At 48.9% G+C, this 69,446-nt stretch overlaps 2 protein-coding genes across 2 annotated transcripts in view; both read left to right on the plus strand.

Moving 5' to 3' along the window:
* Positions 1–20,160: 20,160 nt before the first annotated feature.
* MED26 (mediator complex subunit 26) lies at positions 20,161–58,130 on the plus strand (the record flags this gene model as incomplete). Its single annotated transcript, XM_079703937.1, has 3 exons — positions 20,161–20,232; positions 55,747–55,821; positions 56,478–58,130. The coding sequence occupies 3 exons, from the start codon at positions 20,161–20,163 to the stop codon at positions 58,128–58,130; spliced, it is 1,800 nt and encodes a 599-aa protein (XP_079560063.1).
* Positions 58,131–61,540: 3,410 nt separating this feature from the next.
* Positions 61,541–69,446, plus strand: part of SLC35E1 (solute carrier family 35 member E1) — a gene marked incomplete at both ends in the record, with an annotated part of 13,924 nt that continues 6,018 nt past the window's right edge. Inside the window, 4 exons of the mRNA XM_079702833.1 lie at positions 61,541–61,958; positions 62,361–62,431; positions 64,614–64,751; positions 65,799–65,924. Of these exons, the coding sequence (XP_079558959.1) occupies positions 61,541–61,958; positions 62,361–62,431; positions 64,614–64,751; positions 65,799–65,924 (753 nt within the window). The remainder of the gene's footprint in view (positions 61,959–62,360; positions 62,432–64,613; positions 64,752–65,798; positions 65,925–69,446) is intronic.

A 69,446-nucleotide genomic window follows, 5' to 3' on the forward strand; every position in this document is an offset into this window, starting at 1 on the left:
TTTGTCTCTCTAGATTCCCACCTATCCATTCATTCATTTATTTATTCAAAACTGTCTTTTGAGGGCTGTGCTCTGGGATTACAGTTGAGACCAAAACAGCCATAGTCCCTGCCTTCAGCGAATGCACAGAATAACAGGGATGTCAAATAAGCAAATAGGGGGAAAAATCAGTTGTGAGGTGGAGAATTGGAAGGGGGCTCCCAGTTTAGGAGGGTCAGGGAGAGGTTCTCTGAGAAGATGCCATTCAAATCAAGACCTACAGAACGAGAGGAAAGCCTGCCATTTGCAGAGCTGGAGAGAGGCACAGTAGCACCAGAAGCAGCATTGGCAGAGGTCCTGGGGCAGAGAAGAACTCGGTGTGTTTTCATCATTTTGTTCTTTTCTGTCCGTTGGCTTCATCGTCCTCTCTCACCTGACTAGCTACTTTTATTCCTCTACCTGCTGGCCTGTGACAAGGATGGTAGCCTCAGGCTTTGTGACCTCCCAGCTCAGCCCAAGGCTAGCTTAGCCAGTAGCCCAGTGTCCTGATTTTGATTTCTGGGAGTATCTAGGTGTCACCCAGATCTACTTGGATTGGGGGTTCCTGCTTCCAGCCACTTAGGTCAGGGGGTCAGCAAACCACAGCCCATGGGCCATATCTACCCTCTGCCTATTTTCATGAATGAAGTTTTCATGAATGGAGCCCATGTCTGTCACTGCTTTTGCACTACAATGGCAAGGTTGGACCATTTTGACAGGCTTACAAAGCCTGAACTACTTACTGTGTGGCTTTTTACAGCTCCCTGACCTAGGCCAGCTCTTTCAGCACATGCCATGAGTGAGGGAAGCTTTTCTCCAGAAAGGGCTCTGTCAGGGAGGCAGTGACTGACTTTTTCAGGATATCAAAAACTGGAAATCATCTAAGTCTCCAAGAACAGGAGCAGAGTCAGGTAACTCGAAGGACACCGATACGACCAACTGACACAACACCATCATTGATAATGTGCCTGAAGGTTCTGTCTACACAGGAGAATGGTTTGAAAGTAAAGAAGGTCAGGTGTCACCTGTATGCACACTCTGGTGTCAGTTGTGACTTGCACGCAGTAAACATTGAATAAATGCTGAGTGGGTGTGTGAGGGAAATAACTTCCAGTGAGAGGGTTGGAAGGATCTACTCCAGACTGTCCACGGAGGTGACCGTGCTGTGACTGCTGAGGAAGTTAGTAGGCTCAAGGGATAGTTTGCTATTCCCTGTACTAATTTCTGTATTGTTGGAGCTGAGCTCAATTGGAAATTTTAAAAAGTCATGAAAAACTTGAAATACAGGGAGAAAGGTGTCTGAACGTTTAGAGACCAAGGGCACTGATATCTGCGACTTTGAAACTTGAAAAATAAGGTAGATAGATCAATGGATAGATATACAGTAAAGCAAAGCATTAATTGCAGGTGTTGTGTATGTGGGTGTTTGCTGAACTGTTATAACTCTTCTGTATGTTGAAATCTTCATTAAAAAAGTATGGGCGGGGAGAAGATAGGGAGAAAATGAGAGTGTCAAACCATGGAAAAGGGTTTTAATAAGTAAAAAGTGGAAGTCAGTCTTCACAATTCAGTATTTTGTAGTATTTTCATATGGTTGTGCAACCATCACTACTCTCTAATTCTAGAATATTTTCATCCCCCTCAAAGGGAAACCCAGTACCCATTAAGCACTTCCTTCCCATTCCTCCCTCCCCCAGCCTTGGGCAACCATTGATCTCCTTTCTGTCTCTATGGATTTGCCTATTCTGGGTATTTCATGTTGATGGAATCATACAGTATATGGCTTTTTGTGTCTGGCCTCCTTCATTCAGCATAATGTCTTCTAGACTCTTCCATGTTGTAGTGTTTATCAGTATTTCATTCCTTTCTGTGGCTGAATAATAGTCCATTGTATGGATATGCCACAGTTTGTTTATCTGCTCATCGGTTGATGGATATTTGCAGTGTTTCCATTTTGAATAATGCTGATATAAACACCTGTGGACAAGTTTTTGTGCAGACTTAAGTTTTCAGTTCTCTGGTATATAACCAGGAGTGGAATTGCTGGGTCATATGGTAACTATATTTATCCTTTCGAGGAACTGCCAGACTATTTTCCAAAGTAGCTGCAGCAATTTTCATTCCCATCAGCAGGGTATGAGGGGTCCAGTTTCCCGACATCCTTGCCAATACTTGCTATTGTCAGTTTTTTTGATTATAGCCATCGTAGTGGATGTGAAGTTTGATTTGCATTTCCCCAATGGTTAATGACATTGAGCTTTCATGTGTTCATTGGCCATTTGTATATCTTCTTTGGTGAAATGTCTTCAGATCCTTTGCCCATTTTTTAGTTAGGTTATTACTGAATTGTAGTTCTTTTTATGTTCTGGATACCAGTCCCTTATCAGATATATGATTTGCAAGTATTTCCTCCTATTTGGTGGATTGTCTTTTCAGTTTTTTTTTTTTTGCGGTACGCGGGCCTCTCACCGCTGTGGCCTCTCCCGTCAGGGAGCATGGGCCCCGGACGCGCAGGCTCAGCGGCCATGGCTCACGGGCCCAGCCGCTCCGCGGCATGCGGGATCCTCCCGGACCGGGGCACGAACCCACGTCCCCTGCATCGGCAGGCGGACCCTCAACCACTGCGCCACCAGGGAAGCCCATCTTTTCAGTTTTTTGATGGTGTCATTTGAAGTGCAAAATTCTACAATTTTGATTAAGTCCGATGTATCTCTTTCTTTTGTTGCTTGTTCTTTTTGTTATAGCTAAGAAGTCATTGCCTAACCCAAGATTATAAGGATTTACACCTAAGTTTTCTTCTAAAAGTTTTATAGTTTTAATAGTAGGTCTGTGATCCACTTTGAGTTAATTTTCATATATGGTGTGAGGTAGGGATCCAACTTCATTCTTTTGCATGTGGTGACCCAGTTGTTCCTGCCCCATCTGTTATTTTTTCAAATAACCTTTTTATTTTGGAAAGAATTTAGGTGTATAGAAATGTTGCAAAGGTAACACAGAGAGTTCCCATATACAATTGAGCCTTGAACAACATGGGGGTTAGGGGTGCCGACCCACCTCACAGTCGAAAATCTGAGTATAACTTTACAGTTGGCCATCCGTATCTGCAGTCCTGCTTCCATAGATTCAACCAACCTTGGATCGTGTAGTACTGCAGTATTTACGATTGAAAAAAATCCACGTATAAGTGGGCTGGCGCTGTTCAAACCTGTGTTGTTCAAGAGCCAGCTGTGTATCTTTTTAACAATTCTGTGGTTTTCCCCTATAGGCCTGTATCATAACCTATTCCCAAACTTCATGAACATTTATACAGTTTCTAGGCCTTTTCTATTCCAGATTTTCTTCAGTTAACAGAGTTATCTCTAATAATCATTTGTTTACTCAAAGGTCTTTTTATTTATGAAAGTCACCATTGACTTGCAGTGATAGAGAATGGGCTAAAATAAAATGTTACAGATTCATACCAAGTAGATACTTTTTAAAAGAGTTACTTTTTTTTTAAGTGTACAGTTTGGCAGTGGTAAGTGTGTTCACATTGTTGTGTAACAGAGAGTTACTTACAAAATCAGAAAATGATGTAAAATAATCTTAGTGATAGTAACCAGAAAATATTTCCTGAAAGTGTTTTCAAGGCAACCACTTCCCATCCTCATGGATGTTTCTGCCCTCTGACTTTTCCAGGCTCTTTGGCTCCTGAGCTCCAGGTATAGAACCGGAAACACACCTTCTCAGAGTGTCTCTTGCTCCATTCCTGACGACATCAAGAATGTTTCTGACCAGAAAACCAGTGACCTTCCCAGAAAGTCCAAGCTTGTGGTGGGTGGAAAAAGTGTTCGCCAAGATGAACACAGTTTCCCAGCCACATCACTGTTTTCTTTTCAAAGATATTTTCACTTTGATCTCTGCCTTGAAATGCTGTCTACTTAAGAGTTTGAAGAGTGTTTATGTGAGGGGCCGTGGTATCTAGATTGTTTAATCAGGTCAGAATCCCTCTTCTACCAAACTTTCACTGGAAACCCATTTCTGGGTATTTCTTGGTTTATTGTTAATAACCATCCTGTTTTGGTTCAAATTATACAGATTTTAAAAAATCTTTTGTATCCAGGGATCTGAAGCAGAAAGGTTGGCTTTTAAGTTTGATGCAGCCTCTTATTGGACTGCATTTGTGAGGAGTGAACAAGTTCATTGTTGTTGGGTCTGTGTCCACATTCCTTCACCATCCCAATGGGCTCTGCTTGGCCACTGCATGCTGCTGAGGTTGTCCCCAGGACTTGAAGGGTGAAGTGTCATGGGTTCCTGTGGAAGAGAGGTGCAGAGCAGTTGGCAGGGTGGATGGGGGTTTTATGAGAAACTTTGCCTTGCCTTGAAGCCCTCTATTAAAGTAACTTTTGGAGCCATTAATTGTATAGTTTTTAGAATGAGAGTGATTTATGTGGTGATATTGGGACCCAGTTCTGAAAGCTTGGGTTTTGGGGTCTGTTTTTCAAGTGGATGATTTCAAGGTTGAAAAACAAGCCTCATTGGAGGAAATACAGCATTTTGCATAGAAGCTTCTTTGAAAGGGAGTCCTGGTTTAATCGCCAACATGACACTTGGGTGGTCAGTGCCTGGATCCTACAGGTGTTTGATTTGTTTGTTGTGGTTTTGAAATCCTAACTTGCAGGTAACCTGGTGGGTGGAAAAAATAAATATGCAGGCTCTTAGAACTAAAGAGCATTGAAAATAAAGCTCATTTCTAAAAAGGACCTTTTGTTTATACATTTTTTAACCAAGAAGTCCTTTGTAAATTTTTTTTATTTTTGATACTTTCATTGGGTTTTTTAAAAAATTATTGAATATAGTTGATTTAAAATGTTGTGTTAATTTCTACTGTAGAAGTTGACTTTCAATTTGAGTTGTTTCAAATTACACTGTGGGAAACACCTAGGATTCATTTATTGTGGAGGCTGTCAAAAAGTCAGAAAAGAGGCAACGTTAGATACTCCTTTTCAGTTTTTGTTCAATAAATGTTGGGCAGGAATTGGGCAAATACGATTTTGACGGGCTGCACCTGGAAGAATCAAATGAGTCAGTGATAATGGTGGGATTTTGCTAGGCCAGGGTCAAGTCCACTTGTCCTGCTGCTCATCTAATTCATTTTACTTCATAGCTTCTGTAATTTATTCCCTTGTCAAATCTGGGCCAAGTATCACCCTGTGGTTTGTACGTAGCAGGGAACAGGGCTGCTGAATCGAGCTTCGCGCAGGCTGGTGTTCTTGTCAGCAGGAACGGACGTGCCAAGATCTTGGCTGGTCAGTCCTCAAGCCATATGAATGATGTGAGGAAACCTCCCTGCCTTATTCAGACCGGTGCTGAGGTTTCAGTGAGGTGAGGCATTTGTGTCGTGGGGATGAATCGAGCTCGGAGAAGAGAATGCGGTCATTGAGATTTTGTTTCAATAGTTGTATTTTTCACCGGAGAACTATTTTCTCATTGTTCATTTCTTATAAGCAGTGGAGCTGTGGGGGATGCACATCAAAGGCTGTTGTACATTTTTAAAGTGGCAACTCATGGGTGTGTATCTTTAGGAGGCTTTTCAAGAACCCACGCTGGCACCAAAGGTTACCCAAGTTTGAATTTTGAGTGCAGAGGGTCCCACAGCTTGTAAGTGCTCATGTTCTGGGTCAGTTAGATGTGGGTTCAAATCCCATCTCTGCTTCTTGCTCATGGGGCCTTGGCTGGTTATTTCTCCTCTCTAAGCCTCAGTTTCCACATCTTTAAAATGGGCCTGAAAGTCAAACCTACTGGTGTTATTAAAAGGTTCAGTGAACTTGAAGGTGAGCCAGGTGCTTGACTGGTTGGCGCCCAGTAAGCACTCAGTACCTATGGGTGTCCTCACTGCCTGAATTTTCTCTCTTCTTGCCTACATTCATTCAGTCAGTCCACACACAGACCGTTAAAGGAGCAATCACATCATTTAAAAAAATTGGAAACAATTTCCACCATGGAAAACCTTTTCCTGTCTTCCCATTCCTTTTCTAGCATTTTTCTTATACATATTGGTATATTCGACATAGTTCCAACAGTGGTAAGGCACTTTGGGTTCTGCTGTTTTGTTTTGTTTTTTTTAAGTTAAAATATAGTTGATTTACAATGTTTCAGGTGTACAGCAAAGTGACTCTGTTATACATATATATATATATATATATATTCTTTTTCCTATTCTTTTCCATTATAGGTTATTACAAGGTGTTGAATGTAGTTCCCTGTGCTGTACAGTAGATCCTTGTTGTTTATCTGTTTTATGTATAGTAGTGTGTATCTGTTAATCCCAAACTCTTAATTTATTCTTTTCCCCTTTGGTAACCATAATTTTTTTTTCCATGTCTGTGAGTCTCTGCTGTTTTCATTTTGACATCATTTCCTTCATATTTTCTGGGCTGCCAGAGAGGCTTCATGGGTCTCATTTTTAACTATCGTGCAGCATCAATAAATCTCTTTTTAACCTTGGCCCTCTCATATGTACTTTGAACTTGTACTTTATCCACTGTTATAAATGCCACTGCGGTCACCATTGTTGTGACCTTTGCTGGCTTCCCTCACTGGTACTTCCCAGAGTACCCGGGAAGGCTACATCGTCATGTACTACCACTGAACTTTAGTGGCTTTTGTTTGTTTTATTTTGTTTTAAAGTTTCTTACTACCAATGCATGTTCATTGTAGAAAAATTATGAAGTCCAGCTTTGCTGTAAGGGAAAAAATCAGCTGTAATCACTTTTCCCCAGAGAGCATCACTCTGGGTACACATTCCTCTGGCTCTTTCTCTATGCATGTGCACTGGGTATGGTAGATACCTTTTCTCTATCCAGATGGTATCTTTGTTCTTCTGGCCTGCTTTTCTCACCTGATAATATGAGCACATTTCTGTATTTTTACCATTCTTAATAATTGCAAATAAGCCATTGTAAGGACATACCATAATTATTTTTTTTTTTTTTTTTTTTTTTGCGGTATGCGGGCCTCTCACTGTTGTGGCCTCTCCCGTTGCGGAGCGCAGGCTCAGCGGCCATGGCTCACGGGCCCAGCCGCTCCGCAGCATGTGGGATCTTCCCGGACCGGGGCACGAACCCGCGTCGCCTGCATCGGCAGGCGGACTCTCAACCACTGCGCCACCAGGGAAGCCCCATAATTATTTTAACTAGTCCCCAGCTGATGGAGACTTGAGTTGTCTCTAGTGTTTGTCTATTATAAATAACACAGCAGTGAACATCTCAGTGTATCATCCCTAATGGCTTTTTGGGGTCGCTTTAAAAAAGAGAGCCATACTCAATATCTTGTAATAACCTATAATGGAAAGGAATCTGAAAAATCTATATATAGTATGTATTTATGTATTACTGAATCACTTTGTGGTACACTTGAAACTAACACAACATTGTAAATTATATTTCAAAAAAACTGATATAAAAAAACAGTCCATCTTAAAAAAAAGGATGGTAAAATGACTAAACTTATTAAAGAAACTTGCATTTTTTAAAAAAAGAGAGAAATCCATGTTGACAGCTTTAGGCTAAGAACCCTCCGCCCTCAAAAACACATCTTTGACAACTTACTTCTTTGTCTTTATTTACTTAATGTTCATTCGTTCCTATATATGTATGTTTATGCATACATACATACATACGTACATACATCTCAAAGACCTTGGTTCTAAGTCCCTATCATCTCTGACTAGGAGCGATGTCCCAGCCACTTAAGCAGATTAATTTTGCTTAATCTGTAAGGATGAGGTTTTCAGCTCCACCCAGATAACTGTTTCTTTATGTAAGCAACAGCAGTTGACATCACACCAGCTGGCTTTCCACCTTGGCCTTGGTAGTTAAGTATCTTAACCACCATCTAAGTAATAAATGCCCACTATTGCTCATCCTGGAGAGTGTTACATAGAGTTGCTGCCAAGGTGAGAAGCCGCACGTGGAGAACAAAAAGAAGGTAGAAATTTGCAGCACAAGCCCTGGATGCAAACTTTGGGGTTCATATTGGATATATCCCCTTTTGCTTAGTCCACGCTTGCCATGTTGAGGAGTGAACCCCGTCTCCTTTCTCTAGGTTTCTCGTTGCACTTCAGTTCCAGATGCTCTAGAGCAGAACTCGGAAACTATGGCCTGCCAGCCAAGTCTGGCCCACTGCTTGTTTTATTGGTACCCAGCCACACCCCCTTGGGTATGTGCTCTGTACGGTTGCTTTGGCTGCTTTCCTGCTACCGTGGTAAGAGTCGCGACAGAGACCAGCCCACATAGCTGAAAGTACTGGCAGTCTGGCCCATTTACAGAACAAATTTGTCGACCCCTGAGCAAAGGGATGATGGAGAGTCTCAAGGTGCCCCTCCCTCCCGAAGCCACTCAGGTGAAATAGTCTGCATGCCTTGTGGTCTGTATTTTAATAAAGACATGTACAAACTTGCTGAAAATGGAGCTGGCCATTTTCAAGTGATGTGGTTAAGAGCAAACCCAATTTTACTTCTTTGGATAGTTAAGGGAGAAATCTCTCCAGGCTCCCTGGGATTCCTCTTAAGTAGCAGGGAGAGATGTGATAATGAGATTGGCTCTCCTCTGAAGTGGTTAGATCAGAAAAGTCAACGAGGCATTTCCTTTTCGTGTCAACCATTTTTATTATCTCCTTTTTAACCAAATTTGAGATTATGAAATACTTGACAAACCATCAGGAAAACCTGATGTTTTCCCGCATTGATAAAAGACGAGTGCTGTTTGTGTATAAAGCAAAAGGCATGCTATTGGGCTTCCCTGGTGGCGCAGTGGTTGAGAGCCCGCCTGCCGATGCAGGGGACGCAGGTTCGTGCCCCGGTCCGGGAGGATCCCACATGCCACGGAGCGGCTGGGCCCGTGAGCCGTGGCCGCTGAGCCTGCGCGTCCGGAGCCTGTGCTCAGCAACGGGAGAGGTCACAACAGTGAGAGGCCCGCGTACCGCAAAAAAAAAAAAAAAAAGGCATGCTATTAAAAAAAAAAAAGATGTAAATTCTACTTGGGGGTTTGTTTTCACCATTCCCTTGATTTTCATTATGCAGAGGAAGGCACTTTATCCCCTTCAAGGCCCTTTCTGTCACTTGAGAGTTCCTAGAAATGAGTTTGGTAATAACAGGTGTTCCTGGATAAGAAATTGGGCAAAGGGATCTGTAGCAAATTGGAAATTCAAAGTCCACATTTTTCAGTAAGAAAACGGCAAGGGCTCATCATCATCTGGCTCTGTGGCTTTCTTTTTGGCCAGTTGGGTGGTTTTGGATTAGACCAGGGGTTAGCAAGCTGCTGCCCACATCTGGCTCCCCGCCTGTCTTTTTACTGCCCACCACGTGTCTCTTCATGGCCCGGAAGGCAGAATGGTATGTTTTTAAATGGTAAAATGGAAGGAAATTCACGTTTCTTTGTCTATACAGTTTTATAGGAACTCTGTCACACCCATTTGTTTGTGTATCGTCAGTGGCTGCTTTCAAGCTGCAAGAACAGACTTGAGTCCTTGGGACAGAGACCATCTCACCCACAAAACTGTGAACGTATTGACTGGCTGACTTTTCATGGAAAGATTGCCAACCCCTGGACTAGACAATTTAAAAAAAAAAGACATCTTATGGGTGGATCATATTCATCTGTGTTTATTTTGCATTACTGTGGCTGTTAGTGGTAAATATGGGCCACAAGAATATATATATATATGTGTGTGTGTGTGTGTGTGTGTGTGTGTGTGTGTATGTATGTATATATATGTATGTATATGTATATATATATATACACACACATACATAGAGAGAGAGACTGCTTGGGGAGTTTGTAGAAGTTATTTTAGGGGGAGTAAAGCTTGGGTGCATCTAATTAGAGTTTATTATGTGAATCAGGGAAAAAAGTGGAAAAGAAGGTTGTGGCGGAAGGCAAGATGGAGGTCTGGCTCAGACCTGGGCTCTGTCACTTACAGTGTGACATGGGGCAGCATCTTGGCTTGTTTGTGCCTCCATATCCTTGTCTATGATACAGAGACAGCCTTGACATGTGTGTGTAACCTGCCTGATGTGGGGCAGGCACTCAAAAAGTGGTGGTCTTTTCATCAGGGTCAGTACATTTATTAAAAGACACTCTCAACAGGGTTTTGTGAGGCTTAAATTAGATGGTGTTTTAGTCTGCTCGGGCTGCCATAACAAAATGTCACAGACTGGGTGAAAACAAAAGACATTTCTTTTCTCATGGTTTCTGGAGGCTACAAGTCCAAAATCAGGGTGTCAGTAGGGTTGGTTCCTGGTGAGGCCTCTTTCCTCAGCTTGCAGATTACCACCTTCTTGCTGTGTCCTCACATGGCCTTTCCTCTGTGTGCATCCCTGGGATCGCTTTCCTTTTTTTTTTTTTTTTAAATTAAAAATTTTTTTATTTATTTATTTATTTTTGGCTACGTTGGGTCTTCGTTGCTGCGCACGGGCTTTTTCTAGTTGAGTCGAGTGACAGCTACTCTTCGTTGTGGTGCACAGGCTTGTCATTGTGGTGGCTTCTCTTGTTGTGGACCACAGGCTCTAGGCATGCGGGCTTCAGTAGTTGTGGCACGCGGGCTCAGTAGTTGTGGCTCGTGGGCTCTAGAGTGCAGGCTCAGTAGTTGTGGCACACAGGCTTAGTTGTTCCACGGCATGTGGGATCTTCCTGGACCAGGGATTGAACCCGTGTCCCCTGCATTGGCAGGCAGATTCTCAACCACTGTGCCACCAGGGAAGCCCAGGGGTCTCTCTTCTTATAAGGACACCAGCCATATTGGATCAGGAGCCCACCCTTATGACCTCATTTAACCTTAGTTACCTCTTTAAAGGTTCTGTTTCCACATACAGTTGAATTGGGAGTTGCAGCTTCAACATATGAATTTGGAGGAGGGCACAGTTCAGTCCATAATAGATGGTCAAGGGTCTGGGCTGTAGTAGATATTCAATAGCTGTTAGTTTATCTACTTGGCTAATAGTATGCTCTGAAGCATTAAAAATTAAAAAAACAAAAAACTCCATGTGGTCTAGGAAATCCGACCCTGAGAACTGCTAAGAATGGGCCTTGCCTCCTGTTGTTCCATGGTCAGTTATTTGCGTGGAAGTGAATGGTGGCTTTCACCACAGTGTCTCAGACTCTGATGTCCCCATGAATCCCCTGGGGCTCGTGGCAAAGTGTGGATTCAACTTAGCAGGCTGGGGGCTCAGGCTGTGATTCTGTGTTTCTAACCAGCTCCCAGGGGAAGCCTGTGTAGCTGGTCTCTGGACCACACTCTGAGTAGCAAGGGCCTCTGCTATCGGTTCAGTAGCCACTAGCCACCTGTGGCTATTTCAGTTTCCATCTCAATGAATTAAAATGAAAAACCCAGTCCCCCAGTCACAAGTAGCTACATTTCACATGTATTTCATGGCAGAAAGCTCTAGCTGGGCAGCTCTGCATCTGAAAGAGAGGGTGGTAAGCTTTTTTAGTCAGGGGCCTGTATGAGTTTCCCTGTGGCTGCTGTGACAAATGGCCTTAGACTTCATGGCTTAAAACAATACATTTATTATCTTACAGTTCTGAAGGTCAGAAGTCCAAAACGGGTCTCAATGGGCTGAAATCAAGGTGTTGGCAGAGCTGGTTCCTTCTAGAGGCTGTAGGGGAGAATCCATATCCCTGCCTTTTCCAGCTTTTAGAGGCTGCCCGCATCCTTGGTTTGTGGTCCCCCAGCTCCGTTGTCCAAGCCAGCAATGGCTGATCGACTCTCTCTCATGATGCAATCTCTCTGATTCTGACACTTCTCCTTCCCTCTTGCCCACTTAAGACCCCTGTGGTTACACTGGGCCCACCAGGATAATTCAGGAACATCTCTCCATCTTAAGGTCAGCAGAGTAGCAACCTTCCTTCCATCTGCAACCTTAATTCTCCCTTGCCATCTAACACAATTTATTTACAGTTTCTGAGGATTAGGACGGGGCTATCTTTGGGGGCTGGGGCAGGGGGTGTTATTCTGCCAGACAGTAAATATTTTTGGCTTTGCAGACAACACCATCTCCAAACTACATGACTCGCATTTGCCACACACAAAACCAAGCAAACACACAGGCCTGGCTGAGTGGTTTCTTTTCCTTTATTCGTCTTTAACCTTCTCATGGAAAATTTCACACACACACAAAAGTAGACCAGTGCAGGGCTTCCCTAGTGGCGCAGTGGTTGGGAGTCCGTCTGCCGTTGCAGAGGACACGGGTTCGTGCCCCGGTCCGGGAAGATCCCACATGCCGCGGAGCGGCTGGGCCCGTGAGCCATGGCCGCTGAGCCTGTGCGTCCGGAGCCTGTGCTCCGCAACGGGAGGCCACAACAGTGAGAGGCCCGCATACCAAAAAAAAAAAGTAGACCAGTGCAGAGATTTCCATCAGGGAGCGGTTTTTCAATCTTTTTTCATACTTTGCTCTACTTGACTAATTGTCTACACTTTGCAAATATCTACTACTCGTGTAATCAGGAAAGAAAAAAAACCACAAAGAAGTAAACATCGGAGTATCCAGGAAACCTGAGGGAAACCAACACTGCATTTTGAGGTTAAAAAGGAAAAAGATGCAAATAGAGCTTCTAGAACCTCTGCCCTTTTCTGCACCTCCCTGAGTCTGGGAGGTAGGCAGAGCTCAGGATGTTCTCAGGGTAAGTGGGCTCTCGAATCGGATAGGCTTGCATGGGTCAGACCCTTTGAATAGAATCTGCTTGCTCATGTCTCCTGACCTCTCCTCCTGAAACTGCACTAAGATAAGATAATCTTGTCCAAGCCATTTGATACAATAAACCAGTTCTGCTTTAAGACAAGTAAACTCTAGTTGCCTGGATGGGGGATGGGTGGTTCCCATGTCTGACCACTTTGCATCAAAATTGTACTCTCACTTGGGAGTCTGTGGGCCTCAGTGACCCTGGAGAGCACATGGAAGGTTCAGGAAAGGCCAGAAGGAATATTGATAAATGGCTTGATCTTGTGCATGTGTGTTTGTGTGTGTGTTTCTGAGAAGTCCATTGGCCTTCTTTGGGGTTTGGGGTCTTTCATCGTGGCTTCCGTCTGCTTCCATCTGCTCCACCCTCATCACAGTCTCCTCATTTGGTTTTCAACATCAACCCCTTGGCCTTCGTCTGCTCTTTAGGGAAATGGCTTTACCTGATTTGGTTCATGTGTTTCCCTGTGAGTCTGGGAACCCCAAGCTCTGGACCAGTCATCATCCTGCCCCCAATCCAGCCACATGACTTTGGCCAGGTCCTCTGAGGATCCAAGTCACCCAGTTGGAGAATTAGGTGACCAGTGTGACAGACAGAAGTGGAGAAAACCCACTTAGGGATGGTGAGAAATAAGGCTGAGCAGGAACATGGGCAACGCATGTGTATGGCGTGTATCAGTGTGTGACATGTGTGGTGTGTGACAAGAGGACCTTGAAAGGCCAAGGACTTAGGCAAGATGAACTAGGAGACTACTAACTTTTTAGAGCAGGGGACAAGAACATTCAAACCCTGTGTCAGAAAGAGCCACCTGGAGTAGAAAAGGCAAATCACGGATAAAAGCTATGATAAATTTATCGTTTATCCTGCAGTTCCTTCACTGAACTTCTTATTTTACTTCTGTAGACAAATAAAATAAAATAAAATAAAATAATTAACTAAAGAATTAGTAGAGTGACTGTTTCTTTGCTTCATGAGAGTAATTGAGAGAACATAAAACTGCAGTAAACAAAAGAATAGCTTCTGATCCAATCTAACAAATGATTAGATCATTCCAATCGTGATTAGGTTATTTGAGCACTTCAAATAGATTACACACTATTTTAACAAGATTTAAAAAAAAATTTTATATAATTTTTAAAGGTTACTTCCATTTACAAAATTATTAGCTATCCTTGTAGCCTGTCTCACACCCAGTAGTTTGTACCACCCACTCCCTCACCCCTATATTGCCCGCACCCTCCACTGCTAACCATTAGTTTGTTCTCTATATCTGTGAGTCTTAGCAAGATTTTTGAGGTCTTCTTTTTAAAAAGAAATAAAGCAAAAAGAATAATTTTATGACTACAAACCAAAAAGACAGGCAAAATTGATTTTATAATTTCCAAAGTATGTTACCTGGTCTGTCTTCTGAAGAATTAAATATAAATTGAAAAGAGGCTGATACAAGCATTTCTAAAGCTCCTAGAAAAAGACTAGATGACAGTAGAAAAGTGGAAATAAAAGATTAATCTTTTATTTCCTTCGTGTGTGTTTGTGTGTGTGTTAAAATTATGTGTACTGTATTGTTTTTGTATATGATTATCCTTTACGCTGTACTAAAGGTTAGCATAATAAAAAAGATAATTAAAGCTTAAAAAAAAAAAAAGAGCTGCCTGGATGTGTGCGTTCAGCAGATGAGAGAGAGAAATGGTCAGCAGGCAAGAAGATTGGGGCGGAGGAGGGAACACAGGAGACACATGGCAAACGACAAACATGAGGCAGGAGGGGTGCCGGAGCTGAGTAGTGGTAAAGACCAGAGAGCAAGGTTTGGAATCAAGAGAGATCCAGCCTGGAATCCCAGCTGCATTGTTGTAGGCTAAGTGGCTGTGGGCAAGTCTCCTCATTCTTCAGCCTCAGGCTCCTCCTTGTATGTCATTTGAGGATTACAGTAGCAACTATGTGTCAGCTAGCGCTGTGTAACAAGTGACCCCAATACTAAGTGGCTTAAAACATCTATATTTAGTTACAGTTCAGTGGGCAGGAAATTGGACCAGCCTGGTGAGGCTGTCTCTGAGCTCCAAGGAGGCTTCTCAACTCATGTATCTTGGCATCTCAGCCCGGGTGGCCCAGCTGATGGGGTTAGACATGTGGGGCATAGCATTCTGTGTCTCCTGGTTCCTTATTCTCCATGGAGGCCCCAGGCCACTCCCTCTTGCCACGTGCCCCTCCAGCATGGTCACCAGATTCTGACATGGCAGCTTGGTGCTCTCAGGACTGCGAAGGCAGATGGACACTTCCAGGCTACTGCCTCCTCTTGTTTTTAACAGTTTGATTGAGATATAATTCACATACAGGTCACCTATTGAAATTGGATGATTCAGTGGGTTTTGGTGTATTTACAGAGGCAACCATCACTACAGTCTAATTCCAGAACATTTTTATGACATCAGAAAGAAACCCCGCACCCATTAGCAACCACTGCAAATTCTCTCCCAGCCCTGGCAACCATCAATCTACTTTCTGTCTCTATGGATTTGCCTATTCTGGACATTTCATATAAATGTGATCATACAAGATGTGGTCTTTTGTGTCTGCCTTCTTTCATTTAGCATAATGTTTTCAAGGTTCATCCACATTGTGGCGTGTGTTGGCACTTCACTCCCTTTTATGGTTGAGTAATATTCCAGTGTATAGATGTACACTTCGTTTATCCAATCACCAGTTGATGGGTTTTTGGCCTTTGCACATTGCACCTATTAAGGATAGAGCTGCTATGGACATTTACCTGTACAAGTCTGTGTCAGTGTATGTTTTCAGTTTTCTTGGGGTGATTCGCAGGAGTGGAATTGCTGAGTTGTGTGGTAACTGCCAGGCCTTCTTAGAGGTTCAGTCTGGATCAGGCAGAGTGTGGCTTCTACCGCATCCTCTAGGGCAAAGTGAGTTGCAGACCCCACACAGAGTCAAGGGGAGGAGCTGATGCAAGCATCTGACTGTCCAGAGGGCTTCATCAGTGCCCTCGTGTGAAGCCCTCAGTGGAACTTGACACATAGTAGGTACTCAATATTACTCCCAGTTGTTATTCTCTTGATTACTAAAAATAATACAAAATTGGGGCCGTAGGGAAGACACAAACTGTTAGGACTTAGATTGACAACCATCATTCAGTCAGCCTGATAGCAAACCCATCTTCAGGATTTTGGAGATTATGATTATACTTCAAATTAGCAGTACCTCAGTCAGAAGGTGAGAATTAGAGGCTACTAGAGGTCAGAATAACACCAGCACTGGACGAGATCATCAGGAGGCATCACATATTCGTTCTAGAAAATGTGGAACTTCAGGCAAAAGTGTCAGAATAAAAATCACCTGTCAGAGATAAATGTTTTGGTTTCTTCCACTATTATTTTCTATGAATTATGTGCATAAGTATATATATTTTAATGCAACTAAAATTAAGATTGTAAGATACATAGTTTATATGTTGCGTTTTAGCATTTAATATTGGGAGCATTTTCCTGTATTATTCAATGCTGGTTTATAATGGCTAGATTAGCTAGCTAGCCAGCTCTATATTCTTTTATTTATTTCTGAAGTTTGATCTATAGTGACATACAGCTTGGTGAATTTCTACATGTTGCCTACATAAGACAAGACCACCACCCAAATGGAATTACAGAATCCTATGGTCCCTCCTAGTCCGTAACCATCCCATCTTCATGAACTGACTCCCAGTTTACTTATATACCCCCCGATTACTGGACACATAGGTGGCTTCCAGTCTTTTGCCCTTAGAAACGATGCTGCTGTGATCTTCCTTGTACAGACACATTTGTCTGCATCTGATTGCTTCTTCCAGATACATTTCTAGAAATTGTGAAATGCCGAGTCAGAGGGTGTCAATGTATGAAAACGCTCTCCGTTGAAATGCTGCCTCCATGTCAGTCATATTTCTCTGTACTCCAGAATTCCCCTTTGTGCTTCTGCAACACTTTGCTTGGACAGTACAACTATGGTATTGTATTAATGGGCCCCTAACCTGTTTTCAGGTCTTGCCTTCAAAACTAGCTCCCCAGGAGCAGGCTTTGTGTATGTTTGTATCCCCACACTTGGAGACATGATAAAAATTGAGTTGTCTCACCTATCTTTGAAACCCTTCCTAAAAGCAGTGACATATCAGGGGCTATTCAGAACCAGTTGAAACTGGCTTCACTTTTGAACAGGACTTGCTGCAAAGCCACGCAGAACTCTGAAACCCATCTCTAGGTGCTTCTGAGATCATTGATATGGCTGAAGGAGTTAATACACGAGAGAGTGTTTTTTAAAAATTCCCACCAGACCGTTAAACTCAGAGCAAACATATGGGTCCAAGTCGGGTGGTGGATTTGCACACATTTTCCTGTTAAATCATTGGAGTCTTCACATACCTTATTGGGATAAGTCCAGTAACAACTTCTCCTTTAAGTTGCCCAACTCCAGGGGTTTATGTGCCTAAAGGGGCACAGCTGCTTTTCTCTTCAGGTGTGTCTGCCCAGGTATGCCTGCTGTTGCTCCTCGCCACCACCTGCTGTCACTGTTGAACACTGGTCCGCTGCAGTTGTGGGAGCTGGCCTGCTCATGGCCTCCTGTTGTGATGCTCATGGCCTCCTATTGTGATGCTCATGGCCTCCTATTGTGATGCCCTTGCTTGTCCGGCTAGGAGGAGGAGTCCACTCCCAACCTGCCAAGCTTGGCTGAGGATGCTGGGCACTCAGGCCCCTGAAACTACCTTCCCTGCCACTTCCCATGGCAAAGAGCAAGTCAGGGGGCAAGGGAGAGTCACTCCCTCTCCCTTCCTCTTTGGGGGCCACCTTGCTAAGAGGTGAGGCATTCCAAGCACAAAAGATCTTGTCCTCTCAGGACAGTGGGGCTGGTGCTCTCTATCTAAATAATTTTAGGGACATATTGCCAGGGAAGAACCATTATAGCAAGAGGGTTTACTTCGAGCCCCAACTTTCCCATTTCAAGTATCTCTTCCTCAAAGCAAAAAGTCTGCTAGGTGAACTGCATTATCTACCCTGGACCTAAGAGAACTGCTAACATTTTCAAGACTCCCATTTAGTGGCTATCTGATTTAATCTTTATAAGCACCCTTTGTATATATGTTAAATGTGGAATAAGACTACATATACTATATACAGAATCTGTGTGTGCCCATGTGCATCCTCATGTGTATTTATATCTAATGAAGTACTTCATTTATTAAATATTTATTGAGCCCCCACTGTGTGCCAGATCTGTGGAACTGCATAAATACGTCTGGGTGTGTGCATACAGCTGCCATGTGTTTGGATGAGACATTCATTCACTTATTTCACATATATTTAATAAGCACTCCTTTATCTACTGGGGACATGGAATCAGTGCCCTTGTGGAGCTCACAGTCATCTTAATGTTTCTTCTTAGTTTAAAAAGAGCAGGTAAATGGAGTGCTTTCCAGATCTTTCTTAAGTAACCTGACCCATGGGAAACAAATTGCTTGTTTCCATGTAACCCTTGATTTAAAAAATAATATATTGTATGTCTGAGTCCGAAATTAAGGGAGGCAGGACCGGAATATACTTGGGGGAGTGTTTGTTTATTTTGCTTGTCTGAAGTGAGATAAAGAATATCTCCAAGTGGGCTGGTTTCCAACCGGGACCGTGTACACAAAGCACCTCATTCTAGGAGGGAGAGTGAGTAAATTAAAGAGAAGTCTTTTGCCGGTATTTATTGCCTCCTACAAGTGTGGTGTAAAACTTTTCACACGTGCAGAAGCAGGCAACCACAACCACGTGCGGAAGCCGCCGTTTTTGCAAATAAAAATGCTTCCCAGAAGCATGACAAATGCAAGACTAACAGGTGTAGCACAGATCCAAGGCGCACATGTGGTTCTCATCAGCTGCCTCTGTTTTAAATCTAGGCCTTCCTGTAACAACGAAAAAAGTTATTTCTTCCGAGGCTGCGGCTAATAATCCACTCAGCCTGCCTTTCTACCCCTTCGCATAACCGTATATTTAACAGAGCTTCCAGAGAGAGCGGAGACAGCAATGAAAGAAGGCAGTGAGGGGGCGGGGGGGGGGAAGCCCTGGAAGCCCTTAGACTTGACATTTAACAATTCTGGGTTTGACCTATAACTCTGGGTGACCTTGGGCCTCAGTTTCCTCCTTTATAAAGGAGGTTCAGAGAATGAGGGCTTCAATTTTCCAGCATCTCCACGCAAAGCAGGGTAGAAGGGTCTTTTAAACCAGTGATTCTCAACAGGGGTCGGTTCTGCCAACCAGGGGACCTCTGGCAGTGACGGGAGACATTTTTGGTTGTCCCCAGCGGGGAAAGGGTGCTATTGGCATCTAGTGGGTAGAAACCAGGGATGCTACTGAACATCCTGCAATGCACAGGACAGGCCCTACAACAGTGATCCGGCCCCAAATGTTACTGGTGCCCAGGCTGAGAAACCCTGGCGTGGACACAGGTTTGCAACGTGGGTGTCAGCTCATGGTTTGGGGCTTTCCCAGCTTAGGGTAGCGGCTCCTCCGTGAGGCACTTTGCAGTCTCATGCTTTTGGGATCCTGGCCCTCGGCGCTGCAGACCCCCGGCCCGCATCCACGCCCTCTGGAGGGGCGGGGGCGGCAGCGTTCCTCGGCTCCTCAGTTGACCCGCGCACGGAATTACAACGTGGACGTCTGCCTCCTGGCCCCCAGGAACGCAGAGAGGCTGAGAAGGACCCCCGGGCTCAGAAAACTTGGCAGCTCCTCCCATCCGCGACTCCCGTCACCTCCGTCAGAATGGGGAAAGTTTTTCTGCCCTAGGAGGGGCCCTTCCGCTGTCCTCTCCGCCCCCCTGCCCTCAGGCGGCCACCCAGAGCGCCCGGGTTCAAGGACTCGGCGCGTATCGACCGTTTCCGTCGGAAACCTCGGCCCCCGCCCAGCTTGGGTGGGGGCGGGGCCTCCAGGCGGTGGCCGTTGCCCTGCCCAACCGCCTCCCAACGGCCCCTTTGGCCGGGCGGGGACAATGCGCTTGCGCGCGCATGCGTAGAGGGGAGGGGCGGGGCCCGCGTGTGGCCCCGCCCAAGTTTGGCGTCTTTGCCCGCCCCATCTCCCAACCTCCTCAGTGTGGTGCCGACGCTGCGTGCGGCGCGGGTTACCCAGAGTTCTCTGCGCGGGGGCTGCTCACTGGAGTTTGGTTCTCGAGGCGGCGGCAGCAGCGGCGACGGCTCCGGCGGCTCCTCCTCCTCCTCTGGTGGCGGCGGCGCCCCGGGCCTGAGCCCCGGCCCCGGCTCCCCTCTCCGCCACCCCGCGCGCCCCCACTTCCCCCGGTGCCGCGGGGAACATGAGGCTCCGCTCCCGGAGGCCGGCGAGTGAGTGACCCCCGTCCGCCGCCTCAGCCCGCCCGCCCGCTGGCCCGGCCGCTCCCCCCCCGCCTCGCCCAGGCAATGACAGCGGCTCCGCCGTCTCCGCAGCAGATCAGGGACCGGCTGCTGCAGGCCATCGACCCCCAGAGCAACGTAAGTGTTCACCGCACGGGCTGGGGTGGAGGCCGCGTGGGCCCGGGACCCTCCCCCTCCATAGTGCCCCTCGCCCGCAGGGCTCCGGGGGACCCACCGGCCACCCACCTGCCCCCGAAGGCCGCTGCCATCCCGGCCTCTCGCCCCCCGGGCCCGGGCCGGGGGCTGGTCGGGCAGCCCGGCGGCGCTCGGTACGTGAGGCCGAGGCTTTCGTGCGGCCTGGGCGGAGGGAGCAGATGGGAGCTGAGATCAGAGGTTTTTCTCCTCTCCCGCTCCAGCTCTACGACCCTTGCTGCTCCTGACGGAGCTCGCCCGCTTCGCCCTTCCCCGGGGACCCGGGACCCCCGGGAAGCCCTCCCGGCGGGGGGGAGGGGAGGGGGAAAGGCTGTGGAGCAACTGGTGTCCGGGGTATGACGCGGGGAGCCGGTGCCGGCGGTGTCTCGGTCTTCTGGGTGATCAGGGAAGTCCTCTTTCTCTTTCCTCCCGTCTGGAAGCACCTTCCTGGCTTCGGAGGGACCCCCCTTGGCCTGCTTTGCACCTAGCCGGGTGCCCAGGGCACTCGGAAAGTCCCTTTTGGTTCTGAGAGTGGACATGCCTTTGCCGGGTCTCTCTTGAGGTCCCTGCCGACGGAAGATGATCCTGTGGAGAGTGGGATTCTTTCTGTTACCTTTCTGGGCCTAAGTACTCATTGCGTCTCAGACCAAGCCAGAGCCCCGCTTTTTGGTAGTGAATTAAAGATGATTGTTTGCTCTCCCATTCCACCCAGAGCCCTCCGTCGGCTGTCTGCGCCCTACCTGGGGTCCTAGCCTGTTGGTTCGTGACGTAGGCCATCAGGGTTAACCCCAGGGTGTCGCTTTCTCAGGTGCTCTTCCACGGAGGCTACTGTTTGTGGAGGGATCTCCCCTGCCCCCCTTCGTGTGTGTAGGGAACGACTCATCGCGTTCTCATATTTTTTATGAGTGGTTTACGGCCATAGGGGTCATTTCCCCCTGTGGCAGGAGCAGTTCAGCAATGGGAAGATGTAGTAGCATCCAAGTATGAAGTGAGCCCCTGCATTTCCTGGGAGACCAAGAAGTGGCCATTGAAACCACTTTTTAATGTGCTGGGGATGGAAGAAATAAACCATCTTGGGCTTGGCTAGGTAAGTTAGGTTTCTGTCACTATGGGGGCTTTTGCTTTTCCTTTACATGAGTTTGGCTGATTACTTTTAGCAGTAGGCTTTAGCCTAGCATTTTGGGAATAATTCATGTTGGATTGTACAATTCTGGCAGAAATAGAGTTATTTTTGTAAGACTCTGATTTCTGTATCATAAGTAATTCTGTCATTCCTGGTCTTCAGACCCCATTAAGATAGACTTGGTGGTAATTGTCTTTAAGAAATATTGTATACATTTTTGTTATGACTTTGGGGGTGGAGTAGGCACAAGCTATATAAAAACCTTGCAGAATTTTTGCAGAAACGGGTGCTGCAGCAATTCCCAAGACTGAAATATTAGAGGATAAAACAAGTGACTTGAAAAATGTAGCCCTGGTGACTTTTGCATCATTCACAGTGTAATTTCTTGAATTCCATGTGCTTGTTTGCCTTCCGGAGAGTCTGAAAGGTTGCTGAGATATTAGCACTGATCCTTAACGCCACCTAGGAAAGCTTTGGGATCAGGAGGCGCTTTAACGGGCAGTCACCATGTTGTAGATTAGGTGGGGCAGTGACCTCAGGGGTTCCAGTGTTGTGTAAGGCTCTAATCTAAAGGGTTCCTAGGAGTACAGGAGGAAGAGAGGCCAAACCCACAGTTGTGTTACGTGTCATGGAATGCACATTTCACGTGGCTTATTTGGGTGGACTCGTGATAGGTGTGTGTAGAGTCCTACTAATATAAGTGTGGTGGATGAAATTGGGAAATTGTCTCTGAATATGAGTGGGGAGAAAGTGCCACCTTTAAATCCTGCCGTTGTCAGTGACATCCCTGAGTATTGTTATAAGCCGTTTGACAGGAGTGTGGCTTGGAGCAAACCCCATGTAGAAACTCAGAGCCGTGGAGGGGTAGGTTGCTGGCAGAGATGGTGTGACCTTATTTCTGCAGTTTCTCTTGATTGACCTGGGCTCAGGTGAGAGCTAGGTGGCTCCAACCAGGCGGTGCCAGCACACAGCTGTTCTTCTCTTCTGCCTTGCCCAAGTAGGAACTCCACTTCTGTATAGTTAGTTGACACATATTTAAGATGCACCTGGAAAATAAAAATGGGGACAGTGTTGAAGAGCCAACACTAAAATTAAACCTCTTTTGAGAGAAGTGACAGAGAATTGTGTCATGTAATGCTTACCTTTATGGGCATGCAAGTATGCTAACAAACTTATCTTTTGCTTGAAAACTCAATGTCAGGCAGCTGACCTAATATCCACAAGTATCTGAAAACTTAGGGAAGTTAACAAAGTAACACTTTCTGACCATCTCCCTGACAAAGGAGTTCTTAAGAGGAAAGTTGTTTCTTTGCTCTATATTCTAGCCTCTGGAGTATTTGAATATCTATAGCATCAGGCTCTGAGTTAATAATTTTTCTCAACTTAGTAATAAAGTAAATTCTGTATACTCCTTTTCAAAAAGCAACTAACGGTTTTTCAGAACAGTCGAAACCTTACTCTTCTTGTGTATGGCAGCCCAGGGTGTTGAAAATCTTTCTTAAGTGCACTCTGTGCCTTTGTTCCAGCTTAATCTTGTTTTGTTATGGATAAAGTTGAGGACTGTCTTACTCCTGCCCAGAAGTCAGAGTCAGTCCACCCAAGCATAATCTCATCAGCAAATGATTAGGTTCCCGTTTGTATCGGACACTCATTGTTTCACCAGAGTTTGGGCTTTGTCTTCTCTGTCTAGAGCAGAAGCGTTAGGTGTACTTTCTAAGTTGCTGGTTAAACTGACTGAACCCTAGACTCCTTCTTGGGCTCTCCAGCAGGAAACCTCAGGAACTACTTTTCTTCTTCACTGTTCTGCAGACTTCAGGTGCCAAGGGGAGGTGACCAAGGGGCCTCTGCAGAGAGACACAGGGGAAGGATAATTTTCCCACCTAGGAATTTGAAGGTTAAGATACCACTTAGCTTCACTGGACTGCAGGTTCCTCATCTGCAAAGTGGGATTGGGAACTGGTGTATTTGCCCCATAAAGCTCCTTCCAGATCCAGGTTCAGATTCTGGAAGGCACAGCAGAGGCTAACATGAATTGTTGTTCTAGAAGTTTTTTCTTTTATTGCAAGGTACATTGTGTGAATTTTCTGAATAACAAACACTAATACACTTCTACACAGAGATGTATCCTTTACCTGACTTTGTGCAGCAGAGTCTCCTGCTTTCTCCCAACAGCCTATAAAGGGAGGTGGGGTGAGTAGCCAGTCTCCCCTTTCTGCAGGTGCAGAAGCCGACATCATGACAGTACTGTTTAATGAGTGTCTCCCATGGCCAGGAGAGGACAAGATGCCTTTGTTTCCTACTGACTTAATGTGAGGTGACTGCCCTAAAGTTAGGGAGGGACTTAGCCAAAGTCATTAAGCGATAGTGCTTCCAACTTTAAACGCCACCATACTGCTCTCAAACATGGAGAGGCAGCTTCAGAAGAGGCAAAGAAGGCAGTGTTCTTGAGCTGGTAAGAAAAGATGTGGGAGCCTCTTCTCTCCCACACAAGTTTATATGAGATTACAACTTGGGTTCGATTTACCTGTGATAGATCTTACAGGTTGATGACATTAGACAGCCTGTCCCGGAAACATCTTAAGGTTTCTGTCAGGGACACAGAATCCTGGGCCAGACCACACTGGTGTGGCAACTGCCAGCTGATGTGGAACTTTTCATGAGTCTTGTGTTCCAGCTTCCTCTTCTGCTTCAAGATTACAGTACTTTTGATGTTAATTTAAAATGCCATTGATCCTGCAGAAAAGAGGAATCTTATAAGTTCTAAAATGGAAGACTATTAGTTCTGATTCTCATTAGTATATTAGAAGGTATGAAATCTAAGCATGTGGACTCTTCCTGATCACACTGGTTGCCCACATTCAGTAACCTTCCTGTCTTCGCTCCTTTACGTCGTGGCCAGGACGTGTGAGGACAGCAGTGTGGCATTTTATGACTTTGGGATGTAGGCAGGTGACAGTGTTGGTTGTGAATGAAGCAGGTGTAAGACCTTGTTGTGATTCACTCTCTCCCTCAGAAGAAGGTGGACTTTACATTCGGTCTTCACGGAGGACCTCAGAGGCGGCTCTCATCAGGGTATGTTGTGCTGGCTGGAGGTCACAGAGGCCTAGGAGGACAGTCCAAGATCAGCTTATGGGAAGGGGTTTTTGTCCTGATACAGATATAAGCAGACACCATGGTCACCCGGGCTCATGATGCAGCTTCGTGTGACAGGACATGCCCTCAGGGGTGCCAAGTGTGGAGTTAGGTGAAGGAGGAGAGCTGTATTTACTTTGCCTCAGTTTTGGTGTCCATGTGCGTGTCTTCTCAGATGGAGTTCTGGTTCATCCAGAACTGATTTAACCCAGCCCAACCTCTCGGTGACTGCCTCAGGGGGTCTCCTGCCCACCCCCCCACTGTAAACCGCCTTCTGGAAGCTGGGGGCTCTGTCTCTCAGTAGAAGTTGTGCTTTTTCTTTTTATTCCTGGTGGTGGCTCTGGCCTGAGTCCGCCTGGTCCCTGTGGGGCCCACTAGCTGGTTGTCAGATTGGGTGACTGAGTTTGTGGCTCAGTGGCCGGCTGCGTAGGCAGCGCATTTTCAGTCCAGCCTTGTGAGTGCCCATGCTCAGAGCGCCTTCTCAAACTGCTCCTTTTCACTCTCCAGGCACATGAGTAGCGCTGAGCAAGTATTGACACAGGGATTCCATGAACTGGAGAGCATTTCCTGAATAAGGAGGGCCTACCAATATTCCGCATGCTGTGTTTAAAAGTACTCTCTGAATGAATTCCAGGTCTTGGGAGGCAGTACACTTACACTTCAATCACCAACTGATGCACACTGTTTATGGAGAAATATGGTAAAACTGGAAAAGGTGGCTCAGCAGTTGAATAAACATTTCTAGCAAGCATTTATGGTGCTGGATATGGAGGGTGCAGACCTGGGGGTGCCCAGCTGCAACCCTCCATGGACCTGGAGCAGGCATAGAGTGTGCACACGGATGGTCTGGGGTGCGGCAGCCTTACAGGGCTACAGCTCTTAGATCCAAGTGGGACAGTCCATGTGTCTTATTCGAAGATAGTTCAGAATTCTTAAGAGCGTGAAATGGCTTTCTAGAATCATCATTTTTTTTCCCATCATTTGAGTTTTCAGAAGGAAAAGGAAGTCAATTCTTGGTTTGTCTCTGACCTGAGGGGAATGGAGAGTTTGGAGGAGTTGGTAGCAAATTCTTGAACAGTTTGCCCTCTCAGCAATGGGATGGGAAGGGGGCAGGTGTCAGGCTCTGTGAAGGGCCTGGGGCTCGTTTTCAGTACTGGGGTTAGGTAGGCTCTGTGTGGCTTCCGGAGGGAAACCTAGGACTCGGAAGGCAGGAGTTCCTGGGAGGTAGGTGCTGTTGCACTCGGGGGAGCTCTTGATTATCATCAGAGCTGGCTCAAGAGTCCAGGGCTACCATGCCAGGTGGGTGTGCAGACAGGACTGGGCCCTCTATCTGGGCCCTCAGATTCTTGACCTGTGAGTTCCTGGAGGTTCTGTGATTGTATATGGAGGCTGCTAAAAAGAAGTGTCGTGTCAGGTGATGTGCCACTTCCAGGCAGGTGGGGTTAAAAGCCTTCCAGTGCTCCTGGGACTGCAACAGAGTTTCCTGGATTCATCCATTGGAGGCTATAAAATGAAGAGCTGCCGTTTACTGAGCACTTACTATATGCCAGGTATTGTGTAGAGTGCTTTGCATCCTTGGTGGTTCTCTGAACCACTCTTGCAAGTGGATGCTTCATCTTCATTTTAGGGGAGAGCAGAGGTTAAGTGATCTGTCCAGTGTCACAGAGGTGGATATGGGAAAGCTCTGGGCCCAAACCCAGTGCTGGTTGGCTCAGAAGCCGGTGGGCTTAACAACAGTGTCCCACCTCCTACATAAGCAGTGCCCAGCATAAAAGTTGAACTCCAGTGCATCTTCCTAGGTTAACCTTAAATGTGAAGTGTTTTTAAACGTTAAGTTTTGCATTTCCATTTCCTTCCCATATCCTACCACCTTTCCCCCCTTAAAATCTTCTAGCCTAGTGGGTCCTAACCTTTTTGGGTGTCAGGGTCCATTTTTATGATCAGAAACATTCAGGAACTTCCACATAATGGCAGGTGTACTTTGAGTAGCTGTTTTTTTGTTTTTGTTTTTGGAGAAAACTCAAGGACAGAAGCTACTCCTAATCCAGTAATGTTTTGAAATGAAGTTATATAGCTTGTTGTCAAATATGTGTGTGACATCAAAGATCAAACCCTTTGTACTGCCTCTGGTTGGGGCCTCCTGTTGTCCCTGCTGCTCTCCCTTTTCCAGAAACCTTTCCTGCTTTAATCAAAGACAGTCTCCTTCCGGCACTGTACATAACTTAAAAATCCTACATTCCTGCTGAGTATAGGTCTTGTTGAACACGTTTTCTATGGGATTGCAAGCTCCTTGCTGGCGGAACATGAGTTACTCCCCAGGTACCCAGAACTCCTTCAGCAAGTGGGTGCTCAGATGCTTGTTGATCTTCCTGTGAAAAGGGCTGGTCTTCAGAATTGGCTGTCAGCGCTTACTGAGCAGGTATGAGGTGCCAGCACTTTTCACCTTTAATCTGTACAGCAACCCTGGGAGGCAGGTACCAGTGCAGAAACTGAGGCTCAGTGGACACACAGCTAGAAGGGATGACACTAGGGTTGGAACCTACCCACCCAGTCCTTAGCCACCTGCTGCTGCCTCCCATGTCACTCAAGAGAGGGCAGTGGGTACAAGGCAGGCATTCCACTCTCCTGCCTGGATTTGGATCCTTATGCTGGATTCATCTGTACAACGTTTTTATGCTTGTCCCAGAGGAAAGTTGTACCTGAAATACTTTCTGCTTTCTCTTGAACTGGCTGAGGAAAAGGTGTGAAGTGTTTTTTCCTTTTTGTTTCTTGGCTGGCATTTTTCACCCCTGACAGAGAAGGTGGCTCTTGATCTTAGATTCCCTGGCTGTCTGTGATCCCTGGAGACACTGTTCAAATGCTACCTTGGGACCCTGTGTCCTTTTTTGGTCATGTGACAAATCAGACCCTTCCTGGACACCCCCCTCTCCCGAGTTTCCTTCGTCAAGGGCCAAAAAATGGGTGATGCTTTCTCCAGGCCACACCCTGTGGTGGGTGGGTCAGCCTCATGGCTGCTGTGGAGACTCTAGTCACTTGTCCACTGTGTGCACAAAGTGATTTTGTAGGTGACTGGCCTTGGCTCTGTGATGGGGGGTTCTGTGGTGCAGACGTCAACAGTCGGGTGAGTTACTGATGGAGAACTCAGCTGCACATGACCGTGGCTCACACCAAGAGGCCATTGGTGGCCTGGCAGCCCTCCTCCAGGTGCCGGTGGCCCCGCTGTCCTGCTTGTACCTTGAGCTCCTTCCCTTAACCACAGTCCGGTCAGATTTGGTTCCGCATGGCGCCTGGCCCCCCAAGCTGGCTGCAGCTCTGCTTGCACACACCTGGGGGCTGGTTCTCCTTGTCCCCTTGATGCCTTACTTGGATATTGCCACCTCCCCTATTCCACCTTAGCTCTCTTGACCCCTCTTTCCATCAGGTCCCTGGCCTAGCTTGGGTTGGGTCGTGGGATGGTGGCCACATCCGCTTTCCCCTGGGTGATCCCCAAGATAGCTACCTGTGTCCTCCTTCTTGAAGCCAGTCCTCCTGAAAACCACTTCCAGTAAACACTTCCCAACTTTTTTTTACCCCCTTGGTGCACCTTGCATCTGTATCAGGCGAATAGTTGGCAGGCTAGCTTTTTAGAGCTGCGAGGTTGGGGGGTGAGTGACCCTCATGTGTAGGTATATAAACTAGGAAGAGTTTACCCTTTCTGCTCATTGTTTCACATTGTTTCCTTCAAGTGTTCAGTTAGATAGTTGCAGGCAGAGCACCTTTACTAATTCTTTTAACCCCTTTTCCCCAGAGGGAGGGTGGCACTGCGCTCATGACAGGAGCTTAAACGCAGAGGGGCTCATTGGCTTGTGTTACTTAAAGGCCCAGAAATGGGTCTCTTCTCAGGTGACGACCTGGCTTTACTCCCTCTCTCTGTTTTGCTTTTTGTTGTGTTGCCTTTGCATAGTGGGTGTCTTCTCCCCAGCCCCTGCAGCTTTGGGATTCACCCTCACTGACCATTATCCAGGGGCAGAAAGAGAAGTCACCTCTTTCCCAGAAGGCCCAGCGGAGATTTCCCGGTGCCTTCTCTGGACTTTGATTGAAATAGCAGGCTGTGTTCGTTGGTTCACCCCTGAATCTTGGCATGGTGTTAGTTCCACCCAGACTGACCCAGAGTAGAGAGGGTGCCCCCAAGAAACATTAGGTCCTGTTAATGGGAGAATGGGATGGGGAGTGGGCTGGCGGCAACCCCTGAGTGAGTGCTGGTTTAGTCACCTCTTTGATATGATAGCGCCTTCCAATAGTTGGGCGCCTTCAAATAGTTGGGTGTCATGCTAGGCCTGGGAGACTTGGGTCCAGATGACAGAATGGATGTAACTGAAATATGAGGTCTGGCGTAAGCAACGGGATTGTTTGGATGGCGTCAGATCACAGCCAGGGTTCTAAGTACCCACTCCTTCTGGTTGAACTGCAGACTCGCTAATTTGCCTGTAGTCTCACTTGGGTACCTTCTCTTAGTGCAGGTGCTAGGTTGCAGCTTCTGACCCTATCCTGGGCTAAGGAGCCCTTTAGGAGTCCAGGAGAGCCTTACAATAGCACTGCTGATTCTCCTGTCCCCATAACCTCTCCTGATGCTGCAGTAACTGCCTAGATGAGCCTGGGTAGAAGGAGACAGTGCCTGTGACCCAGGCAGGAGCCGAGTTCTCCAGACTTCTGTTCTCTCGGGCTCAGAGGTATGGATGATTACTCGGAGGTCTGGTCCGAGCTGATTGTCTTGCCCATTTCCTCTCGTCTGTACCCCCCGTCCCGTTGTCGCCGTTGTCATCCTCCCCACCCCCACTGGCTTACCAGAAACTGGTACCTGCATTTCTTTCCCTTAGGTTAACTGAAATGCATTGGGTCAGGTGATCTTTCGTGTCCCTCCATTTTTCCCTTCCAATCTGGGGGGCTCTAGGCAAGCACCCGAAATTGGTGATGTCTGCTCCCCCTTTGCTGGATGCTGGCAGCCTGGCAGTGGCAGATGTGGGCCACATGTTACATTTTAGGCGTGTCTGGGGGCGAGGAGGTTTGTGAATGGTTATTTCACTTTCACTTCTATTTTAAAGGAGCTTCTTATTCTTAAGCATTTAAAGTTCTCCCTTTGAAGGTTGGTCAACAGGCCAAAGCTTCCACTGAGTGCAGGAGCCTCACTTCTCACCAAAGGGCAAAAGTATCACCCTCCCAGGTGTTGTGAGCTCATCCTGCATTCGCTTGTAACCTTTCTCCTCTCACCACTGAGTCAAAGTACTGTTTGGGATTGAAATTGGAGTGGGAGAACCGAGAGGGAAACTGTTCTTTTTTTTTTTGTCCTCAGCATTGTGTGTGTCTGTGTGTCTTGTGGACGGACTTCTTCCACATGGCGGGAAATGTAGCAGCTCTGGGATTTGAACCCTTGAAAGCTAGGACATGATCAAAAATGGATCCACTGACTTGCTTCCAGTTTGAAAACTCCTGGAGAATCACTCCAGCTTGGCTTGGAGGTGGGGTGAAGGGGGCTTTGTAAGAAAATGGCAGTGCCCTCAAGAAGTCAGGGAGGAGCTTGCAGAAGAAGCAGGGTCTGTTGTGCAGACAGAAGCAGTAGGTGTCCCTAGACTGCTGTAGCCCTCCCACGTGGCAGGACAAAAACAGTGAGGTCTGGGGCGGGTAGGTGGGGACTGTCTTAGGGTTTCTGGTGAACCTGCTTATCAGCCCCACTCAGAGTTAGGGGAGCAGGAACCTGCATGTTGCCCTGGGGATGATGCTCCTGTGTCAGTACAGTGGGCATGGTTTTCTGTACTGTTGGTGGTGGGCTCCCCCAAGTTGGGGAAATAGGAAGTGGCATCACCTGCTTTGTAAGATGAGCCAACAACCTTGGGCATGAGGATGCCCTTATGCTTGTCACTCCAGGCTGTCTCCCTGGGTCATCGTGCTGTCCTCAGTGGCCTGCCTCAGGGTCAGTGCTGAATGCATCTCCTTGGGAACGAAGCAAGCCTGAGGCCTAACACTGAGCGGTTCCCATTGTCCTCTGGCTCCCTGTACCTTACTGCAGTGGCCTTTCCGCTCTCTCCAAACCTCATGCCCACGGTGCCTCCTTCCCCTTGAGTATTTTGGCTTTGCTTTGGGGACCCCTGTCTGGCCTTTAAGACTTTCCCCAGGTATTCTCACCATGGCTTCCAGCAGTACATGGGCCCTTGCAGTCCAGCTGCCTGCTGCCCTCGGCATGCTGTGCTTTTGGTTGGTGGTGCCACAACCCACTGCTCAGCTGGCCACCTCCCTTGGTTGCCCCATTCCTACATGCAGGATCACTAGGGAGATGTAGCTGCTTCCCAGCCAGTCTCCTGTGTCCTGGTCTTGCCTCTTTGCCGGCCCCAGAGTGAGTGTCCAAAACCAGACTGGGATGTTTCACCCGCTCTGTTGGGGCCATGTGGCTGACTGGGTAACAGGTGAGCTCTGTAGGTGACATAGTAAAGAAGACAGTCTTTCTCCAGGTGGAAAACTTGGGCTTTAGAGTTGAGCAGAACTGAGTTGGAATCTTGACTGCTGTTCACCATGTAGCTTTGAAAGAGGTTAGGTTTGTAGCCTTAATTTTCTCAGGAGGATGTACATACACTGCTTAGGAAAGCTGTTGAGAGTAGGATGTGGTCCCTGGCCTGAAGCATCTTGGATGTTGATGTGTGCATGGTAGCGAACAAACTTGGTGGTGGGCAGCTCATCCAGCTCCCATCCCCTATTTCCCCCTCCCTCCCTCTGGTCCATGCCCATGGGATGCTTAGTGATTGGGGTCTAGCCAATCATGGGGCTGCGTCTTCCTGGCCAGTGATTGGTTCAGGGATGGACCTGTGGCCATCTGAAAGTTTTAGTGCTCTGCTGGGGTAGTTGGAGGAGACCTGAACGGGGAAGGATGTGAGCAGGTTGCTGCTAGGGTCTGCTGCCTAGGGACAGCCTGCTCAGGAGTGAGACTGGCCCAGAGGGATGGGGAGGAATAAGTTGCCTGGGCCCAGCTGGCCCTAGGTGAGTCAATGGCTTCTTTTCTTGATGAAGCCCATTTGAACTGGCTTTTCTGTCACTTGCAACCAGGAGAGTCAGCTGAGCACATTATGCCCTAGCCTCTGGCTCAGGCATCCTCTCTCCTCCCCTGCTCCAGCCGCACTCAGCTGCTCATCAGCTCCTGACCCCCCTGTTACACCTGGGTGGCCTGCCCTCCCTCTATTCTCCCTCCTTCCTTCCCTTCCTACCTGCCTCTCTGGGCTCCAGGTCCAGCATGCCTTTCCCAACAAGCCCAGTGCCAGCTGTCCCAGGAGCACTCCCTTCTGACTGTTCTGGCATCCTGGTCTGATCTTGCCCACCTTTAACTTGTCTGACATGCCTGTGCCCGCCCCACCCCATTCTTTTGCTGATGCATAGTTCATTCTGTTAGGGCCAATGACCAGTTTATTGTGGATCCATCTCTGATTTCAAGCTGTGGGTAAGCGCAAGCAGTGCCTAATCTGGGAGGACCAAGCTGGGTTTGGGGTAAGAAAGAGTTCAAGTTTGGTGGTGACTGAGCAGGGCAGCTGCTTGGCTTACTAGTATTGGGGTTGGGATGGCTGGTTCCCTGGAGGATGCCCCCCTCCTGTGATGGCTGCTTGGCCCTCTCCAGACCTCCGCCCTTTGGAGTCCTCCTGTGGTGCATCAGTTCCCTTGGAGCCATAGTGGCATGGTCAGCACTCAGGCATTGAGCCTGCCCTGTGTGTGTCACTCAGTTTTAGGGAGTCGAGATTCTAGAGGCTGAAGACAGGACTCAGGAAGCGGGGGAGGTGGGCAGCTACAGGTTTTTTTTTTTTTTTTTTTTTTTTTTTTTTTTTTTTTTTTTTTTTTTTTTTTTGCGGTATGTGGGCCTCTCACTGTTGCGGCCTCTCCCGTTGCGGAGCACAGGCTCCGGACGCGCAGGCCCAACGGCCACGGCTCACGGGCCCAGCCGCTCCGCGGCATGCGGGATCCTCCCAGACCGGGGCACGAACCCGTGTCCCCTGCATCGGCAGGTGGACTCTCAACCACTGCGCCACCAGGGAAGCCCACAGCTACAGGTTTTGCAGCACTTGCCTAGCCCCCCTCTCTGGTGTGACGAATCCCTCAGGCCCAGCGCCCCCAGGAGTGCACATGCCTCCTCCCTCCTTCGAGTCAGGCCTGGACTTCCCCTAAAAGAGACCCCCAGGCCTGGACTCGCCCTAAAAGAAGGTTCTGAACCCTGAACCCCAGCTGTTCTGTGAGAGCAGCAGCTCCAGGTCCTACTTGGTTGCTTCCACCTGAGTGGCCTCGGGGTGAATCACTTAGTGTCTCCAGGCCTCAGTGTCTTTATCTGTGATATGTGGCTCTTGGTGCCATCACCTGGTGGTGTCATCCTAAGGGACTGAGCATGTTAGGTGCCTGGTGCAGTGTCTGTCTTGGTTTAGTCACCTAGGTGAGGGAGTTGATACTGTTTCTCTATTAAAGATGAGGAAAAGAGTGAGGGAGGTTGTCCTTACCTGAGGCCTTGCAGCTGGAAGGAGCAGAGAGTGGATTTTAATCCTATTAGTGGGTAATAGACCTGCAGGTGGAGTTCAGCATGGAGGGACTGGATCTCATTCAATCTAATGAGCAACCCTACTTAACAAATCAAGTGTTCAGTGTCTTTTGGCATCATCTTTATAAGGGTTATCTCTTTCTAAGGACTTTATCTTTGGACCATAACAGAAGCAGGAGGACAGGAGCAACTCATCATATGCTCATTCTGTGCCAGGTATTATACCATTTAATAGGTGAGTAGCTGGCCACCGCACAGCTGACCTCAGAGCCTTTACTTCTCTTAGGAGGCAATACTGCGCCCAGTGCAGGGAGGAGAGGGGACTGCGAAAATCCCTGCCGAGCTCTTCCCTTCCTGGCTGAGCACTGCTGCTGATGGAGATGGTCTCTGTCTGCACTGTTCTGTATGGTAGCCACAGCCACATGTGGCTAGTGAGCACCTAATGCGTGGGTGGTACACCAAGGAATTCACTTTAAAATTTCTATTTAATTTTAATGCCTACCAGAATTGGACAGCGTGCTTCCAGGGCCTCATCGCTTGTGCTTTGGGTAAGAGCTGGGGCCTGTGCTGTTTTTCCACATGGGGAGTTGGGTAGCATGGGGGTGCAGAGTACGGCCCCTGTCCCCTCCCAGCGACCCTCAAGTCTTGACCCCTCCCCTGTCACACAGCCTGGTTTCTCTGATATCTCTGGGCCCCCTGAGCCATGTCAGTTCCATTCACGAGGTCTTGTCTCATGGAGAAGAAAGGCTTCTTCTCATTTCTTAAGTACAGGTTGGTGAATGCGAAATCCTCTGAGCCTCCCCGCAAATGAAAAAGACAAATGGATGGCCAGAAAGAAAGGGAGGGAGGGAGAGAGGGAGGGAGGGAGGAAGGAAGGAAAGAAGGAAAGAAGGGAGGGAGGAAGAAAAGTATTTCATATGCAAGGGTTTTGGAGTTCAAATCTATATAGCTCTGTTTCTGAGATATTTGTCCTTGGACAAATCACATCAAATATTGCTGACAATCTGTCAGACTTGCTGTCCTCTATAAAGTGAAGACAAGCCCTACCCTACTGAAGGGTTAAATAATGCCTGAAGGGAAGTTGCTGGGCTCATCGTAGACACTGAACACATATTAAGTCCCCTCCCTGCTTTTCTTGGGGGTTGGGGGCGGAGGCAGTTACTCCCCAGGATGAGTTTGTAGATATTTAACTGTGGTTTTCACAGATGGTATTTTTTGCCAAAGATAGTCTTCCTTTTAGTGTGAGCAATTACCAGACAACATTGCATAATTTTGCACATTTCTGAAAGCTCCCTAGGGGGAAGCAGGAAGAAATTGGTTGTAGAACAAAATCCCACACTTGAGGAAGGAAAGGCACACTTTGGAAGAGGTGCTTGGGTTGGAACTCGCAACCAGGTTTACAACCTGCCTGAACTTCTCCGAATCCCTCTGTATTGTGGTTGCAGACTGGGGAGGGGAGGGATCAAAATACAGATTTGTGTGTGCGCGCGAAATCGCCTTTAGGAAGCGGTGTTCTTTTGGTATGGAGAACTTACTCAGAACTAACAATCACAAGCTCCCAGAGACATCACCAGACAGAGAAATGTTGATGTGATTAATAATCAGAAAATATACCTCATATTCAAATATGTGGGGGAAAAATGTTGTTGGCAGGTAATCAAGACGGCGTTAAACTGTCCTGTTGCTATTTTATATCTCCTAGAGCATCTCCCACTCTACCCACCTCATCCCACAGCACCCTGCTCCAGGACCCAGGAGCAACTTCATACTTCACCCTTTTGGAAAATATTTACGTGGCAGGAGGCATAGCCATGGTCACGTCCTTTGATCAGGTCATTTTACTCTTGGAAATTTTTTACAGATACATGGTAATTTTTAATAACAATGTTAATGAATATATTTATGTAATAATAATTTTTAATATCATTAATTAAATGGCCTGGGAGAGGCTTAGGAAACATGGTGTATCCACAGAGTCAAATAGTGTAGAGCTGTGAAGAATGATCCTGCAGGCTCTGTAGAAAAATGGACAAGCCTTGCCATGATGAAGAAAAGGAGCATTTTTTGTCAGCCTTGCACAACTGGAAAAGGCACAAAAACTAGAACTTGGGGTAAAATGGGAAGCATTTGTATTGGGGCAATAGGAACGGTTTTTGTTTTTCCTGTGCTCCATTGTTTTTTCAATTAAACAGTAAAAAAATGAAAATAAAAGTAGATTGATTTAGCCTGAAGAGCACTTGAACTATTGAGAGCAATCAGATGTGGAGTGGATCGTGGGGCCGCTGTGTACTGCAGCCAGTGGAGAGGAGAGGATTATTTCCTCTTCCGTGCCTTTCTGGGAGATTCAGAGCAGGGCTGTGCAACTCTTTACCCCAGTCAAATGCACCAGTCGTATTTTTCATGCTCTCAGAGCACTGGAGTCCAGCCTCCCAGGACAGAGAGGATGTGCAGGACTCTTTTTAAAATTTTATTTATTTTATTCTAATTAATTAATTAATGGCTGCGTTGGGTCTTTGTTGCTGCACGCGGCTTTCTCTAGTTGCAGCAAGCAGGGGCTACTCTTCGTTGTGGTGCTCGGGCTTCTCATCGCGGTGGCTTCTCCTGTTGTGGAGCATGGGCTCTAGGTGCGTGGGCTTCAGTAGTTATGGCACGTGGGCTCAGTAGTTGTGGCTTGCCAGTCTAGAGCACAGGCTCAGTAGTTGGGGCGCACGGGCTTAGTTGCTCCGCGGCATGTGAGATCTTCCCAGACCAGGGCTCGAACCTGTGTTCTCTGCATTGGCAGGCAGATTCTTAACCACTGCACCACCAGGAAGTCCTGTGCAGGACTCTTGAGTTTTCATTGCGGTCAGTGCGGCCATAACTGTGGCCCTGTTAAAGCCCCGGCATCATCCGTGCTCCCTGCTTTTCTCCACCTTAGTATGTCCAGTCTATCCTGTAAGTCCTGGTGGCTCTACTACCAAAATGTATATTCTCCCTTCATCCTCTTTTCTCCATCTCTTGTCCAAACCTGGCCATCACCCTCTTGGAACACTTCCCTCTTGCCCCTTCCAAACCAATATCATCAGATCACATCATTCTCTTAAGATCCCATGTGATTAGAATAGACATCCCCGCTCCTTATTGTCATGATCTACAAGTGCTATGTGACTTGGACCCTTCTTTCCTTTCTCATCTCAGTTTATACTTCCCTCTCCCTCATTCATGACTGTGCACGTCTGCTCCTCAGATCTGTGACCTCAGATTCCTTCAGGCTTCTGTAAAGAGCCCCATCCCCTCCCTGCTGTCACACTGCCTGCCTCCAGACTACGTGTGTTCATGGCACACATAGGAAATAGGGCGTCCAGGCAGGGCACTGGGAAACTAGAAGTGGGAGTGGGGGGACGAGCAGTACATTTCTTCAGTATAGTTATGAGAAAAGTAAAGTGTAAAGTGTTAGGGAATGTATTAAATATTGAACTTCTGTTGACTTTCCGAGTAACATTATTGATTTTCATAAAAGGGAGCACTGTGTCCATGAACATAACTTTTTTATGTTAGGTGGGTTTTTTTGTTTGTTTTTGCTTGACTTTGATAATCACCATGGAGAAATTCAGTTTGCATGCAGAGATGATAAAACTTAGAACCATTTTTTTAGTAAACCGTAATTTATAAGAGTTGGTATCTAAAGAATCCAGGTTCTTTCCTCTTTTCACTTATATGTAATGTTGAATTACAGTAATGCAAATGGATTTTAGTTTCATTCAAACTTTATTTCAAGCACTTTGAAGTAATGAAGAACTCTAATTTACTCTAGTGGTGTGCCCATAAATGTTTGACAGCTTGCTCTCCAGGGAAAAAAAAGTATGCCTATACACACATAATTTATAAATTATACTGATAGAAAGGATAGGTAGCAGACAATTTACAAATAATAATGAAACAAAACACTTTATTGTCAATTTGATGTAGTCAGTTGTTTCTCACAGACTGCTTTCCTTGTTTTTTGCTGAACTTTTGTATCTATAATCAGCTTATGAGTGTAGTCCTGACATGAATGTTGACTGATAATTTTTATGTTAATGAGTCAAGTAATGTCTTAGTGAATCAGAAAAGAGTTTTCAAATACTGGAAGAATATTTCCTCATCGTTTGTGCTATTCCTAATGTAACAGCTACAGGCATGACACACTTTTAAGTTTAATCTGCATAATCAACATTTTCTTAAGTCTAAGCCCCAGGGGTTGGTGAACTATTTCTGTAAAGGGCCAGATAGTAAATATTTTCAGCTTTATAGGCCATACAGTCTCTGTCACAACTCTGCCTTTATGCATAGCACAGAAGCAGCCATAGACAATTTGTAAACAAATGAATGTGGCTGTATTCCAATAAAACTTTATATTCACATAGTTGATTTTATGTTATGTGAATTTCACCTCAATAAAAAATATATAAAATGAAAATTTAAAACTCTTTACAGAAACAGGCATTGGGCTGGATACAGCCCAGGAGTCTATAGAGGCCATCAACCTGACAATAAATCAAGCCCTGATTTGTAGTGTTTGCCAATTTCCATGGTATAAATACTTCCACTATGTCTGATTTCAAGCTACTAACATGATGTCTGTCACCAAATGTGGAGTTGGGAAGAGATGCCTCAGTAGTACACCATTTTCACCATGAAGATATAGTAGTCATGAATAAACTCAGAAACAACCTAGATAGTAGTAAATGTGAGAAAATAAGTAGGAAGTGATGAGTTCTGAGTATTTCATCACCTTTGTTTTCAGTATAACTTATTGTATACAGTTTCTGTCATTGCATTTTCTGTAAGTTAAAAAATCTGTTATACTTTTTTAAAAAACTGAAGTATAGTTAATTTACAATGTGTTAGCTTCAAGTGTACAGCAAAGTGGTTGTTTTATATATATATATAGGTTATTACAAGATATCGAGTATAGTTCCCTGTGCTATACAGTAGGTCCTTGTTGTTTACCTGTTTTATGTATGGTAGTGTGTGTGTATTAATCCCCAAATCCTAATTTATCCCTCCTCCCCTTTCCCCTTTGGTGACCATAAGTTTGTTTTCTATGTCTGTGAGTCTTTTTCTGTTTTGTAAATAAGTTCATTTGCATCATTTTTTTTTAGATTCCACATGTAAGTGATATCATATGATATTTAAATTTCTCAGCCATTATATATATATATAACACTGAATCACTTTGCTGTATACCTAAAACTAACACAACATTGTAAATCAACTGTACATCAATTTAAAAATATATATATATCCAAATGAAGATGCCCTTGAGAAGTAAAAGGGAGTGCTAAAAGTAAATTACGTTAAACAATTTTTGACCACAAATGGTTTATTAAAAAGCAATAAAAATTCCATTTAAAAACTATTTTTAATAAAATTCTAAAACTTTGTTTAAAAGATGAAAAATCCAGGACACATGCTAAAATGGATGGGACGCCGAATTAACTAGGACAGTGGTCGCCCCAGACCTCAGGAATGTGGCAGTAGAAGTAAGGCAGAGGTAGTGTCCATCCTTGGTGCTCAGAGGAACATCTCAGGTGATATTTATTTCAACCAGAATCTTCGTCAAATGAAATATAAGTCATTCCTGCTCCTTGGGCACTATGTCTGCTTATGCATGTTGGTGCCTTTGTTTTTTCAGGAACTAAACATAAAGCTTACAAGCACCAACTCTGGAGCCAGACTGCCTGGACCTGATCCTGGCTCCGTGCCTTATTATCTGTGCAGCCTTGGGCAAGTTACCCAACATCTTGGAGTGTCACTGCCCTTATACAGAAAATGAGGGAAGTAATAATACCTATCTCCCGAGGTTGTTTTGAAGATTAAATGAGTTAATACACTTCACGCGTCTAGAACAGCACCTGGCACACGGGCCTGCTTGTGCAGTTTTGATGCGTTAGTGTCTACCATGTACCTGACACTGAGGTATAAATAGAGGTGATTTGTGAGCTGGGTAGAGCTCAAGGATTTGTGTCGTTTCTTAGTACAGTATTTTTAAAACTGGATTAGCCACAGAAATACAAATGGAGGTTTTCTATAAAAACCCAGTTATGTGACTTTTCTAGAAAATTTAGAATGCTGCCAGGCAGGAGATAACTAGCTGCCCACAGCAGCCTTCAGGTGGTCAGTCCCAACCTTATCATTGCATTTTTAACAATGGCTGTGTTTAACATCTGGCTCCCAAGATTCCTGAAAGCTTCACCACAGGCTCTCATGGGCTGGTGTGAGCTGGCTCCAGCACACTCTTGGGCAGAGTCCCTACCCCTGTCCTGCTTGGATCTGGGCTGCAGGCCACAGGCTCCTTGTCCCAGATGGCATCAGTGCCTTTGCAGCTGGCTGCTGGGATGGTTCTCTTGGCTCGAGTGTCATGGAGGCCATGCTTGGAGCCCCTTATGGGTGCACGATGAGCCAGCTGTTCTGAAGGTGGGGTGGGGCCAGAAGTCTGCTCCAGACCCTTTGCTGCCCCAGGTTCTCTCTGGGGCTCCAAGCTGAGGCGACCACCCCTCCTGGCCCAGGCTCCGGAGGAAGCCTTCCTCTAGCATGTCACATTGGTTATTTTCTTCATAGCTTTCAGTACAGTCACCTTGTCCTGTTTGCTTGTCTGTCGCCTGTCTTCCCCGCCCTGAATGTAAGTCCCTCCAGCTCCCTCTGCTCCCTGAGTTCCTCCTCAGCACATATACATTTTTATTTTCCTGGTAAATACATAACTGGTGAATGAACTCTGGTGTCTTGTCTTTGTTGGCTGCAGCAGTTTCAGTGTGCAGTCTGAATGGTTTTGGCTCCTGCATCCAAGGTTTTCCTGATGTTGGAGACAGCCATTCCCTCTCAGTGTGTGCAGGGTGCCCTTCTCCTTGGAAACGGCAGCTCTGTCTTCTGGCCGTGTTCTCCTTGCAGATCTCAGAGTCACTCTTGGTAACCTCACCACTGGGCTGTAAAAATTGCTCTAGGTTTCAGCAAGGCTAACGCCATATTTGCTTCTATCCACACCCCCTACCCCCAACCCTGTGCCATTGTGTCCCTGCAGGGCTGTTAGAGCCCTCCCCAGGTAGAGTGACAGTCGCGTTAATCCTTGCCTGTCTTCCCAACAGCCTCTGAGTTAGAGCCAGCAGGCAGGGGGCCCAGTTCTCTCCCATCCCTGTGCAAGGAAGCGGTCAGCAGTTGTGAGCAGAGCAGCCTCAGTGCCGGTCCTGGAGGGTTGTGTGCACTGGGTTCTCTCTCCCTTCCCTGCTGGTGGAGTCAAGGGATAGATGACAAGGGCAGGATAACAGCCCCGACATCTGAGGGCAGTTTGCCAGACAGGTGGGCCTGCCTCTCGGGGACCCTGTGCAGGGTACATCAGATTCAGCCCTGCTTTCTTCCTCCCCTTCGTGATGGGGTCATTGCATAGTGTAAGGTGAGAGTGAAAAATAGCTGAGGCAGAACCAGTTGCCATAAAAGTATTTGGACCCTTAGGACAGAGTTTAACGCCTGATAATTTATTTCTGAGGGAAAAATGAGAGAAGGAAGTCATACGTGTGAAGATGATCATTGCAAGATTGGTTGCGGTAGGGGAACCCGGAAGGAAATGGGATGCCCAGCAGTTGGAGAAGGTCAAGGAAATGATGCATTAATGGGACGTTTGGCTGTTAAACAAGATCATTATGAAGATTATGTAACAACAGGAAGAAATGTTCAATGAAAAAAAAAACAGTATCTGTGATGCAATTTCAACTATGTAATTGTTGCAGGCTCTGGACAAGAGCAGGAAAGTCAGCCAGAGAAACGTGGCCATGGTTTAGGCTGGTGGGGGCTCGGGGGGCTTGAGGGGCTCAGGGGAGACAGTGCTGCAGAGCTTGGCCTCTGGGGTCAGACCTGAGCCATGATGTTGTCATCTGCCTCCTGGGGCTGTTGTGGTTCAAGAGTGACAAAGGTAGTGGCCTAGAAGATACTCTCAGAGAAAAGGAAGACCAAAGTGGGTGGAGGAGAACTCGAGATATTTAGGGTGAAGAGCCTGGGCACCATGAAGCCTCAGGTCCCCATCGGTGAGCCCGGGGTCAGCACTGTGTTAGGACAGACATGGTCAGTCTGCGTAAAAAGTTACGGGACCGGATGTGGGCACACTCAGACAAAGTACCCGTCACAAGTTGGCCAGGAGGTGGGCTCAGGTCCACCATTTTGGGGTTGAAATCAGGGTCCAAAGAAGACATGCCTAAGTGGGCTAGTGTGAGTGTGTTTATTTGGAGGAGAGAGAACAGGGGGCTTGCCTGCTCCGAGGGTCCTGCCCCACCTCCGAGGGTGGGGAGGGATGGAGCCAGCCAGTGGTACCTAGACACCCTGGGTGCCTTTGAGATGCAGAAGTGCTGCCAGGTGGGTCCAGAGGTGGCACCTGGGCCCCAGATGCAGATGTGGAGCTGCCTGGGGGTGGGACTGCTCAGGCAGCGGAGAAGTGGAGTGAGAGAAGGAAAGGGTCTCGGGTTGTGCCTTGAAGAGCTCCAAGAGGAGGAAGATGAGCGTGTGGAGGGATGTCAGGATTTGCTCAGGGTCCGAGAGATGAGACGAGGCAGGGCTGACAGGTCCTTGGCTTTGGTGAAAAGTTGCCTGGGCAGAGCAGTTTTGGTGCAGTGACAGGTAGGGATGAGGTAGAGCTCCTTTTTAATTTCCTTTTTAATGTTAATGTAGGTTTTAGTAAAAACTTGCTCTGTTTCCTCACCTAGTTGCCATGGTCAGTCATGTTTGGTATCCACCTGTATGGTGATTATGAAAAGGGGCAAAAACAGACCTTTACAAAAGTTTCAAAAAATAGGTTTAAAATAGTGAGAAAGTAATGTTAGAAAATGATACACTGAAGGAAATACAGTAAAAAGGGAAATCCTCTGTGTTCCCAGTGCTCCTCAGTGCTCTCTGCCTGGTATGTTTAAAGCAAGGGAAAGCTGCTGTGGTGCTTCTCCTGGAACCCCGCTGGGGTCCCGCCTTGCCTTGGACGTTTGATGACCGAGACCTCATGTCTCGCTGCAGGGCTGTCCTGCGACATTTAGCCATGAGGCAGGCTCTTGTCCTCAGGATCAATTTTGCCACCCCTTGCCCTGTGGGATGCAGGTGATTTGGGGTGAGGCAGGCAGTGCCGATGGGGGTCCACGCCAGCCCAGCGGGGGCTGCTGTTGGGTGTCATGCTTTCCCAGGGTCCCCAGCAAGGAAAGTTGGGAGGAAGCAGCTGATTTGGCTTTTGGTAGCAAGTGACCTCGGGAGCCGTGGTGGTCCTCCATCACCTACCAGCAACCTTCCACTCATCCGCCATGCCAAGCAGTGCTGCTGCCTGTGGATCATGCTGTCACTGAATTACCATGGTGGATTGTGATGTTTGGTTTCCCCCATTGCTTTAATGTGGCCTCCACAAAAATCTCACCTGGCTTTCCTTCCTCTTGCTTTATGTAACCCATCGGAATCATTTCAGGGTGGCCAAGAAGGTAATTTGGAGAAAGTATTTGTGGTTGTGGTGACGTCTAGGACCACTGTGTTGAAAATGGGAGACTCTCTCCAAAGCCATTGGGCCCTGCTGAGCAAACGTGTTTGCCTGGAGCAGCAAACGTGTTTGCCTGTGCCACCCTGGTCACAGCCTTCTCCTGCCCTTGCCTCAGCTTTCCCTCTGCCGGCCACCCAGCCATGGTACCCTTGGCCTTGTCTTCCATGGGGGTTGTGTGAGGAGCACTGAGAGTCACCTCCCTGTTCCCATGACCCTTGTGGGGTGGCTAGTACAGGTGACAGCTGGAAACAGGACAAGGCCTGTTTGCTCTCAAGACACTTACTTGGTGACTGCACATCCTGACTTGCTGCAGAGGGAGACCCCTGAGATGTTTATAATATTGGAGTAAACATGGTGCCCAGCAACCAAGGACACTAAGATGGGGCTTCATTTATCTATCCGTCCTTCATTCATTCATTCACTCACTCACACTTGAGTGTAGTAAGGGTCTAGCTCAGCTGTCTTGAGGGAAGTCAGGATTTCAGACACTTTCAATCACAGAAGCTTAATACATTGCAGGAAACCATGAAGAGTGAGGGGGGAAAAGAAGCTGTCAGATGCTTTGAGGCTGTTTTCATGTCAGGAGGATGGAGACAGGTTATCGCCCACACCAGCTGTTTGAGGGGAGAACAGACTGCTGTTTGCCTAAGACTTTCTGTAGATGTTTGTGGCCACTGGCCTTTCCTATGTGAGCATGGGAAGTTGGCTCCCTCTCCTGGGTCTCCAGTTGAAGTATGACAAAACCCCACAGGCAGGCTGAGGAGGGCACATGTCCTGAAGTTCAGTCCTCGGCGGCTAGTGAGCCTTTCATTTCACAACCTATAAGACACTGTCACCCAGCTCCAGCCATAGTGCGTTTTCTGAAGGAAAGCCAGGAGTCACCTTTTCCAAGCCCACAGTTAGGATGTGCAGTCTGTTGATGCACAGGTGTTGCAGGGGCAAGCAGAATGTCCAGGAAAAAAATATATATATATGGATTGATGCCTGCTGCTATTAGGAGTGCGTTATACACACGTGCCTTTGTCATGCAGTCCTTATGATACCCCTGGGAGGCCCAGGCATGACAGGCTTCTTCATTTCATCTTCATGAGGGGGGAAGGAACTTTCTGTCTGACCTTCCTCCCCAGGGAGGGCTGAGCCCAAGAGGGGCATCTGATGCCTAACCTCCAACAAAGAAGTGTTCCTTCTCTTTGCCTCCCACCCCTCCTCCTTTTTCTAGGACCTGTCGCATCTGTCATCTGCCTCCATAGTTGCTTTACAACTCTATTGAGGTATAATTGACATACAATAAACTGTGCACACTTAAAGTGTACAATTAGATATATTTTGATCTGTAAATACACCTGAGAAGCCATCATCACAGTCATGGTAATAAAGATATTTCCAAAAGTTTTTTCTTGTCCCATTGTAATCTTCCCTTTAGCCCACCCCCATCCCCAGGCAACTGCTGATTTACTGTCACTGTAGATTAATTTGCCTTTTCTAGAATTTTGTGAAATCATGTGGTATGTACTTTTTTGGTGGGGTGGTGTCTGGGCTCTTCTTTCATTAATATTTATTCTGAGATTCATGCATGTTGTATATATATGAATAGTTTATCTTTTCTGTTGCTAACATTTCATTTTATGGATATACTACAATTTGTTTATCCATTCTTGTGTTGATGGACTTTTGGGTTGCTTAATAATCTGTCAAAATGTCTTCCAAGGTGATTATACCATTTTATACTCCCACCCCACCAGCAGTGTAGGAGAGTTTCAGTTGTCCCACATTTTGATGAGTACTCCATGTGGTCAATCTTTTTAATTTTAGCTATTTTAATAGATATGTAGTGGTATCTCATGGTGTTTTAAATTTGAATTTCCCTGATGGCTAATAGTGCTGAGCATCTCTTCAATTATTTGTTTGCCATGCATAGCTCTTCTTTGGTGATAGATTTGAAAATCTGTTCAAATCATTTCCCCATTTTTTCCCCCCTTGGGTTCTTTGCCTAATTATTGAATTGAAAGAGATTTTTTTTTTTTTTTTTTTTTTTTTTTTTTTTTTTGTGGTACGCGGGCCTCTCACTGTTGTGGCCTCTCCCGTTGCGGAGCACAGGCTCCGGACGCGCAGGCTCAGCAGCCATGGCTCACAGGCCCAGCCGCTCCGCGGCACATGGGATCCTCCCAGACCGGGGCACGAACCCGCATCCCCTGCATCGGCAGGCGGACTCTCAACCACTGCGCCACCAGGGAGGCCCTGAAAGAGATTTTTATATATTCTAGAGACAAGTCCTTTCTTAGATATATAATTTGTGTATATTTTCTCCCAGTGGTGGCTTGCCTTTTCATTTTCATAACAGTGTCATCTTTTGAAGAGCAAAGATTTTCAATTTTGATGAAATCCAGTTTGTTTTCTCTATAGTTTGTACTTTTTGTTTCATATTACTAAAATCTTTGCCTTTTAAACCCAAGGTCACTAAGATTTTCCTCCTGTGTTTTCTTCTGTACATTATGTAGTTTTAACTCTTATATTTAGGTTTATGATCCGTTTTATATTAATTTTTGTACGTCTTGTGAGATAGAGGTCAAGGGTTTGATGTTTTGTTTCAATGTTGTTGTTTTTTGCCTATGGCTATTCAGTTATTCCAGCACTATTTGTTGAAAGATTATTCGTTCACTTCTGAATTGCCTTACCACTGTTGTTAAGAATCAGCTGCCCATGTATGTGTGGCCCTGTTAAATGGACTCTACTCTGTTCCATTGATCTGTTTGTTTGTTTTTGCTCTAATACCACACTGTCTTGACTATATAATGTCTTAAAAATCAGATAATGTGGGCTTCTGATTTTCTTTTTTTCAGTTTGTTAGCTATTCTAGGACCTTTGCGTTTCCATATAAATTTTAGAATCAACTTGTCAATCTCTCCCAAAGACCCTGCTTTCCGATTGGGAAAATTCCGATTGGGATTGCACTGAATCTATAGATCAGTTTGTGGGAGAACGGACATCTTAACAATATTGACTCTTGCATGCTATTAACTTGGTATATCTTTCCATTAATTGAGGCCTCTCCTAGTGTCTCTCAGCCATGTTTTGTACTTTTCATTGTTGAGGTCTTACATCTTTTGTCAAATTTATCTGTAAGTTCTTCATAGTTTTTTTTTAACATCTTTATTGGAGTATAATTGCTTTACAGTGGTGTGTTAGTTTCTGCTGTACAACAGAGTGAATCAGCTATACATATACATATATTCCCATTTCTCCTCCCTCTTGCGTCTCCCTCCCACCCTCCCTGTTCCACCCCTCTAGGTAGACACAAAGCACCAAGCTGATCTCCCTGTGCTATGCAGCTACTTCCCACTAGCTATCTATTTTCTTCAGTTTTAATTGCTATTGTAAATGGAATTGGTTTTTAAATTTTCAGTTTCTGAATGTTTGTTGCTTGCATATAGAAATACAGTGGAATTTTATATTGAACTTATATCCTGCCACCTTGCTAAACTCACTTATTCTTATTTTGTAGATTCTATAAGATTTTCCATATAGACTGTTCTGTTATTTGTGAATAAAGACAGCTTTACTTCCCCCTTTCCAAACTGGATGGTTTTTCTTCCTCCCTCCCTCCCTCCCTTTCTCCCTTTCCTTTTCTCTTTTCCTTGCCTTATTGCACTAGCTGGAATCTCCTGACAAGACTGAATAGAAGTGGTGAGCACATGTCCTTGTTTTGTACCTGTTCCTGGGGGGAAACATTCAGCCCTTCACCATCAAGTGTGACGTTAGCTGTGGGTATTATCAAGCTGAGGAAGTTCTCTTCCACTCCTAGCCAACTGAGAGTTTTCATCAGGAATGGATGTTTAATTTTGTCAAATGTTTTTTCTACATCTATTGAAATGATCATAAAGCTTTTCATTTTTGGCCTCTTAATATGGCAGATTAAGCTGAGTTTTGAATGTTATCTGCCTCCCCCACTTTAATATCTAGTCTTTCTTTGCTATCTTCATTCCTGGTGTAGGCATGCAAAATTTTCCTTATCTCAATTGTTCCACTGTTCTCCCTTGAGCCAGCTGTTTCTGCCCTTGTCACCAATACGACTTGCTGATGGCCTGTTGTGTGGAGGCAGGTTATGGGCTAACTGCACAGGATTAGCAGGTTAGGTTAGTAATGAAACTGTGGCCAGGTGTGTAATGGGCACCCTGGCTTCCTCATTGTGGAAGTGGCATAACACCTACTTTGGAAGTCTGTGGTCTCAGGAGAGAACCACTGTGTGGTAGGAGACAGAGGCTCGCCTGCCCACCCACCCAGGATGCTGGCTAGTGATGCCCAGGCAGTGGTTGCTGCCTGCCTTCCTGCCTGCCTGCCTCTCTGCCTCTCTCCAGTAACTTTAGAGCTTGCTCCTTCCTGGGGACTCTGACCTGCTTGGTGCTCCTTCCATGGAACCTAAAGAGCGCCCTTGATTTCCCCAGACTGGCCTCTGCCCAGGATAGGGGCGTGTGGACACCTTTCTCTGTGAGCTGTGAAGCGTTGCACACACTGGGTATCTCAGAGGTAGCCTGGGCTCCTGGTGCGGTAGTTCTCAGACCTTGAGAGGGTCTCTGCTGCCGAGTGGGGGGTGAGGGGCTGGCTCGCCAACACCTCTCCTCTTCAACCCCAGTAGCGCTGGCATCTGTTTCTAGGATGGGATGGCCTCTAAGACCAATTATTCATTAAAGTGTATCATATATCCAGAAAAGTACACAAGTTGTAAGTATTACATCTCAGTGAACATTTATGAAGTGAACATACCCCAGAAACTCCTACCCAGGTCATGGAATAGAGCTTCTCCCCAGAAGCCATTCTTGTTCCCTCTCCTAGTGTCTCTGCACCCCCAACTTCCCTGATTTCCGTCACCATGGACAAGTCTTGCCTGCTTTTGAGCTTCCAATCCAGTACAGAATGTATTCTTTTGTATCTGGCTTTTTCACTCAACCTGTTTTGAGATTTATCTTTGATGTTGTGTGTAGCAGTAGTGTGTTCATTCGACGCTGAATGGCTAGACCATGACTTAGTCATCCATTATACTGTTGGTGGCCACGTGGGTGGTTTTCAGATGGGGCTGTTCTGAATATGGCTGCTCTGACCATTCTCAGCACATGCATGCTCACGTTTCTGTTGGTCCCTACCCCAGAGTGGAATTGCTGGGTCCTGGGGTATGAGTGTTCATCCTTACATGATGTTTGATACAGTGCACAGACTTACCTTCCTGTTCCATGTGACGATGTCCTTGGTCTTCTCCACGGTGGCCCCTGTTGCAGGAATGCCCACTGAGGAAGTCCCCATGCCCACTGCTGTTCTTCTAGCTCCACACAGAGCCCAGGGCAGCAGGTGGGGGAAAGAGGTGGCCTTGAACCTGATCCCTCTCAAGTGTAGTCCCATGACAGGCTCTGTGGTGACCCCCTTTCTTGAGCGCTTACTGTGTGCCAGCCAGGCCCTGTCCTGGGTGTTCATGTGTGTATCTCTTGTCCCCCTCCCAGGAGCCTGTAGGAAGCTTCTGTCATCCTCCCACTTAGTGGCTGAGGGAATAGGTGGGTGGGCTCAGAGCTCTCTGCTCACCTCCTGTGTACAGTCTTCTCAGGTGCTTTCTGCCCTGGAGCATGTGATATGGAGTTCACGCAGCCCATTAGGCCATGTCTTGCCTGATGGCTGCTGTGTCATGTAGGACAGGCATACCCTCCCTCAATTACCTTTAGGGCCTGGTGAGTTTGCGGATCTCACAGATTCCTGTTCCGTGGAAGGTGACAAGGGCTCCTCCGTATTTAACCCTGTGACTCACCAAATGACTTAACCAGTGTGGCCCCCACCCAGGCTCTAGCAGTTCCTGTTACTCTTTTCACATCCACCCAGCTCAGAAAAGACATTGGTGACCCCGTGTGGAGTGCCCAGGAAAGTGAGGGCCACCAGACCCTGCGAGTCAGTCACATGTCTGTAACACACTCTTACTGCTTACCACGGGCGTCCTGGTCGTCGGTTGTGGGTGTGGTCACTTTTACCCATCAAGGCTTGGCAGCCTCAGGTTCTGGGGCCAGGTCTGGGCTTGAGGCCCTCTGAGAAGGGGTATGTCCTTGGTTCTCTTCTGCATAGTCCTTCTCATGTCCTAAAGGAGGCTGCTTGATGTCGCCACTTTGGTGCTCCTGGCCGCTCAGCTGAGCTTCAGTTGTGGTGCCTCACCTGTTACTTCTGTCCTTGCCTCTGACCATTTCTGCATATGCCTCAGGACTGGGCCATAACCAGCCCTTCCTGCATCCTCCAGGCCTGCATTTGGTGACTTGTTGAGGGAAATTCTAGGATATCCCCTGTTCTCAGGATCCTACAGCAGCCCAGGAGCAGACTGGCAGACTTTTGGCGCCACACTAGGCACTGCGCTGCCTGAAGGGATCTTAGAAACCCCAGAGTGGCCTGGCGGACAGTGCACAGGACCCTCTCCTGGCCTGACCGCTGTGGGCACAGTCTCCCAGGATGGTGGTCAGTGTGCCATTGAGGATCTACAAACACAGTCTGTGGTTTTCCCAACATTCCACCCAGGCTTTCCGGCTGCCGGAGGGAGAGCTGGGCTCAGGTTGGTGGCTGGTCTTGCTTTAAGTCTTATTAGTTGGACCAGCATTGGAAGCCAGGTCTGGCCCGGCTTGTCTCTGCCCAGCCCCAGCACCAGGCGTTTTTCACCGGCAGCACAAGAGTGCACTGCTGTCACCTCGCTGTTTCACTTAGCATTCTCTTGGAGGTTGGCCCCATCACTTCCTAAAAAGCTGGCTCGTTCTAGTTTTGGATCGCCTGTATTCTATGTGCGTGTGGGCCGAGCACTGTGTGTGCCCCTCCCATGGGCGTCGGGTGTTTCGTCTTGCGCAGCTAATATTCTTACTGGCTGTTCCCACGAGAGCATGGCTGAGAGGGAGGAAACCTCACCCGGCGTGCTGTCATCAGATGCACTGCCACCTGGACCCTTCTGCGAGCATGGATGCAGATAGAAAACGCTCTGCTTTGCTTTCTGACTATCCAGTTGTATCAGTGTAGGAATGAACCAGCTCCCAGATGACATGTTGAGAGCTCTTGTGCTCTCAGAAAGGGCTGAATTACAACAAGAATTGTATGTTGACCTGATTCAGAGGTCAGGAGCATTTAAGTTTGTAGTTTTGTTGGGAAGAGCTGCTGGGACAGTTGAGAGAGAGGACTAGCACTGTGGAGAGGGCCCTTTCTCACCTCTGCAAGCCTCTCGGAGAGGTCCCATGGATGGTAGCTGCTCATGGCCGCTGTCCTGGGCCCTGGGCTTCCTCTTCCTGGGCTGCTCATTAGGTGCAAGCAATGCTCTGCCTGCTGCCTCTGGGCCGAGTTGCAGCTGCAATCGGCTGCTCTGGCCATGGGCGCTCTGCGGGCTGTGAGTGCACAGCAGTCAGGGCCATGCAGGCAGTGGCCATCCTCCAGCTGTGGATGCTCCTGGGGAGCAGATGGGCCCCACCGATGAGGAAGTGCTTTTGTGCTTTTGCAAGTGGTGAGCGTGGTGGCTGCGGCTGAGACACAGCCCCCGCCCCAGTGTTGTTCTTCCTCTCAGAAGCCGTGAATGAGAGAGACTTTACCCCTGTGGGTGCGAGATTCCCATGGGGTCCTGGCAGAGGAAGGCGCCTTTGCCAGGCAGGGCGCTGGCATGACACCTGACTGAGGGAGGTTCCCCTGGCTCCTGCCTGGCTGTGGGACCAGGCAAGGCAGAACGGGGCCGGGAGGCTGCACCTTCCGAGCTGAGAGGTAGAATCAAGGCACATTGACTTCTTTTCCTCGCTCAGGGAGACGGGGTGGGACACAGGCTGGTCACCGCCAGGCTCTCTGGGAGATGCAGGCACCGCCTCTTGCACTGACTTGCAGTAGAAGCAGTTAGAGTCACAGAATAGCACCCACCTTGGGAACGTGTGGAGTTCATCAGAAGCAGGAAGACTTGCTGTGGCTGAAAAGAGTGAGACTGGGACCAAATCACAGACACACACTCGCCTGGCAAAGCCTCTTTCATCCGCGCGGACACGACTGACGCCCACTGTGTGGCTTGCAGGGCACAGTGACTCAGCCAAGGATGGCCTTACAACACTCAGCACGTTGAAAGGCTCGAGGTTTGCTTGCTTCTGGGTGCCATCTGTGTCGTGTTTTGGTTTGGAAGGACAGCTTGCTCGCTGATGAACACTTCCAAAGCCTTTCGAGCTAAGTGGGTTTTGTAAATTCTCGTCTAGACTATTCTGCTTTAAAAAGAAAAAGAAAAAAAAAGTGACTTCCACATGGTTGGTTTTAAAGTGAACTAGTTTTTACTGCTGACCTGGTGGGCTTTGAGCCCACTGAAGGAGTTGGTGTGGGCTGTGCTGCATAGATGCAGGGCCACAGTGTGGTCAGGGCCTGGCTAGACAGGCGGGGTGAGTCCATCCTCGGTGTGTGCCATTTCCTTCCAGGGCCTGGCAGGGAGAGGAGGCTTCAGTGCCATTGTCGTTTACCAAGTGTCCTGCAGCTTAGGGCAAGCGTTGAGGGTGGGCTGAAGCCCCTGCTGTTGTGGGTGGGCGTGGGGATCTCTCTGGCTCCAGTGCACCCTGGGGGTAGACAGAGGCAGCCTGGCCATCCATAGGTGCTGCTGGGCATGAAGCCAACCCTGTGTGGAACTCTTGTAACCTGTGCATTTCCCTGCTGTGGCAAGTCGGGGAGAGTATGTGGGTGGGATGCCAGCGTCACCAGCCTGGTGGTGTCTGGGTGCCCTCCCTCACCCTACCTAGTAAAGCACCAGCTGGGCCGTGTGTGTTGGGCAGACCCTGTGCCAGGCTAGCATAAAGCCACACTCCACTGCCTTCTAGCTGCGTGGTGAGCACTGGACCTCGTATACCTTCCTGGACCCTCAGTTTTTTCTTATCTGTAAAGTGGAGTTTCAAGGGAGAAAAGCTAGAGACCTTGGTCCCTGGAGGAACCCAACAAGTAGTGGTCCTGTGAGGAGAGTCAGGCTGGGTGGGCCTGCCCTGGCTTACTGCCCTTGGGTCTCACCAGTGCTTGGACTTGGGGAGTATAGGGTTTCCTCTTTGCCACCAGGGCTGCACAGGTCTAGCTTAATTAGTGAGAGATTGGGGATTTCGGGTGGAGCAGGAGCCCTTGATGCCTGGAGAAAAGGGAGCAGTGAGCAAGGGGCCTTGCAGACTCCAAAGAAGTCTCAGTTCCTTGTTTCACATCAGGGCTGGAAATCCCCCACAGGGTGGTAATTACTCAGGGCCTGGGCCTATCCCCTGAATTACCACAAGGAGGAGGCTGGTCAGTGGTGGGTCTGTCCCCCCTGGGCCGTCCCCACCTCTGCGCATGGATCCAGGTTCAGACCACTGAACAAGTTTACAGAACAACTTTCAGACATGTGATGTGGGAGTGGTGGCATCCTGCACTGTGTAGTCCACACTTCTACCCAGGCTGCTTCTGAGGGCTGCTGTCCTGCCTTGGTCCTGTCACCTGTGCGTGTCCAGCGCCCCTTCCTTCCTCCCGTGAGTCGAGCAGCAAATGTCGTGGGTTAGGCTGGCTGGAGTAGTGACTTAGCAAGTGATGAGGGGCTCACCAGAAGGTAGGCCTTGCTGCTTCCCCGCCTGCCTTTGGTTCTCACGTGGTGGGAGGTCTGCATAAGAACCCTGGGAACTGGGTCAGTGGTGAGCGTTCCCTCCCCGCCCCGCAGCGTGTGCCCCTGGGCGTCCCTGAGGTGTGAGTGAGGACAGTTTGAGGAGGGTCCTTTCTCTCCCCTCCCTGAGCTGGCCTGGAGGAGGCCAGTTTAGAGGGTGTCCGTGTGTTCCGTGTGGAGACACCGGCTGCTTCACCTTCTTTCTGCCTGGGATGGATGTTCGTTTGCTTTCCTGTCTGACCGTGGATACCTGATTGTCCCTCATGAATCTCCAGTCTAGGATCTGCAAGCACTCGGCGCAGTAATGATGGAGTCAGTTCCACCAGTGGTCACCAGCTGACTGTGTGTTCACCTGGGCCACACCCGGGGCTGCCCACTGGCTTCCTGCCCTGCCTTTGCTCCGCTCTGAGTGCTCCCCCGCTGCCTGGCCCACCTCACCTGCTCCCTGCCCTTCCAGAGTAGCTCTCCCCGCTCCTGACACCTCCCTCTGCAGCGCCAGCCCTGAGCACATTTAGGCATCTGTGTGCACAGGGGCAGACGTCACCACCCTGGGAGGGTATTTACTTGCAGTAAAGAGGCCAGTCAAATAATGAAAGTAAGTGGGCTGGGACAGTGAGCAGTTCACATGGGAAGTCAGCATTAGTAGAAAGGAGGTGACATTTGGCTTCACTAATTATTGAGGAATTTCACATTAATCTGTATCTGTTAAAGGAGCCCTAATGAGAAGATGAGGCTGCAGGTGTTCAGACATCCCTCATGTGTGAATTCTGCCCTTTTGGGGAAAGCTGTTTGGCATATAGTTTTGAGAGGTGGTTTTTTTGTTTATTAGTTTTGGTTTGACTTCATTCCCTGGGAATGAATCCCAAGGGAGATATCCAAAGGACAGAGGGCCACGGATGTTCCAGGCTATTCCTGACAGCAAGAGGGTGTGAGTGACCCTTGGGCACTATGACCTGTAGAGCTGCCCCAAAGCCCTCTTTGAGAGCAGTGCCTGGGAGTAGCTCAGAGGCTTCCTCCCCACACAGTAATGGCATGGTCTCTGCTGTGATGGTGAGTGAGTGTATTTTCAGACAGACGGGTGCCAGGAAGGACCTAGCAACAGGGTGGCCTGTTGGGGTAGTGGGAGCAGTTCAGCTCCCACAGCGGCTGAAGTTAATGGAAGGCAGGTTGTGTAGCCAGCTTACTTCCCCTGGGTCTGTTCTTCCTCCTGGCCTCCTGACTTAGGCCACTGTCTTTGCTCTGGACCCCTCTCCCCTCTCCAGGGCTTTGGTGCCATTTCACCATCTCCTGAGGTGTTGGGGCTTCTCCTGTCCACCCTGGGAGGCCCTGCTCAGATGCTGCCCTCACCACAGGTACCCCTGGCCTGCCTTGTACCTGACACCCATCTCCCTGCCCCACGGGTCCTGTGCTGGACTTTTTATAGGCCTGGAGCCTGGATGGGAGCCTCCCCTTGGCTATATCTGAGCCTTGGCGTCCCTGCTATGCACAGGGTCCTCTCATTGAGGGTGGGAGGCAAGGGCCACAGGCTGCTGGGGTGTCACTGTCTGCTGTCTGAGGCCGGAGGCCCAACCTGGCACTGCATAGACCGCAGGACTCCTGCCTGTTTGGTGTGGTGAGGGCAGGGCTTGGTCCACTTCCTGGTCCCAAGGGCCTGACTGCCTCCAGAATGCCAGGTGATGCTCCCCACACAGTGCTCAGTGCCCTTGCCATCGTGGCCAGAGTGGGGGCCAGGGCGGAGCCAGAGGGATGAGCCCTCAGGGGTCCTGAACTTCAACGCAGCAGGGGCAGAAAGAAGAAGGCAGAGGACGTAGCACTTTCCACAGGGCTGAGAGCCTGAGAGCCTCCTCAAAGCCGAAAGCCTCTCTGCACACCCACCGGAGTGCAGGAGCTGCTCAGCTGTGACAGTGAGGCCCACAGGCCTTACCGCATCCCCGCCCCCGTGCAGCTTCCAGGAGGGTCTCCAGCTGTGTGAGGTCTACAGTGCCAGCTTGCTGCCAGCCCCCAGGGTTGCTCAGGTGTTCTGCCTCCCCCCTCCTGTCTGGCAGCAGGACAGTGTCTGCCCAAGGACAAGGACACTCTGTGCCGCTGGGCTCGCTCTGCGGGGACTGCTGGTTCAGAAGTTTGTGGGGACCCAGGGCTCTAAATATACCAGGGTGAGGTCACTGGAGTGGAGACAGGCCATGTGGCAAGCCCAGGACCCTGTCAGGGCCAGAATCCCAGGGCTGGGAACAGGGAGAGGGTGGCCTCGTCCCTGTGGGACCGGCCTCCTCACTGCCCAGTTTGTCAGTATTTTTTCTTGGATATTAGTGCTTTGGGGCTCCTAAGAAATCTTTGTCTACCCCAAGGTTGCAAAGATATTCTCCTGTTTATTCTAGAAGCCTTAGAGTTTTTGCCTTCACATTTAGGTCTGGGATTCATTTTGAGTTAATTTTTTAGTGTGCTGTGATGCTTGGTGTAATTGGAATCAACAATATGTATTTTCTGTGACTTTTCATCCTTCGTGGTTTGAACTTCACCTTGTTAATGCACTGAAGCTGCAGTGTGCTCATTTCTAGTGCTCTTGAATTTCGCAGTCTGTTCCTTCAACTCCTGGAAGACATTGGTGTCGTTATAACATATGACCACGTGACCCACACCTTTCTGTGCCATCCCCATTCATTAAATGTGATGGTAATAATAGTACCTTCCCCTTGAGGTTGTGATAATTCAACAAGGTAGTGCTATGTGGAAACAGACCTTGGTAGAACAGGGCCTGGCTCGTAGCAAGTATCGTGTGAGGGATAGAATTGCTTGGTCATGAAACATGCACGTGTTTGATTTGACTAGACACAGCCCCATCGCTCCCCAGAGTTGGCTGCACCCCAGAACTACCTGGTATTGTCAGACCCCATTTCCACTAGTCAGGTGTGTATGCAGTGTAGCAGCCACTGGTGGGTTCGGTCTGCATCTGCTGATGACTAAGAGAGTTGAGCACTGCTGCACGATCTCCTGTTTTGTCCAGTTCCTATTTGTGTCTCCTGGCCCAAGTTCTCTGTATGCTCCAGATGGATCCTCGGGGCCCTGTGGCATTGGTCTTCTCCCACTTTGAATTTTGCTCTCCTTGTGGTGTCTTTAGATGAACTCTGAAGATCTCGTTAATTTAACTAAATCGATTAGATTATTATGTATGGCTCTTTTCAACGTGGTGCACTTTATTTGATAAATCCTTCAACCTCCCATCAGATGGCAGATTTGAGTGCATCTCCCATATGAAGAGGGAATCTTGTTTCATAAACACAGTGAATCTCAGTTGTGTGACAGCCACTTGGACAGGTGGGCGTGTCCATAGACAGGCTCATGGTAAATTGGTTACCATGCACTAGAGGAGGCAGACCGGAGGGTGTGTGCTGGGTGCCATGCTGGTCCCTGGGAGCAGGCAGGAGGCTGCACGAGGTGGGGGCTTTGGCCACTGGCTCTCGGGAAAGGGACCGTTCTGGAGCAGGCTGGCACGGGGAGAAGTGCCTGGGGTCTGACCAGTAGCTCTTGTTTTGCAGATCCGGAACATGGTGGCGGTGCAGGAAGTCATCTCCAGCCTGGAGAAATACCCCATTACCAAAGAGGCACTGGAGGTGAGCATTTCTGGCCTGAACGCTAGGGAGGGCAGTGAGGGCCGGGCCTGTGCTGCTCCAACCCAGGTCTTTCCTGGCTTCTTGGAGCGTCAGAGACTTTGCTCACTGGCCCAGCGGGGCCGTAAGAGGAGTGAGGGGGGAGTGCCCTCCTGGCCTGCACTGTGCCAGCCCACAGCACATGCTCCAAGAGTACCGTCTTCCCACAGGCACTGCAGGAAATGGGTGGCTTTAGTCTGGGGCCCCTTTCTCTGCAGGAGGCCCTGCACACTCTGGGGTGCATGCCCAGCAGAGGTTCCAGTGAGTGACGCTGGCTCAGGGCCCTCTGTTTGCTGTTGCCTTTGCCACAAGGTGCTCCCCCGGGATGCTTTGCAGTAGCCTTAAATGGTCCACAGCCTCCAGGAGTTGGGAGCCTGTGAGATGATGCTTCTGAGAATGCCGTCTCTGGGACTATAAGGTCTGAGGACTTGGGAGTTGAGAATTTAAATGTCACAAGGGACCCAAAATTCTCGTAGGTTTTGTGTCTGGGAGGCCAGTGGTTTAGGGGCCAGTGGGGTCATTTCAGAGACATGGGGCCCTTCCCCCCATTTCTGTCTCAGCTCCCTTTTCATGGGGTGTCCCTGTCCTAAAAGTGTGTCATCATCTCTCTCTGGCTTTAGGAAACCCGACTTGGGAAGCTCATCAACGACGTCCGCAAGAAGACGAAAAACGAGGAGCTCGCCAAGCGGGCCAAAAAGCTGCTGCGGAGCTGGCAGAAGCTCATCGAGCCCGTGCACCAGAATGAGGCTGCACTGCGGGGGCTGGCGGGTGCCCCCGGCTCGGCCAACGGGGGCGCCCATAACTGCCGGCCGGAGGCAGGGGCGGCCGGCCCACCCAAGAGCATCCATGACCTGAAGAACCGCAATGACATCCAGAGGCTGCCCGGGCAGCGGCTGGACAGGCTGGGCAGCCGCAAGCGCCGGGGGGACCAGCGCGACCTCGGTCACCCTGGGCCACCTCCCAGGGTCTCCAAAGTGAGCCACGACTCCCTGGTAGCCAACTCGTCCCCCCTCCCCACCAATGGGATCAGTGGGAGCCCTGAGAGCTTCCCCGGCCCCCTGGACGGCAGCGGGCACGTGGGCCCCGAGGGCAGCCGCCTGGAGCACAGCGAGAATGACAAGCACAGTGGCAAGATCCCCGTCAATGCCGTGAGGCCACACACCAGCTCCCCGGGCCTGGGCAAGCCCCCCGGGCCCTGCTTGCAGACGAAGGCTGTGGTGCTGCAGCAGCTGGACAGGGTGGACGAGACTCCAGGTCCCCCCCACCCCAAGGGGCCGCCTCGCTGCTCTTTCAGTCCCCGGAACTCACGGCACAAGGGCTCCTTTGCCCGGCAGCGGAGCCCGTACACATACAAGGGCTCCGTGCCCAGTCCCTCACCTCGGCCCCAGTCACTCGATGCCACACAGGTGCCGTCACCGCTTCCGCTGGCCCAGCCGTCCACGCCCCCCGTGCGGCGGCTCGAGCTGCTGCCCAGCGCAGAGAGCCCAGTGCGCTGGCTGGAGCAGCCTGAGGGCCACCAGCGGCTCGCGGGGTCGGGCTGCAAGGCAGGGCTGCCACCGGCTGAGCCCCTCCTGCCCCGGGCAGGCTTCTCCCCGGACTCCTCCAAGGCAGACAGCGATGCTGCCTCCTCCGGTGGCTCGGACAGCAAAAAGAAGAAGAGGTACCGGCCTCGTGACTACACGGTTAACTTGGACGGGCAGGTGGCCGAGGCAGGTGTCAAGCCTGTCCGGTTAAAAGAGCGGAAGCTCACCTTTGACCCCATGACGAGACAGATCAAACCTCTGACCCAGAAAGAGCCAGTGCGGGCCGACAGCCCTGTGCACACAGAGCAGCCGAGGACAGAGCTGGACAAGCCCGAGGCCAAGGCCAGCCTCCAGAGCCCTTTTGAACAGACGAACTGGAAGGAGCTGTCGCGCAACGAGATAATCCAGTCCTACCTGAGCCGGCAGAGCAGCCTGCTCTCGTCGTCGGGCGCACAGACCCCGGGCGCTCACCACTTCATGTCCGAGTACCTGAAGCAGGAGGAGAGCACTCGGCGCGGGGCCCGGAAGCCACACGTGCTGGTGCCTCACAGCCCACCCACGGACCTCCCAGGGCTAAGCCGTGAGGTCACGCGGGACGATCTGGACAGGGTCCAGGCCCATCAGTGGCCGGGGGTGAACGGGTGTCAGGACACACAGGGTAACTGGTATGACTGGACGCAGTGCATATCGCTCGACCCGCACGGCGACGACGGGCGGTTGAACATTCTGCCTTATGTCTGCTTGGACTGACTGGCCTGTCGGGCTCTAAGTGCATTCCCACCTTGCAGTCAGCCATAGAGGGCGGGCGCCAGGGCCCGGCCGCCTCCAGGGGTTGGGAATCCAGAGGGTGGGGGTGGGGGGTCCGGCCTGGGGTGGGAGGGAGAGGGAGCGAGAGTCTCTAGGTCTCTCTGTGCTCTTCCCTCAAAATTCTCCTTCTTTTGTGAAATGCTGCTACCAGTTTACTAACAAAATTGCAAAGGAAGGACCACGTGGAAGGAAGGCCAGCAAAGTGAGTTCAGAACTCTATAGCAAACCAGCTATAAAAAGCGTTAGCCCCCCACCCCGGAAGAGGTGCGGACGCTTCCCAGCCCCCAGTGAGCTGGGACCTCAGTTGCAGGCAGGCACAGAAAACCTGTGGAAGAGGTTACCTTTAACACAGCAACAGAAGTACGCATCTCATCTCTGCATTTTCTGTTTTTTAACATGGCCCTGAGTGTTTGAGGCAGTGGGCAATGCTGTGGCCTCTGTTTGCACCCCACCTGGCCAGCTTTCCCATCATGGTGCCAGAAGCTTCTCAGCTGTAGCGAGCTGCTGGCATCAGGCAGGCCAGCTTGCCAGCCAGTTTGACCCATGCTCCCTGGGCGTCCACACATTTGTATCTGGTTTCAGTTAAAACCCAGTTTATAAAGAAATGCTGCAAAAATTTAAGTTTTCTATGAGTTTATTTTACCCCCCTCTTCCATCTGACCATCAGACGAATAACGTTCCTTGTTCCTCCCTCTTCATTTTCCCCTTCCTGCACATATCTAGAAAAGTTCACCTTTCTAGAGTCTCCTCCCCAGAAAACACAAAAGTAACCGTGGGTGCTACTGGTGTGTAAGCTGTACTGTTGGGTGAGAAGAGACCTGTCTGTACGCTGGAAACACTCATAACCATTCCTTTAGATTCGTTTGCCTTATGGTTATTTGTCATAAACGCGATTTGCAAAAACAAGGAGCCTTAGTGAATGTACAGTACCTAGACTTCTGTGTTCTCAGGACGCAGAAGGGAGCAACTTTGCTATTTGGTCCAGTAAGTGGACACCTTGTGATATAAATGTGGAAATAATAAAAAAAAAAAACATTTGCACAAACCAGTCTGAGAACTGTTTTTAATTTGGTCCTTTACAGCCATATCAGCCCTTTCTGGATTCTGGATTAGCCAAGACCTGGACCCCATATCCACGGTTCAGGCCCCACAGCTAGCCAGACCGTGGGGAGGTGGGCAGGGCAAAGTCACCAAGTCAGCCTATTAGCCTTCTACATGGAGACTGACCTCCACCTTGCCTTTCATTCACTCAGGGCCACGATGCCTCTCCCATCTCTAGAGTCACCTGCTAGCTTTGGGTGACAGAACAAGGGGCCACATCTGTCTCCATCCAGACCTCATCTTCCCCAGAAAGAAGCCCTCCCAAGCCGGCTCCACAGCCCAGGTCTCAGTGACCTTGTCTTACCCCCTAAAATATTTGTAGTTCTTAAATGGCATGGCTCCAAGCTGTGTTTGGCAGCCTGGCCCTTGGCCCTAGCTAGCCCCAGGCTGCCAGCTCCCCATGCAGGCCTGGGGCTCTCTTACTATCTGGCTGGGGCTGACTTTTTAAAAAATAACTTCTTCCTTGACTTCCTTGATAATCTTTTAATTCTTCCCCCTTGTCTCTGAAACCATATGCTTTGGCTTTCTAGCTTTTTTCACTCTGGAATAGGTCTTGTCCATATCTACTTAATTTCACAGGTAAGGAAGCAGCTACCCCTTTAGAGGGTCAGCCCCACAGGGCAAACCAAGGGGTCCAGGAACATTCAGTCAACCCAGAACTACAGTTTCAGAGCCAGTGGGGAATTCTGACATAGCTGTGGTGCAGGACACACCCACTCCTAGAAAAAGTAGGTGAAGTAACTTTAAGGGCAGTGTGAGGTTGAACTCTGCCCCTGCCATCTACCATTTGTATGGATGTGGGCTCGTCACTCTATTCCTATGCACTTGTCGCCATTTGGGAGATGCAAGTGCTGCCCCAGAGTTGTGAGGACTAAATTAAATCATCAAACTTTAGGGGGGAAAAAGGAAAGCATGTCAGCAGGACCATTTGTGCTGTGGAGTAACTAGTTTCCTAAGTCCACTGTGCCTGTTTTCTCACTTTGTAATATGGCCAGCTGACGTGGGTATCCTGAGGGTGACATTACTCTTGTGACAAAGGGTCACAGGCACAGCTGGAAGCTATTAGGGTGCAGGTTGGCATCCCATGAGCCTGTCCTCTCAGGCCTGGGCTTTGAGGGAGGTCACTGCTCCCCCACCCACTACAGGGACCACCTGTCCTGTGTCTGAGTATCTGGTAAGCCCTAGGGTACAGATATTGCCTGCCTTTGAGAACACAAGGTTAAGCTAAGACCTGCCACCAACAATTGGGGGATCAAGTTGAGCTGTCACTTTTTAACTTGCCAAGTAAGGACACGGTAGAAGGAAATTTTAACATTCCCTATCCCCCCAAAAGTTGGAAGTACATGATTTTTCGAACAAAGTTCTTCAGTATAAGATCATCTTGCTGAAAACACAGTTTTGTTTTCCTCCGTTGCGGCTTGGGGCTGCTCTATCCCAGCCGGTCCTTGGGCGTCAGCAGTCGGGGCCAGCATCACGCCCCTCCCGCCTGCAGATCCCTAGAGACGGGTGCCAGAGGAGGCTGCCATTACCACGGCTCCCAAATTGGCCGGAGGACCTAAGCCACGTCGCCTCCCTTCTCTGGGCTTCGGTCCGTCAGTCGGTGAAACGAAGATGGTAATAACCATCTTCGTTTCACCGCAGAGCACACATCGAGGTCCCAGAACGTGCTCCGGGGCGCTCTGAGGTTGGCCCCTCTGTTGGAGTCCAGCCACGGGAGTTCACTCCCGGTTTGCAGAAATTTAGCCCAAGGAGAGGTTTTTACAAGTCGGTTTCTCTCCCCGAAAGGTCTGGTCTTTTACCTTCGTTGTCCGCCGCCGGCCATCAGGAATCTGGCTGGAGGGCGCCGATGCAGCCCGGACATCGAGGTTTGACCCGCGAACTCGATCGCCCGCTCACAGACACCGACGTGGCGGGGCCTAACGCTCCCGCCCGCCCCTCCTGCTTGTGCTCTGGGGCCCCGTCCCCGGTCCCCCGGGCCAGCCCACCGTTCGAAGAGCCCTTGTGGCTTCACGGTTCCCATTCCTTCCTTCCGCTTCCGGGACAGGCCCCTCCCGCCCCCGGTGGGCTTCCGGAGGGGGCGGGGCCTGCGCTCGCTACGTGATGGCGGGCGCGTCTGCCGGCGCGTGTCAGTGACGCAAGAGGTTGCGGCCAATGGGGAGCGGCGTTGGCTGGCACTCCCGCTCCCGTCCGGCCCCGCCCCCGCCCGGCGTCGGGCCGTCGGACGGGCGGGAAGGGGCGGCCGCTCGGGGAGGATGGCGGCGGCAGTGGGAGTGGGCGCTGGCGCCGGGGGCCCAGGAGCCGCGGGCGGCAGCGGCGGGGCGCGCGAGGGCGCGCGGGTGGCGGCGCTGTGCCTGCTATGGTACGCGCTGAGCGCGGGCGGCAATGTGGTCAACAAGGTGATCCTGAGCGCCTTCCCGTTCCCCGTGACCGTGTCGCTGTGCCACATCCTGGCGTTGTGCGCGGGGCTCCCGCCTCTGCTCCGCGCCTGGCGCGTGCCCCCGGCGCCGCCAGTCTCGGGCCCTGGGCCCGGTCCGCATCAATCGCCGGGCCCGCTCCTGCCACCGCGCTTCTACCCGCGCTACGTGCTGCCGCTCGCCTTCGGCAAGTACTTCGCGTCAGTGTCCGCGCACGTCAGCATCTGGAAGGTGCCCGTGTCCTACGCGCACACCGGTGGGTGCCAAGGCTGGCCTAGGGGAAGGCGGCCGGGGCACGCCGCCTGGGGCTTCGGCTCTTGGGTAGGAGCGCTCCGGCCGGGGTGTAGTCGACGGTCAGGAATGCCGGGCTGAGAAGTCAGCTAATGTCCGGAAGGCGCTGGAGGCCGCCAAAAGCTTTTAGCAAGAGAGGGACACGCACAGGGGTCTCGGGGAGGGAAGGGGCTGAGAAGAATGCTGGGAGCTGAGCAGGGCGGATCAGAACTGTTGGGTTAGGGGGAAGGCCCACAGAAATAGAAGAGCTGAAACAGGTTGAGGGGCTGCCAAACCTTCCCGCCCCTCCAGTGGAGTTGGGACAGAGTCCCAGGGTGGGTTCTGGGACTAGAACGGCTCCCTGAACGCCCCTTGCCTCTCTTTGCAGTCAAGGCCACCATGCCCATCTGGGTGGTCCTCCTGTCCCGGATCATCATGAAGGAGAAACAGAGCACCAAGGTAACCCAGGAGGGCTCTGGGCCAGTGGGGGCCCCAAGGGCTTTCCGGCTGTTGCCCAGCTGGTGACGTGGTCCGGGTTCCTGGTCTGCAGGCTGCCTGGCTTCCTGTCAAGTAAGGAAGTCAGCTTAGAGACCTCTGGTGGCTCTTTTGCTGCTAATGGAATCTGTTCTGGAATCACCCTGGGGGCAGTGGTGTATGGGGTGTGTGTTCCTGAGTTGTCTCTGTTGGGTGATCTCAGGATGCTGCCATCCATCTCAGGTGCAGCATTCCTCCCTGTTTTGATTACCTACCTGGGGTTGCTGATAGGCAACTTGGATAACTTGGTCCCATCCTGACCAGACACCCCATGCCCCTCCAGTGGGGTCAGGGTTGGAACATCCTTGGGACATCCGACTCCTTGCTGGAACGGAACTCCGACAGAGTTTCACATCTTTGCAAGAGATAGCGGTGAGGTTGGGACTTCTGGGGTCAGAAGTGAAATGCTAGTCAGAGGAGTCCGATTTTGGCAAAACCCAGCAAAGTCTTCGAAATAAAAACAGCCAGGAATTGTGAATGTCTGGGAATGGAAGTGAAAACAACACGCAGAACCCAGGGCTGCATAGGGAAGATGCCCCGGGCACAATTCAGGGTCTGTTCAAGATGCCAGGCCAGGGTATTTCCTGGCTTGGAGGGAGAGAAGCTGTGGCGTCAGCCAGAGACAGCCTTTCCCTGTGTCCTTAAGTGGAAGTGGGACTCCTGTTGTCCCAGCTGGAATCCATTTCATGCTGGACAGAGCTCCTCTTTCCTTTGTGGTCGGTTTCTGGCATACTGTATTTTATGTAACTTAGAACAGTGGTGCCCTGGGTCAGCTTATAGAAATGGGGCCGCCTCTGGCTGACGTTTTCTTTCAGCCAGTCTTTTCTCCTGCAAGATCTGGGTGCACTCTGCAGCCCACCCGCAGGGTGACGTCAGGTGTGACTTGTCTCCCCAGGTCGGAGTTGCCTGAGAGGTGTGCGGCTGCATCTCTCCATATCACACTGTATTTATCAGGTTTCCTGTTGTAAGGGACATTGTACCCGGCTTGGGCCGGGAGCCAGAACCTTACACAGAGAGGAAAGACAGGGGAATAAATGGCTTAGGCAGGAGACTAAGGATAATGATAGAGTAAGTGTGGCCCCACCCTGTTCGGATAAGCTGGGTAATCATGCCTGATCTCAGGGTAAGAAATGGGACTTCAAAAGGGAGAGCCCGAGGGCCGCAGCCAGTAGTGGGGGGAGCAGGAATTCTGGAATTCAGAGGCCTCCCTCGGCCCTGTGTGTGGGCGTTGGTGAGGTGGGGAGCCTCGCCACCCCCTCCTAAAGTCTCCCAAGTGCTTTAAGAGTATCCTTTGTAGAAGGATGAGCCAGGAGTAAGAAGAGCTAAGTGTAGGGAATGGATCCCATTTTAGCCACCAGAGCTCCAGGGCCATTCCTTGCCCTAGCCCTGGAAAGCTTGAGCCCTCTGGACGGCCCCCTATCATGGCACTCACTACTCATTCTTTCGGCCAGCAGTTACTGGGTTGCCTGCCGTGTGCTGGGCACCAGGATAGAGCAGTGAACAAGGAGCTTCCCTAAGCAAGTGCAGGGACGCAGACAATGTAAAGGGCACTTATAGTGGATGGAGAGCGCTATTCCCTGGAACACACAGCGAAGGAAACTGACAGCGTCTAGGGGGAGGTGGGTCAGGGAAAGTTCTTGTGTTTGTGAACTGACGCCTGAAGGGAAAGGAGGTCTCCAGCTGGAGAAGGTGTCGGGGGAGTGTCCCTACCAGGGATAACTGCATGTTGGAAGAGCCCAAAATAAGAGGGACCTGGCCAGCCTCTCAGACGATTGAAGTTTCAGACCCTGGTGTGTTGGTGGCGGCAGCTGGATAGATCCTATTGGGACCAGCCCTGGTTTGTGGCTCTTAATGGGGGTGATGGTATAGGGGGTGGGGCCACCCACAGTGATACAGCCCTGCCCTCAGGTACTCTGAGAACCATCTGCGTCCCACCCCCCAGTGCCCCCTAGAGCATCACTGTCGTGGCTAACACCATTGTTCAAAGGGGTAGGCGGTGTCCTTTTGGGGAGGGAAGAGACAGCAGCTGAGGCTTTCCTCTGGTCATCTGTGTTGGGTGGCCCAGCTCAACCCTGGCCCATCAGCCCCTCCTGCCCTCCTCTCACAGGTGTACCTGTCACTCATCCCCATCATCAGCGGCGTCCTGCTGGCCACTGTCACGGAGTTGTCCTTCGACATGTGGGGGCTTGTCAGTGCCCTTGCTGCCACACTGTGCTTCTCGCTTCAGAATATTTTCTCCAAAAAGGTATTTGGGTGCCATCCAGGGTGCACCTGGTGTTGCAAGGGTGTGCGGGTGGCATCTAAAAAAAAGTGGCCGAGTAGGGATTTCTTTGGTGTTGGAACAAAACAAATCCTGTTGCCCTTCTGCTGGTTTTCTATTTGTTTTGGTTTTTAAATAGCTTTTTTGTTTTTTTATTATAAAGTTCACCTACGTTCAATGTGAAAAAATGGAGAAAAGACCAATGAAAAGAAATCAGAAAACTTATTGAGCACCTACTGTGTGCCAGGCACCATAGTAGGTGCTGGAGACAAAGAATCGAGAGAGCTGCCCCCTGCTGCAGGGTTTCCTCTTTACTGAGGAAAGTCGCAGTGCTGTCCCCTAAGGAGAACTACTATTAATGCTAGAGTTTTTTCCTGTACAGTTTTTAGAGTTGTAATATTATACATACTTTTCAAATTCTGCTTCATTCATTTATTATTGCAACAGTGCATGCTCCCATATCATTGAAAGTTATTGCTCCTAACTCCAGTAATAATCACATCTTTTCAGGTATCACAAGTAACGCAGTCGGTTTTCCTGTTGCAGATGCAGATTATTTCCAGCTATTCACTATAAATAATATTGTAATGAACGTCTTTGTGCATAACATTTTTCTGTCTCTCAGGTTATTTCCTTTTGATAGGTTTGCAGTTCTTGGGTCAGAGGGTATGAGATGTTTATGGCTTTTGATATACTTTGCCTGGTTGTTTTCTGGAACTATATGCCAATTTAGACATTAACCAGTGCCATTTCAGAGTGCCTGTTTTACTGTAGCTTCACTAGCATTGAGTGTTGGTGTTTTTTGTTTTTGTTTTGTTTTGTTTTTTTCTTTTCTCGGTCCTTCACGTACGAAACATCGTGCTTGGTTTGGACAGGGGCTGTGTGTCTCGTCATAGGTGCACTTTCAGGTTTGGCAGTCAAGGTCAGATGTCAGAGTTAGTGTACAGTCACCATGTTTGGGGGCTGGGTAAGCGGAGCCCCTCTTGCCACTTATAGTTTCGATCAGCCTTTAAAGAGGTTTTCTCCCTTCAGGTATTAAGAGATTCAAGGATCCACCATCTCCGGCTGCTGAACATCTTGGGCTGCCATGCCGTCTTTTTTATGATCCCCACGTGGGTCCTGGTGGACCTCTCGGCTTTCCTGGTCAGCAGCGACCTGGTGAGTTGGCCTGTGTCAAGAACATGCCCTTTTCTTAACTGGTTCCAAAGTAGGCGCTTTGTCAGGGAGTTACGCCTCTGTGTTGACTTTGGGGCATCTGAGGCCTCTGACAGCCACCAGCCCTTTTAGCCCTCAGCTCTTCGATGACTCACACCGCTTGCAGTCGAGTAAGAAGGCTGCCTGTGCATTTCTTTCTCTGTCATGCTAGATCCCAGCTGCTGATAGCTGCTGCATTTGTGCCAGTGCATTCAAGGAAGAAAAAAATGCCAGCACAGGCAACTTTCCCATCCTGACAGTCTGGTTCAGATCTCACTTGCCTTTTGGAAACTGTGCTTGCACTGCTCGAGTCCTTTCTTGGTGTCATCTCTGTACTTCCATTGGCACCAGATGTATCCATAGCTCTCTGGGCACAGGAAAGAGCATCTTCCCACCACCTACAGGACCAGCCTCCAGAGAATGTGCTAGAAACTAATGCAGGTGACAGTGATAAGAAGGAAGTTCTTCCAGGCCCGAGTTAGATGGAGTCAATGTTTATTAGGGCTTAATGAGGTCTGACTGGATTCTTGACATTGGTCTTTAATCCCTACCACCACCTATGGACGTAGTGGAGGTTATCTCTGGTTTCCAGGTGAGGCAACTGTGGCTGTGTGTTCCGACATCCCTTCCATGTTGATTAGCTGTAATGTTTCTGTGAAGAACTTTCCATCATCAGCTGGAACTAGTTTGTTACCTGGAAGTACAGTGCACGAAAAGCAGTTTACTGCTTCTCTTTCCTTCTAGTTACCAGTTTTCAGAGTAAAGAAAACCAGGAAGTGTTAACCAGGGAGTTGAGGGTTTCTCTTGGGTGAAGGAGGGTTCTTTGATTTATTTACTTTTCAGTATCATTGTGAACTTGTGTTTGTCAGTTGTACATGTTATTTTGTTAAATATTCAGAGTATCTTGTCTGGACTGATGGAGTCCTTCTAATTGGCTCCCTGCCCTTCTGATAGCACATATCAGCCTTGGGTAACTTTTGGCCCCACAGGATGTCCTCCCTCGTCTTGTGCGCCTCCCATCCCAGACCTGCAATCAGCCACTCCTTCAGGGGCCCAGGTTGCTTTAAGCAGAGAGAGAGTCATGTTTGGAGATACCATCTCAGTGCCACGTGTGCTCACTGCTGTTGGGTTGTCATTGTTTTTAAGACTTGGCAGTAAAAAACTAGGAAAGATGTATTTGGTGGCGGAGGGGAGAGTTTATCCTGATTCATTCTAATTCCAATTTAACATTGCAGGATTTATTACTGCTTTGATTTTGTGTGTGTGTGTCTTTTCTGGTACACTTGGTTTCTCACAGCGTTTCTTATTCGCAATATGCTACGGAAACTGTTCATACATGATTCTACTGTACACACATATAACTGCTTCAGAGTGAGAATCCCTACCAGACAACTGCAGGTAGCATACAGAGAAACAGTTAAGATTTCTTTGCAGCTCTGTTTGTCCTTAAAACAGGTTTCGTTACAGATGTACAACTGGAATACTGTGTTCTAAGGGCACTTGAAATAATTGTTTTCACAATGTGCCTCTGTCACCAACTTCTTGTGCATTTGGGTTCCTTTACTTCCATTTGTTTTCAATTTCTAGGCAATTTTTTTTCCTCACTGAATATATCAAACCTTTATATTTCCAAACCCAAATGATATGACAGGGTTTATTCAAAGAAGTCTAACTTCAGTCCCTGTTGCCTCCCCACTGCTGACCCCCATAAGTAGCCATTTTTATGATCTTGGTTTACCCTCTCAGTGTTTCTTTTCGCAGACATAAGCAAATTTCTATATACAGTCGGCCCTCCATATCCATGGGTTTCGAGTCCCCATATTCAACTGAGGATCAAAATTTTCATCCGAGGTTGGTTGAATCTGCAGTTGTGAAACCCACAGATACGGAGGGCTGACTATAAATTGTACTACGCCATTTTATATGAGAGACTTTGAGCATCCTCAGATTGGGGGCTCCTGGAACCAACGCCCCACAGATACTGAGGGCCAAGTGTGTTCATACCTCCCTCCTCCTTACACAAAAAGTGACTTTAGATACTTAGAAAAGAGTGCCTTGCTCTTTTCACTCAATGACATGTCCTGAAGATCACTCCATACTGACCTGTTAGGTCTTTTTTGTTCCTTTTATTGGCTACATAGTATTGTCTATAGGTTTGGCTTCAGTTCTGTTACACTGTCCTGTTACAACTCATTGGGGTCTGTGTGTATACACACAAACAGGTATACGTAGGCTTTGCTCTGCTCTCTCTTTTTTATTTTTTTGTCTGCCCTCTTTGCTTTGCTTTTCTCTTGTATTTTGGGTATTTTTCAGTTTTCTTCTAGTTTTTCTCATTGAGGCCATCTATTTTTTACCTTGATGGGGCCCTTGTGCATTTTAACAGCAGCCCTAGGAGCATACAGTAGTCCACAGTGCTGCCGCCTGAAGGCAGGGTTCCTGTCGGGGCTCCTCCTCTCTGCCCTGTGTCTCCCACAGCAGCCAGGTGAGTTAGCTCTGTTCCAGTGTGGCACTCCATAGTAGGAGGAAGGAGGCTCAGGTCAGAGAATATCAGCTGGGGCCTGCTACTCGCCATGTTACCAAGAAGCAAAGGCTACAGCGGGCAGTTCCCAGACACACCCAGCCCTGATGCCAACAGTTCAGCTGAAGCCAGGCACGGATCACCAGACTTGGGAGCAGGAAGCCTAGTTTTAAAGTTTGGACAGGATGTGTGAAACAGGTATTTGAAAACTGGAAAGTAAATGGGAGCAGGCAGGCTGGTAGAGAAAACCAGATTGCAAAGTACCACTGAGCCATCTGTGAGTTTGCCTTTCTTTTGCCTCCTGTGTCTCCAGCCTGGACTCAAGGCAGCCGGAAATGCAGAAGTGGGCACTGGGGGAGAACAGAGTCAAAAGTCCTCTATGCTGGCTTGCAGACGGGGAAAGGAGATTCCTGATGTTCAGAGAGAGTACAGGAAATCCCCCATTTTCTCTGTTTCCTTTGTTCTCTCGCATCCCAGGCCCCCAGCAATCCCATGGTAGTGGCGGCAGCAGGTCCCACGGGCACCTGAGATGCTGAGGGGGGCAGCCTCCCTCTGCAGTCACAGGATGGGATTAGCCCCATTGCATTTTGTTTCTCCCTTCATCCTCCCACTGCTTGGCCCCCGAGAGGAGGTGCAGTTGTGAGAAAGACACAGCAGAATGGGGTAATTAATTCCAACTTTCTGACTGGAGGACTGAAAGAGGGAGCCCTCAGAAACCATAAAGTACCAAGGAGACATGGCGAGGAGGAACCCAGATAAAGTGACCTCATAAAACATGAAATCCTGGGCCCACTCCTGAGTTGCGCACGTGGGAATCTGATCCTAGCAGCATACAAAGACAGGATAGACTACTACCCAGGACCAGGAGTGACAGCTGGGTAGAGCGCACTCAGGACAGAGCTGTGTACCACTGAAAAGGCTTTGAAAACAGAACTGACATTGGAACCACAACCCACAGGCTGCTCAAG

This window comes from Hyperoodon ampullatus (genome assembly GCF_949752795.1).
Source record: "Hyperoodon ampullatus genome assembly, chromosome: 4".
Classification (NCBI taxonomy): Eukaryota; Metazoa; Chordata; class Mammalia; order Artiodactyla; family Ziphiidae; genus Hyperoodon; species Hyperoodon ampullatus.